The 72,089-nt window shown below is 37.6% G+C and overlaps 3 protein-coding genes across 3 annotated transcripts; 1 reads left to right on the forward strand and 2 right to left on the reverse strand.

The window, feature by feature from the left end:
• Window positions 1-23,701: 23,701 nt before the first annotated feature.
• Window positions 23,702-25,277, forward strand: LOC103999793 (AT-hook motif nuclear-localized protein 23). The gene has a single exon (XM_009421651.3). It carries the CDS (start codon window positions 24,201-24,203, stop codon window positions 25,071-25,073), a length of 873 nt encoding a protein of 290 aa, XP_009419926.2. The 5' UTR covers window positions 23,702-24,200; the 3' UTR covers window positions 25,074-25,277.
• Window positions 25,278-49,208: 23,931 nt separating this feature from the next.
• Window positions 49,209-52,564, reverse strand: LOC135671497 (protein PLASTID TRANSCRIPTIONALLY ACTIVE 16, chloroplastic-like). Its single transcript, XM_065179668.1, has 5 exons — window positions 51,996-52,564; window positions 51,465-51,932; window positions 51,322-51,390; window positions 50,147-50,205; window positions 49,209-49,973 (listed from the first exon to the last, which is right to left on the reverse strand). The coding sequence occupies exons 1-5, from the start codon at window positions 52,443-52,445 to the stop codon at window positions 49,445-49,447; spliced, it is 1,575 nt and encodes a 524-aa protein (XP_065035740.1). The 5' UTR covers window positions 52,446-52,564; the 3' UTR covers window positions 49,209-49,444.
• A 4,897-nt stretch (window positions 52,565-57,461) lies between these two features.
• On the reverse strand, window positions 57,462-58,758 carry LOC135671438 (transcription factor PCL1-like). Its single transcript, XM_065179553.1, has one exon. The coding sequence runs from the start codon at window positions 58,569-58,571 to the stop codon at window positions 57,636-57,638; it is 936 nt and encodes a 311-aa protein (XP_065035625.1). The 5' UTR covers window positions 58,572-58,758; the 3' UTR covers window positions 57,462-57,635.
• Window positions 58,759-72,089: the final 13,331 nt, after the last annotated feature.

Genomic DNA, 72,089 nt, shown 5'->3' on the forward strand with positions numbered 1-72,089 from the left:
TGGAGTCTATAAATACCATGCTCTTTCTGTTGGGAAATCATGGGGGCGACATCACATGCGCAGCGGAAGAACAAGAAAACAAAATCCCCGATTCCCAAAACGATGTTCGTCGTCGTACGAAGATTGGTGCGCAAAAATCCACGAAACATGAAACTACGTATAGATTGTGTTACCTAGGGAGATCGTATATCCCTGTTTCTTTGCAGATCCTTAGGAGAGGGTGAAGGAGGTCAAGCGTCCTCTTCTCTAGCGGTGATCCACACAGCAGGGTTGCGACGACGCTCCTCAAGACTCCAGGCCTGCTCTGAGGTGGAGAGGAAGAGGAGAATAGGAAAGGCAAGCAAAGACTTTAGCCTATGAGGCTCTGAATCCCTCCTATTTATAGAGATCCCCTGTCAAACCCTAATGGGTCCTACCCTAATGGGTATTGGATCTGCATCCAATAGGACAAGGGCTTCGTCGGATATCTCATATCTGACCTCTACTCATCGCAATGCCTACCATATGTGTGTGACCCTCTAGGCCCAATATCGAGCTGGCCGTGAGTCATACCCGTCAGAACTCCTTCTAACTCAGTGAATTATTATCTCTGTAATAATTCACTTGACTCATCGACTACGGACGTACTAGGCCATTGCGCCGTAGTCCCCAAACGATACAGGGGAATCCAATCCATTGGACCTGTCTGTCCTCAGTTACCGTGTACCTATAGTCCCTCATCCATCTAATATCCCAGAGACCGTATATCGAGCATGGTGCTATCAGACTCATACGGTTTCTACTCGAGTCTCGCTCTAATCGGATTCTCCCGGAGAACTCTTTCTCTCTCAACCCGAATGACCCTGGCTAGGGATTTGTCTGAGCAAGAACACATGGGATATTCCTCTCATGACGCCGAGAGTGGATGATCCTCTATCGACACTCAATAGCCCTCGTATGGTCGACTACCACTCCCAATGACCAGCTGTACTAGATCTGGGACAACCAAACCTATAAGTCTGGTATCAAAGAGTGGAGCACTCATACAGGACATCCTTGGTGTCTCAAGTCTAAGGACCAGATACACCACTAGGACTACGGAATCGCTGTCTGACAATAAGGCATCATCAACCATCCAGCATTCCATAAGCGGATCAATCAGTGAACTCATTCTCCAATGAGCACCTGTACTGTATCCCTAGTGTCCCTACACGAGCAGCTATGAGACCAGCTGCATCCATCATATGGACGGGTATACAGTACACCAATATATCCGGTTATCACGATGTCCCTCTCGAGTAACCTATGACCGGGATCATTTAGGATATGTGTTTAAAGGTGAATCGATCTCATTATCGTGATCTCATCACGATCCGATTCCCATTGCACAAATCCAAGGACATCACAATATATGTATGCATTTATGCAATAGTTATAAAGTGATATATGCCAAAATATAATAAGCAAAAAGATTCTGTATCAAGTCACACGTGCCATCACTCACGTGATTGGCTTGCTGGGCACCTATGACTAGCAATCTCCCACTTGACCTAAAGTCAATCACCTTTGTGTCTGATCCCCATCAGACCCCTGTGACGCTCAAAGACAATCTGAGACAACGGTTTTGTTAGTAGATCTGCAATGTTATCTTCGGATGGAACTCTTTCTACTGCTACATCTCCTCGGGTTACGATCTCTCTGATAAGCTGGAACCTCCTCAAAACACTTCTGATGAGACCCAGGTTCCCTTATTTGAGTAATCGTCCCATAGTTGTTGCAATATAAGAAAATCGGCTCCTCGCTACCCGGCACGACTCCCAAATCTGTAATGAACTTCTTCAACCAGACTCCCTCCTTTGCTACATCTAATGCAGCAATGTACTATGCCTCTGTGGTCGAGTCAACAGTGGTATCTTGCTTGGAACTCTTCCAACATACTGCTCCTCCATTCAAGGTGTACACATACCTTGAATTCGACTTGCTATCATCGACATCAGACTGAAAACTTGAGTCTGTGTAGCCTTCAACCTTAAGGCTATTACCTCCATATACTAGTAAAAGATCCTTAGTCCTTCTCAAGTACTTAAGGATACACTTTACTGCTTTCCAGTGCTCCAAGCCTGGATCCGCCTGATACCTGCTCGTGACACTCAGAGCATGCGCTATATCTGGCCTAGTACATAGCATGGCATACATGATAGACCCTATTGCCGAGGCATAAGGTATCATATCCATGTTCGCCCTTTCTTGGAATATTCCATGCCAAAAATTTTGACAATGGTTTCTATGTACCTGGACTGGGACAAGCCAAGCATCATTTTGGATCTATCTCTATAGATTCTAATCCCCAAGATATAGGATGCTTCCCCTACGTCCTTCATGGAGAAGTGTCTAGATAACCAAGCCTTTACTGTGGATAGCATTCCTACGTCATTCCCAATGATGAGGATGTCATCCACATATAACACCAAAAAGGTGATAGCGCTCCCACTTACCTTTCTGTATACACAAGGCTCATCTTGGTTCATAAGATCTGATTGCCTCATCAAATCTTATGTTCCAACTTCGGAAAGCTTGCTTTAGTCCATAAATGGATCTAAGCAACCTACACACCTTATCTGGGCAGTTCTTGGACACGAATCCCTCAGGTTGCATCATATACACCTCCTCCTCGAGGTTCCCATTGAGGAATGTAGTTTTCACATCCATCTGCCAGATCTCATAATCATAGTGTGCTGCAATAGCTAATAGAATTCTGATGGATTTTAGCATTGTTACGAGTGAGAAGGTTTCGTCGTAGTCAACACTTTGCCTTTGACGATACCCCTTAGCCACTAGCCTTGCTTTATAGGTCTCTACCTTTCCATCTACTCCGATCTTTTTCTTAAAGATCCACTTGTAACCGATGGGTACAATACCTTCGGGCGCATCAACTAGGTTCCAAACCTTATTGGAGTACATAGAATCCATCTCAGAATTCATGGCTTCTTGCCACTTCCCGGAGTCTATACTCATAATAGCCTCCTTGTAGGTCTGAGGATCAATATCCTCAACATCCTCTCCTCTAATATGTCCCACATATCTCTCAGGAGGATGAGATACTCTATCAGACTTGCGTAAAGTTGAAAATTATGTATTAGGTACCTGAACAGACTTGGGCTGTAGAGTGGTGCTTGAGCTTGGTTCTCCAACCTCGCTCAATTCTATCATTCTCCCACTGTCTCCGCCAAGAATGTGTTCCTTCTCAAGAAACACTGCTCTCTTAGCTACAAAGACCTTTTGATCCTCGAGATGATAGAAATAATACCCACAAGTTTCCTTGGGGTGTCCCACAAATTTGCATCGCTCTGTCCTTGATTCTAACTTATCGGGGTTGTGTCTTTTAATGTGGGCAGGGCAGCCCCAAATCTTAACAACCTTAAGATCAGGCTTCTTCCCTTTCCATATCTCATATGGTGTAGACACTACCGACTTAGTTGGAACTCTGTTCAGAAGGTAAGCTGTGGTCTCTAGGGCATATCCCTAGAATAAGATGGGTAGGTCAGCGAAACTCATCATGGACCGTACCATATCTAATAGCGTACGATTCCTCCTTCCAAAGACACCATTGAGCTGAGGTGTATAAGGAGGTGTCCATTGGGATAATATCCCATGGTCCTTGAGAAACTGAGTAAACTCTGTACTTAAGTACTCACCTCCTCGATCTGATCGAAGAGTTTTGATACTCTTTCCAGTCTGGTTCTCCACCTCATTCTTATACTCTCTGAATTTCTCAAAGGCCTCGGATTTGTACTTCATTAAGTACACATATCCATACCTTGAGAAATCATCAGTAAATGTAATGAAGTAGGAGTAACCTCCAATGGCATGAGTTGACATGAGTCCACATATATCACTATGTATGAGTTCCAACAACTCAGTGGCTCTCTCTCCAATTCCACTAAATGGAGAGTTGGTCAATTTTCCACGAATGCAAGGTTCACAAGTTGCATATGACACGTAGTCGAATGGATCTAGATATCCATCATTTAGTAACTTTTGAATCCTTCTTTCATGGATGTGACCTAGCCTACAATGCCACTTCATCTCGTTTCCTCTTAGACACATTTACATTCATGATATGTGGAGTAGTGTCTAACATAAATAAACCATTATGCAATGTTCCTTTCATGATGATCTTATCATCTAATAATATCGAACAACCATTGTTCTCAAAAACAAATTTATATCCACTAACTTTTAAACATGAAATGGAGATAATGTTTTTAATAATAGAAGGAACAAAATAACATGCATCTAATGCAATAAAAGCTCCACTAGGCAGATGTAGGGAGACCTCGCCAACAGCTAATACAGCAACTTTTGCTCCATTACCCATCTTGAGGTTCATCTCGCCTCTCTCTAGTCTCCTAGGCCTTGCCAGAACCTGCAACGAATTGCATATATGATAAGCACTACCGGTATCCAATACCCATGTGTTATCATAAGAGTCTGACAAATGGAGACTAATCATGAATGTACCTGAAGCTTCATCAAGCTTCTTGTTTCGCCCTTTCTGCAAGGTACTCTTTGCAGTTCCTCTTCTAGTGCCCATCTTTACTACAGTGGAAGCACTGGCCTTTGTCCTTTGCTGGGTCTTTCTTAGCAACCTTTGCTTTACCTGGTCTGCCCTTGCCCTTTCCCTTCTTAAGGGATCTTTCTGCTTTCCTTTTCTTTTTGGTCTCACCAGTGTAGAGAACTGGCTTCTCATTCTTAATAGTACTCTCTGCCTCCCTCAACATATTGAGGAGCTCTGGGAGAGTCACCTCAAGCTTGTTCATATTAAAATTCATTATGAACTGTGAAAAGGAATCTGGTAGGGACTGAAGCACAATGTCCACACACAAGTTATCCTCTAGGACCATTCCTAGACCTGTGAGTTTCTCTATCCACTCAATCATCTTTAGGACATGGTTCTGAACCGGTGTCCCCTCAGTCATCCTAACGCGGAAAAGGCTCTTGGATATCTCATATCGTTGAGTCCTTCCCTGTTCCTCAAACAATTTGCGAACATGTAGGAGAATGAATCTAGCATCCATCTTTTCATGTTGTCTCTGTAACTCAGGAGTCATAGAGCCCAACATATAGCACTGAGCAAGAGTGGAGTCATCAATGTACTTCACGTAGCGAGCGATCTCATCCTCGTTTGCCCCTTCTTCGGGCGTAGGTATCACTGTATCAAGGACGTACACGATTTTCTCCGCTGTGAGAACAATTCTCAAGTTACGGAGCCAATCCGTATAATTTGGATCAGTGAGGCGGTTGACATCAAGTATGCCACGTAAGGGATTTGAAAGCGACATTTTCTGAAAATAAAGATGCAGCAGAAATGAATAACATGCAGATTTTGCAAGAAATAAACTATCAAGATATGGACTTCTATCTTAATATGCTCCCACTATTTTACTAGCGAGTCACGCGACACCAGCACGTGAAACGGAAGTCTCCGGCAGACTTCTAGTGGGGATCAAGATCCAATCAGTGTCTTAGTGTAACCTCGAGGGACTCGACCAATCACACTAAGCCTAAAAGGTAGGCAACTATTGCCGATCACAACTCCTTGTGATTCCCGTCCTGTTCGACCTCCGAATCACCATGGCCTCGAGGGACTCGACCAACCATGATGCTCGGTTAAGTCAACACCTTCGTTACAAGATGAGTCTGATTTGATGATATACCCTCGAGGGACTCGACCAAGTATACCATGCCCTCAGGTCACCGGTGACATCTCTATGTCGTAAGCAAGATAGCGAATCGCGATATAGGTGAGTCACGAGGGACTCGACCAACTCAACCTACACCGGGAATCGGTTCCTACTTATAACGATGGAAGGCCACGTGGGTCAATCTAATTGCCTCACGTTTACCGACTTAATATTATCGAGAGATGTTTCTAAGATTTGGTCTCCTAATATGACATGTCACACATATACATATTTAATATATATCTACATCGCATGCAAATATATATACTTATCTAGTATGTGTATAATCAATTACACCATATGATCATGGACCACAACCTAATGTGATTAGGCCCGAGCCAGTAGGCCTAATCACTCACATCAAGATCTATGTGTGCAACGGTGCATCTCCATACCCTGTGATTGTCCATCTCGTCCTCGTCGGTTCCGTCGATATCTTGATGCATCTTCATGCATCGCGATCGTCTGTCTCGTGGGTCTCGCTATCGCATCCACACTCCCGCTGCGCCTCCTCATGTGATTACAACTTAATCATAGGCACGCAGGCCCGACAATAAACGAGAAATATAATGGAGGCTCGTAGACCTCAATAATAATAATCACAAGTACACACATCACACGGTCTATGATCATCCGTCCACATATCATACATCACATGTATAAATAATCATCATCATGTAGGACTACTAGATAATAATAAAAATAATAATCAACTAAACCTTTTAATTAATTAATATTTTCTGAAATCAGGGACATATAGGGAATTTCTAAATTTATAGGGGTATTTTCGTAATTTGGACAAAAGATAGAAACTGGAAGTTCTCAAATTGCGAGGGGCAAAACTGTCTTTTGCCCAGAAAACCCTAATGCCCTTTCCCCTTTTCGCTGCTGCCGCCGCCGCCACCCTGCCGGCGGCGGCCTGTGCGGCGGGGCGAGGGCACTGCCCTCGCCTGCAGGCGGCACGCCCGCTGGCGGCGATGCCGCTGCGGGTGGGCGTCCCCTTCGGGCGCCGCTGCCTCCGCAGGCGGTGCTGTCCCGCCGGGCGGCCGCCCCTGTGGGGGGGGTTTCGCCCGCGGAAGCAGCGGCGGCAGGCGCCGCTGCCCTGCGGCGCCTCACCCCGCGGGAGAAGCGGCCGCAGGCGCCTCTGCCCGCGGGCTGCCAGCCCCGCCGGACGCAAGCCCGCTGCAAGCAGGCCGCCGGCCGGCTGCTGTAGGCACAGCGCTTGCGCATGCGCCGGCGCTGTGCTGCCTGCCTTCGGCTACGCTGCACGCACGCAGATCGAGGGCAGCAACTGTTGCTGCCCTTCCTTGTTTTTGCGTCAACGATTTTGACGTCAAAATTCTTCCTAAACACAACACACGCAGTTCAAAACCAATCATTCGCACGAACAATCTGGCTCTGATACCACTGTTGGGAAATCATGGGGGCGACATCACATGCGCAGCGGAAGAACAAGAAAACAAAATTCCCGATTCCCAAAAAGATGTTCGTCATCGTGCGAAGATTGGTGCGCAAAAATCCACGAAACATGAAACTGCGTATAGATTGCGTTACCTATGGAGATCGTATATCCCTGTTTCTTTGCAGATCCTTAGGAGAGGGTGAAGGAGGTCAAGCGTCCTCCTCTCTAGCGGTGATCCACACAGCAGGGTTGCGACGACGCTCCTCAAGACTCTAGGCCTGCTCTGAGGTGGAGAGGAAGAGGAGAATAGGAAAGGCAAGCAAAGACTCTAGCCTATGAGGCTCTGAATCCCTCCTATTTATAGAGATCCCCTGTCAAACCCTAATGGGTCCTACTCTAATGGGTATTGGATCTGCATCCAATAGGACAAGGGCTCCGTCGAATATCTCATATCTGAACCTCTACTCATCGCAATGCCTACCATATGTGTGTGACCCTCTAGGCCCAATATCGAGCTGGCCGTGAGTCATACCCGTCAGAACTCCTTCTAACTTAGTGAATTATTATCTCTGTAATAATTCACTTGACTCATCGACTACAGACGTACTAGGCCACTACGCCGTAGTCCCCAGACGATACAGGGGAATCCAATCCATTGGACTTGTCTGTCCTCAGTTACCGTGTACCTATAGTCCCTCATCCATCTAATATCCCAGAGACCGTATATCGAGCATGGTGCTATCAGACTCATACGGTTTCTACTCGAGTCTCGCTCTAATCGGATTCTCCCGGAGAACTCTTTCTCTCTCAACCCGAATGACCCTGGCCAGGGATTTGTCTGAGCAAGAACACATGGGATATTCCTCTCATGACGCCGAGAGTGGATGATCCTCTATCGACACTCAATAGCCCTCGTAAGGTCGACTACCACTCCCAATGACCAGTTGTACTAGATCTGGGACAGCCAAACCTATAAGTCTGGTATCAAAGAGTGGAGCACTCATACAGGACATCCTTGGTGTCTCAAGTCTAAGGACCAGATACACCACTAGGACTATGGAATCGCTGTCTGACAATAAGGCATCATCAACCATCCAGCATTCCATAAGCAGATCAATTAGTGAACTCATTCTCCAATGAGCACCTGTACTGTATCCCTAGTGTCCCTACACGAGCAGCTATGAGACCAGCTGCATCCATCATATGGACGGGTATACAGTACACCAATCTATCCGGTTATCACGATGTCCCTCTCGAGTAACCTATGACCGGGATCATTTAGGATATGTGTTTAAAGGTGAATCGATCTCATTATCGTGATCTCATCACGATCCGATTCCCATTGCACAAATCCAAGGACATCACAATATATGTATGCATTTATGCAATAGTTATAAAGTGATATACGCCAAAATATAATAAGCAAAAGATTCTGTATCAAGTCACACGTGCCATCACTCACGTGATTGGCTTGCTGGGCACCTATGACTAGCACTTTCTTGCTTGGGTAAGCAGGAAAAAGAGTAGAAAGGGGAAAAGTATACCTAAGACAAAATTGTGTAATCTCTCTTTAGTTAGTGAGTCTCTTCTTCCAAGAGTTAAAAGTTTTATAAGGGAGGAGTGAGGTCTAAAAGAGAGGTGTCAAGGTTCTCTCCTTAGCCTGTGAAACGATAAAGAGTTGTAAGAGGGTAGTTAATCTTCGCCCGTTGAAAGAAGATTGGTAGTGAAAGTTGGTGGCATCGAGTGAAGAGGAATCGGGAGTGGATATAGGTCGAGACGATCGAACCACTATAAATCAATTTGTATTTACCTTTTCATTCTTATTACAAATTGATTTACTGACTCACTACACTTATGAATGCTTTCAAGTTAAACATCTTTTTGATATGAGCTTTTATTAAACGAAGTTTTCCAAATCGACATAATTTTATGTAAGCATTAATTCACACTCCCCTCTTAGTGCCGAAACGGTCCTAACACCATCGCTAGCCTTAGCGGTGCCACTGCTTGACCTGGCTCCAAGTCAATTAATGGGCCAACCAGCAAGCCTAATTTAGCCATGATTCAGGCCCCATTGGCCCCTATTTGAGTTAGTAGGATTACTCCCAAACTAACTCAATTTAAGACCTAACTATGATAATTGAGGCTTAAACAATTATAATACAAGCAATCTCAGTTGTCTGGCATGTCATTTGTTCATCCGAACTTTCGACGCATCGTTTGAACCTTCGACGTATCGCTTGATCTATTGACATGTTGACTCTTGCAACATTCGATCTTGGCACAATGTTTGATTCTTCTGACCCGATGCTAGATCTTTGACTTCGACCCAATGTCTAATTCTTCTGCTTTAATTATTTTACCTTTTCATGATCGTAGTTAGTCTTGCATCATTTTTTTCAAAACATGGATTAGATCATAAATTCATCAATTGATTTCATCATCAAAATATGAGATTCAACAGGTTGGAGAGCATCATGTTAGGAGATTTGACATCGGGCTAGAGACTAGTCGACGTGCCAGTAGAAGGACTTCATGCCATGAGTTTGAGCATCGAGCAGAAAGATCAGACATTGTGCCAAGGAGATCGGATGTTGCGGGAGGTCAACGTGTCGATGGATCGGGCAATATGTCGAAGGAGAGGACGATGCACTAAAGGTTCAAATGAAGTGTCAGATGAACCAATGATATGTCAGATAATATAGGATTCATGTTTGTAATTGGTCATGTCTTGATCAAGTAGTTTAGGTTATAATTGAGTTGGCTTTAGGTGTAATGATGTCAACTCAATTAGGGGCCCATTGGGAGGCCTATTCAGTGACCCAAAAAGTTGGGTCAAGTAGTGGCACCGCCAGAACATGCAATGGAACCGCCTCTGAGTTGGAACGTACAAAATGTATATTTTTCAAAAGACCCGATGGTGGTACCGCTAGTGTCAAGTGATGGTACTGCCCATACTGGCAGTGGTACCACCTAGATTTGTGGTGGTACCACCGGTACACAATCTCCCATGTGTCAAGCGATGGTAACGCCAATTGGTAGTGTTGTAGGTGATGGTACCACCAAGACCTCAGAAACCCAGGATGAGACATTTTTTGGCTCTATTTTTTAAGTCATTTGGGGTCTATAAATGCCCTAGTTATTCCTGCTTGGGTAAGTAAGAAAAAAAGTATAAAAAGGGAAAGTATACTTAGAAAAAAGTGTTGAAACTCTCTTGAAGTATAGAGTCTCTTCCTCCTAGGTTTAAAAATTTTTCTAAGGGAGGAGTAAGATTTGTCTTAGTGTAAAAGAGAGGTATAAAGGTTCTCTCCTAAGCCTATGACAAGGAGAAAGAGTTGTAAAGAGGGTAATTAATCTTCGTTCGTTGAAAGAAGATTAGTAGTGAAAATCAATGGCCTCGAGTGAAGAGGAATCAAGAGTGGATGTAGGTTAAGACGACTGAACCACTATAAATCGATTTACATTTATGTTTATGCTTTTTATTCATATTACTTACTTATTTACTTGCTCACTCCCCACTCCCGTGCGAAACCCCAACCCCCCCCCCCCCCCCCCCCCCCCCCCCCGCCCCCCCCCAAGTGTCGTTTATAGTCCTAATAGTTGGTATCAGAGCTAAGTTTCTCTTGGTTGGTTTAACACCCAAGAGAGGTTAAATTACTTTTATCAACAATCTAGAGGGATACTCTATCACTCGTCCTTTTATGTTCAATGAGACATACTACACGTATTGGAAAACACAAATGAGAGTTTTCTTGCTCTTTTTGTATTTCAATTTATAAAATATCATTGAACTTAGTTTTCAAACATCCTCTAAACGTATGAATGAATTGAATGATTTTAAGAAAAAATCATTTTCATTAAATGCTAAAGCTATAAATGCTTTGTTTCGTGTTTTGGACAAAAATAAGTTTAATCGCATTTCGACTTGTGAAACTGCACATGATATTTGACACACACTTGAAATTACACATGAAGGCACAAGTAGACTTAAAGAATCTAAGATCAATTTTTTGATGTATAGTTTTGAATTGTTTCGAATGAAGCCAAGCGAAACCATTAGTGACATATACACCCGTTTTATGAATGTTGTCAATGATTTGAAAGTACTTGGTAAAAATTTTACTAATCTTGAACTTATTAATAAAATTTTATGATCTCTTCCAAAATATTGGGATTCAAAAGTAACTGCTATTTAAGAAGTAAAGGACTTGAACTGTTTTCCTCTTGAAGAACTCATACGATTATTAATGACCTATGAAATGACTTGTATGACACATGACGAACATGAAAATAACCTTCTAAAGAATAGGAAGGATATGATACTTAGAACAAAAGAAAATAACTCGAGCAAATATTCCAAGTGATAATGATGAATTTGAACTTCTCACAAGAAAATTTAAAAAATTCATAAAATAAGAAACTAAGAATAAAAACAAACTTAAAAAGAACACAATAACTTGCTATGAATGCAAAAGGCTTGGGCACTTCAAAAGCAAATGTCCACAACTAAAGAAAAAGATACTTGAACTTCAAAAGAAGAAGAAATCACTCAAGATGACTTGAGACGAATCAAATGAATCAGAAGATAAAGAGCAAACCAATAAAGACGAAATAGCGAACTACGCTCAAATGCCCTCAACGAAGAGATAAGTAACTCAATCGAAACTCATTTACCTTACAATGAATTACTTAATACTTTTCATTATTTATATGATTATTTTAAATTACTTAGTAAAAAATATAAATTGTTAAAAAAGGATCATGCTTCTCTCTTTAGTAAATTTGAAAAATTAAAAAATGAGCATGATAACCTCTTGTACTAAATATAAAGAGTTAGATTCATACAAAAAAGAAAATATATTATCGCAATAAATTTTAAAAAATTTTAAAATTGATAGCAAATCATTAAGCATGATCCTTGCTAATAAATATTATATATGTAGAAAGAAAGGAATCAATATTGTGAGTAATACTAAAAAAAGCCAACTATATTTGTTAAAGGACCTACATATATATTTCCCTTCAAAATAAATGTAAATCTTACCGTAGATATGGATATTTTACTTATAAATATTTATTTAAGAAGTATGACTTATGTAAATTACTTTGGGTTCCTAAAAGAACCATAAATGACTTTATAGATAGATCTAATCATGAGGGGCCCAAAGTCAAATGGGTACCTAAAGCAAACCCACATTTCTTGTAGAAATATCTACAATCAAAAGCTAGGAGCAAAAATGATATCTTGATAATGGATGGTCAAGGCATATGATTGAAGATTCAAAACACTTCAAGAGCTCACTAATTGAAACTACAATAATAAAGGAAAGATCATTAGAATTAGAATTATTGGTAATAAATCTTTTGATTGAAGATGTTTTATCTTTTAAATGTGTTATACTAGTGATCATTGTCAAGATGAAACTTATTTTTTGATTTAAACGATGATGCATAGCTTTAGCATAAAAGACTAGGGCATGCTTGTTTGAAATCAATCGCATAAATTGAAATAAAAAATGAGAATATGTTTTTCTTAAAAAATTCTCAATCTCTATCTTATTGAGTTTACGTCATAGAGATCCTTAGTGATGAATCTATTTATGTTATTTATGAATCTCTTGAACTAAGAAAGTGATTTTGATGATTTGATAAATTGAATTTGAATAAGTTTTATCTAAATCATGATCTTGATTTCTCGATATTTATAACTTGAGATTTTCTTTATATGAATCAAGATATTTTACTATTTATTCTCATATGATTCTTTTATTTTATTAAAGAGAATATTTATCTAAATAAATCATAATGTTTCTCTTGATTTTTTTATACTCACAACTTGTGATGATGTACTGTGATGTTTGGAACATTGTATACATAAATTGATTTTTCTCTTATATTTCGATACTCCTTTATATTCATGAATTGTATACCTCATCACCAAATTGATTTTTCTTGATATCTTTCATATGATGATTTGAACATTGATATAAAGGGAAAAGAATTACACCATTATTTCCTTCCTTTCTTTTTGACAATGACAAAGGAGGAGAAAGAATAGCTAGCTTGCAAATATCAAAGAAAAATAAAAATTTGCTAGCTTGCACATTTTTCAAAAAGAAGTAAAACTTGCTAGCTTGTATATCTCAAAAGAGAAGTAAAACTTGCTAGCTTGCATATTTTAAGAAGAAACAAAAATTGCTAAACTTATACATCTCAAAAGAAACAAAGAATTGCTAGCTTGCACACCTTAAGAGAAGTAAAAATTGCTAACTTGCACATTTGAAAAACTTGCTAGCTTGCATATTTAAAGTGATGAAAAACTTACTAAATTACTAGCTTGTATGTTTAAAAAAAAAATTGCTAGTTGCACTTTTCTCCTTTTTGTTGATGACAAAGGGGGAGAAAAACTGATGGTTTGAAAATGTTAATGTTTTGGTATCATGGATGTTATACCCAAAGTAATGATGATTTTATATTTTGAAATTATGCATGATGATTAAGAATTATGCATGCAATATTTCAACTTATGATAATGCAAGTAATGTTTATGTTGATATAATATATTGCATATGATCATGATTAAAATTGTTTTAACTGATATTAGAAGGTTATTATTTATTTGAATTCAAGTTTATCTCGATATGGCATATAGATAAGTGGAGTTTAGTTTAAACTCTATCATCAATTAGTTGTCATCATCAAAAAGAGGGAGATTGTTAAATCCCAAATTTTGATGATGAAATCAATTGATGAGTTTATGACATAATTAACATTTGAATAATGCAAGATTAAATTGTTGAATCTCAGATTTTGATAATAAAATCAATTGATAAATTATTGATCTAATCCATATGTTGAGATAAGTGTTGCATGATTAACTACAATAATAAATAAGACATAAAGCAGATATTGGGCTGGAGTTAAAGATCAGATGATATAATGAAGATTCGGACGATGTGTCGGGAGTTCGTCGAGAGTTCATCGGGAGTTCACTGAGAGTTCGTCAGGAGCTCGCTGAAAGTTCGTCGAGTGCACGTTGAGAGTTCATCGGGAGATTCGTCGATAGTTCATCAGGAGTTCGTTGGGAGCTCGCTGAGAGTTCATCGGGAGATTCGTTGAGAGTTCATCGGGAGCTCGCCGAGAGTTCATCGGGATATTCATCGATAGTTCATCGGGAGTTCTCCAAGAGTTCGTTGGAAGTTCGCCGAGAGTTCACCGAGAGTTCATCGGGAGCTTGTTGAGAGTTCGTCGAGTGTTCACCAAAAGCATACCGAGAGTTCACTAGAAGTTTGTCGAAACTTTGCCAAAAGAATAATTGATATACCAGACAAATATTACTTAGTTAAATGTCTTAATTGTTATAGTTAGACCTTGGATTGAGTTAGGATTGGATTGAAAGGTAATTCTACTAACTCGATTAGGGGCCAATTGGGCCCGATTTAGGGCTGAGTTGAGCTGGATGGAAGGCCCACTCAGCCACTTGGAGCCATGCCAAGTGGTGGCACCGCCCAAGGTGGGCGATAGAACAACCTTAGGCTTAGCCTCCCAGGTGGTCTGGGTGGTGGTATCGTCGGCAATTAATGCTACCAAGCGGTGGTACTATCAGAGTACAATCTTCGAGGTTCTGTCAGGCAGTAGTACTGCTAAATATACGATGGTACCACTCAATGTCAGAGTATCAGGCAGTGGTATCACCTAATAATGGTGGTGGTACCGTCAGTACCTTGGAAATCTAGGAAGAGACACTTTTTAGCTCCAATTCTAAAACCTTTGGGGCCTATAAATACCCCACCCCTTTCTACATGAAAGAGTAATAAAAAGAGCTAAAAAATGTGAAAAAAATCTATAAGTATTGGGGGGTAAAAGTGTTGTAAAAGTACTAAGAGTCCTCTTCCTCTTTCTTTAGCTTTGTAATCAGCCAAGAAGATGTGTGAGGCTTGTAAGGGTTATCTCCTAAACCCATGAAAAAGAGAAAGTATTGTAAGAAGGTAGTTGGTCTTCATCTATTGAAGGAAGACTATTAGTGGATGCCGGTAACCTTGACGAAGGAGGAATTGGAAGTGGATGTAGGTCACAATGACCGAACCATTATAAATCCGGTGTGTTCTTTCCTTACTGCTTTCTTTCATTATTTAGTTGCACTCTACACTTTACATTTACTCTAAGTCATTACTTTCATTACTTTCTGATATGGGCTTTGTCGAAATGATGTTATCAAACAAAATTTTTCAAATCAATGTAATTTTTTTTATCGTTGCACTAATTCACACCCCCCCCCCCCCTCTTAGTGTCGTATTGATCCTAACGTAAATTCAATCATGGAAAGATAAATTGATTGAAGTAGGAGAATCATATATTGGGTTGGAGAGTATCATGTTAGGAGATTGAATGTTGGGCCAGAGGACTGGTCGACGTGTTGGCAAAAGGACTTCGTGTCATAAGTTTGGACATCGGGCTAGAAAGATCGGACATTACGCTAAGGAAATCGAATTTTGCAGGAAGTCAACATGCTGATGGATTAAGCAATATGCGAAAGGAGAGGATGATGTACCAAAGGTTTAGACGAAGCACTAGATGAACCAATGATATGTCGGACAACATAGGATTTGTGTTTGTAATCGGTCGTATCTTGATCGAAGTAGTTTAGGTTGTAAATGAGTTGGTTTTGGGTGTAATCATGTCAATTCAATTAGAGGCCTATTGGGCCAGAGTTGGGGCTGATTTGGGCCCATTAGAAGGCTCATTTATGACCCAAAGTTGGGTCAGGTGGTGGCACTGCTAGAACAAACGGTGGAACAACCTATGAGTTGGAACATACGAAGTGTACATTTTCTAAAAGACCCGACGGTAGTACCATGAGTGTTTCATCATTGCATGCATCATGAATATTGAAAGAACCAATTGATCATATCATTGCATGCATCATAAAATCATGCATAATAATTTCAAAAAATAAAATTTCATCATACCATGCATGATCATCATCATAATTTCTCCCCCTTTATCATCAACAAAAAGGAGAAGTGCAACTAGCAAATTTTCAAGCTAGCAATTTAGTAAGATTTACATCAATTTAGAACATGCAAGCTAATAAGTTGACAAGTGCTATTTTTCTTTGAAGTATGAAGGCTAACAAGTTTTGGAGATGTATAAGTTTAGCAATTTTTGCTTCTTTTGATATGTGTAAGCTAGTACTTTTCTCGCAAGATAATAAGTTTCTACTTCTTTGAAATGTGCAACCTAGTAATTTTGATTTCTTTTACAACGTACAAGCTATCAATTTTTGCTTCCTTTTGTAAGCTAGTAAGTTTTTCTTTCCTTGAAATATATAATTTTTCTTTTTTTATATCAATAATTCAATTGAGATATACAAATCATAAATATAAGGCAATTGTACATAATAAAATTTAAGTCATAAATATCAAAAAGTCAAGTGACATATCATAGTTAATTTTAATAAATCTCTTCTTTAGTAAATACTAAGAAGAATCATAGGAGGACAATTAATGAAAAATCATGATTCATAATAAATCTCAATTCATAAATATCTAGTGAAAGAATCAAAAATTGTTTCGATGAATCTCTTCTTTAGTGAAAGGAAAAATCTTGATTCATAGAAAACTTTAAGTTGTAATCAAAAGAATAATCATGATTCATTTGGATAAATTTTTTTTAGTAAATGGTAAAAAAAAACATAAAAATCAAATAAGAAATCTTGATATACAAAAAAATCTCAAGTATCAAATATCGATAAATCAAGATCATGATTAGGATAAAAAATTCTCTATAGCAAAAAGAAACATAGGAGAACTTGATTCATGCATAAGAAATCTTAAGTTATCAAGTTCATGATTCAAAAAAAAATTTCAAGTATCAAGTGTAAGATTTAGATAAAACTCATTCAAATTCAAATCATCAAATTATTAAAATCACTTTCAAGATATTCAAAATGATATAAATAGATTTTTCAATCTCTTCTTGAAAACTCGATAGGATAGAGAATTAAAAAAAAACAAATGCATTCCCTTTTTAGTTTTAATTTGTGTGATGTCCTAGCCTTTTATACAAAAGTATTATATCATTGTTTGAAAATAAAAGGTAATACACAAATCATTAAGATACACATTCTTGCTTCATGTAAGGTGTTAACATGCAATTATCATGATCAATTTTTTAATTTTCAAAATTACTAGAAAGAGAAGCATGATCCTAATCCCACCCCTCACCCCCTCACACACCACCCCCCACACCCCCCCCCCCCCCCCCCCCCTCTTTGTTTTGGCATTTTATATTTCCTTTAACTAATTAAAATCATCAAATAACTCAAGAAATGTATTAAGTAATTTCATAGTAAGATAAAGGAATTTCGGTTGAATCATTTACCTCATCATCGAGAGTCATCAAGGCGTAATTCACCACTTCGTCTTCATCGGTTTGCTACTCATCTTCAAATGCACTTGATTCATCTCATGTTATCTTAAAACTTTCTTTTCTTTGGCAGCACTTCTTTTTAAGTTTATTTTTATTCTTAGATTCTTAATTTATAATTTTTTTAAATTTTTTAATGAAGAGTTCAAAGTCATCGTCACTTGAGCTTTCGCTCGAGTGGTCTTCTTTTGTTCTAAGTGTCAAATTCTTCCTGTTCTTAGAAGGTTGTTCTCATGTTTGTTATATGCCAAATAAGTTATTTCATATGTTATCAATCAACCGATGAGTTTTTCTATTGAAAAATTGTTTAAGTCCTTTACTTCTTGTATTGCTATTACTTTTGGATCCCAACATTTTGGAAGGGATCTTAGAATCTTGTTTACAAGTTCAAGATTAGAAAAACATTTGTCTAAGTGCTTTTAAACTATTGACGGCATCCATAAAATGGGTGTATATATCAACAATAGTTTCGCTTGGCTTTATTCAAAATAATTCAAAATTATGCATCGAAAGATTATTTTTCGATTCTTTAACTCTACTTGTGCCTTCATGTATAATTTCAAGAGTGTGCCAAATATCATGTGCAGTTTTATATAAAAAATATAATTAAACTCATTTTTGTCTAAAGCGCAAAATAAAATATTCATCACTTTAGCATTCAAAGAAAATGTTTTATTCTCCAAATTATTTCATTCATTCATTGGTTTGAAAGACTTTTAAAAACTGTTTTAAAAAATATTCCATAAATCGAAATCCATATAAAGCAAGAAAACTCTCATTCAAGTTTTTCAATACATATAGTCCATCCCATTAAATATATGAGGATGAGTGATAAAAAGACCCTTTTGATTGCCAGCAAAAATCATTTCTCTTGGGTGTTAAACTAAATGAGAAAAACTTGGCTCTGATACGAACTGTTAGGACCGTATCGACACTCAAAGGGAGGGCGTGTGAATTATTGCTTATGTAAAAATTATGTTTATTCAAAAAATTTCATTCGATAAAATCTAGGAAACATGTTTAACTTGAAAGCGTTCGTAAGTATAGTGAATAAGTAAAACAGTTTAGGAGACTATATCTGGGTAGTACCACCACCTAATCTAGTAGTATTACTGCTTGACATAATTTGAGAGACTATGTTTGGGCGGTACCACCGCCTAGCGATGCGACCGCATGACCCTTTTATGGGTGACCGAATGGGACTTCCACTTGGCCCAAAATAGCTCCAACTCAAGCCCAATTGGCCCCTAATTGAGTTAGTAGGGTCCTCCCAAAACCAATTCAATTACAATCATAACTACAATCTAGACACAATCGATTACAAACAGAATACTATGTTGTCCGATATGTTATTGGTTCATCCGGTGCTTTGTCCGATCCTTTCAACGCATCGTCCTCTCTTGCAGCATATTGCCTAATCGGTATGTTGACCTCTGCAACATCTAATCTCCTTGGCGCAATATATGATCTTTCTGGCCGGATGCCTAAACTTATGGCATGAAGTTCTTATGCTGGTATGTCGATCGATCCTTTGGCTTGACGTTTAATCTCTTAACATGTTCTACTTTGGCTCAACATCTGATTCCACTACTTTAACCAATTTGTCTTTCCCTGATTGAAGCTAGTCTTACATCACTTAAATGCATATTAAATCATAATTTTATCAATTGGTTTCATCATCAAAATCTGAGATTCAACAACTGATCTAGGTGATGATTCTAGCAAAGCCACTTCGGTGTTTGCTTGTATTATATCATCCTCTTTTGAAACTATAGCTTTCTTATGTTGTTCATCACTTTTTCAATTCCAAATCTATTACTTATCAAACTTAACATCTCTTGACATCACAATTTTGTTTGTGATAGGATTGTAGAGTTTATAGCCATTGGAATTCTCTGCATAACCTAGCAAAATACAATTCTGACTTTTATTCTCTAGTTTTATTCTTTTTTCTTCTAATATCTTGGTAAATGCAATACTTTCAAAAATTGTTAAATGATAGACTCTTGGTTTTTGCAAGCTCCATACTTCTTCTGATGTAATATTACTAATTCACCTTATAGGAAACCTATTAAGCAAATAAACTACACAAGCAATAGCATCTCTCTAAAATTCTTTAAGAATTTTTCTTTTTTTTTTCTGAGACATTATTTTGTTGAGGTATATATGGCATGATGAATTGACATAAAATCTCATTATTTCTATAAAATCTTTCAAATTTATTTGATACATATTCACCACCCCTATCTGTTCTTAAACGTTTAATCTTACAACCGCTTTATCTTTTAACTAAATCATTAAATTCTTTGACTTTGTTTAAAACTTCTTTCTTTTCTTTTAACATGTAAACCCAAGTTTTATCACTATGATGATCAGTAAAGGTAATAAAATACTAACTTCCTCCAGGTGATACTGGATTGATAGGGCTACAAATATCTTAGTGCACCAAATCAAGTCAATGTCATGCTCTTTTTATTTTTAACTTTGAAAGGCTTTCTTTCTTGCTTACCCATGCATACACTTCAAATAATTTTGTTAGGAGATCAATTCTTAGCATTCCTGTCACCTTATTATACTTCTCTAGAAGTTTCAATGCCTCAAAATTTAAGTTAGCATATCTTAGACGTCATAGTGTAGAAATGTTCTCAATATCAGTTTTAAAATAATTTGATCGATCAAAAATATATAATGTAGTGGAAACATTTTTATATGTGAGATTAATTTTTTATTCTTATGACGAATAGAAAGAGTTGTATCTTTCATCTCATTACAATAACCTTTTTCAAGTAATTACCCCAAGCTAATAATATTAGTTTTTACATCAGGAACATAATAAACATCTTAAATACATAACTCTTTGCCATTATTAAGTCCAAGAAAAAATTTATCTTTACCTATTATTGGTCTTGGAGATAAATCACCAAATATAATATTTCTGGAATAACTTATATACATTTCTGAAAATAACTCTTTGATGTCACATATGTGATTTGAGGGTCTTGTATCTAGATACCATGTGATAGACTAATCTTCTTTCAAATTATTATGTCATTAGCAAACTTGATTTTTGTTCTTTTCTTCCTCAATAAAATTTGTCTTATCACATTGATAGAATTATAATAATATTCATAGGAGTAATGTCTATACTTTTTGTAAATATAGTATTGTATTTCAGACTTTTTATAATTTCTGTCATGTCCATGGCCTCGGCCACATCCTCGACCATAACCTCGGCCTCTTTAGCTAGAATTTTTTCTATTACTTTCATTGTTTGGAGATTCTTGATCGGTCTGATTTATGTCTCCTCTTCCTCTTTGTCCATATTCTTTTTCTCTTTGAGAATTTCATTCATCTTTATTTTTAAGAGTAAGCTTGGTTTATAGTACTTGCTCCATAGTTTTGTCTTCTCCTCTTTTTGTAGTTGAAGGGATCCCATAAGTTGTTCTAAAGATATTTTTATCAAATCTTTATATTCTTCGCTTACAACAATAATAAAATCAAATTTTAGATCTAAAGATATCAGTATTTTTTTTATTACTCTTTGATCACTTATTTGTTGTCATTTCGTCTCATTTGATGAATAATAGAAATGATTTTTGAGAAGTAATTAAAGATAGTTTCAAAAGTACCTTATTGTAATTTTTGAAACTCGACTCGTAAAACTTGTAAACGAAGTTTCTTTATCTCATCAACACTACCAAATACTTTTTGAAGCATTTCCTAAGTCTTTTTTGAAGTATTTGTTAGAGCGATGATCTCGAATATTATATCAACAAGCCCTTAGTAGATCGCGAACAATGTCTTTTTCTCCTTTTTTTCCTTCTATCTTTGAGTTATTTTTTTTGCTTCTGCATTCATTGGTCCTTCTTCTACTAGACTTGGTTCAACAAATTCATCTTCTACTAACTCTCATACATCTTGGGAGCTTAAAAGAACATTCATTTAGATATACCATATATCATAATTTTCTTTTATCAATCTGGAGATATAGAGTTGGATAATACTCGGGGAAGAGATCATAACTTAACCTATGATCTAATACCAAAGTGTTGAACTTGATACAAAGAAGGGATAAAATTATTAAACAAAGAAAGAATAGAACAAGGTTAAATCTTCTATATTTCTCTTGAAAACTCTTTACAATTTTTGAAACTCGACCAATTTATATAGCCCCCAAGATATATTATATTAATTATATTTAAAATAAATTATTCTCTTTTAAGAAATCTTTTCAAGAAATAATAGTCAATTTAATTTATTTAATATATATTTTTTTAATACATTGTGAATTTTTTTTATGATACTTAAACAAATTTAATTCTAACACCGAATATATTTACTATATTGCACTGACAAGTATTATTCCCATTAATTCGAGAGTTCACTTTCTACTTTCCACCCCCTTCCTGTGGAAGAATATTAGTGTCGAACATAAATACTATATTTAGCTCTCGAAAGTACGTATCGAACATAAAATATTATTCCCATCGATTCTTTTGAAGTGTGCCGAAGAAGACTTGCCAATAGCCATGGCTTAGGTTGCCGTGCCTATCGATTAGCTTGCAGTAGGGAGGACAAAGTATCGTCAGCAATCATCGCCTCGATCATCTGTCGTACACAACAAATTGCAAGCAAGCATGGATGCATGTGAAGCTACACAGCTTTTTCCAGCAACCCATCACATCGAGCATAGCGTAAACGCTGTTAGTGAAAAGGATAAGGGAGAAAACTTTGCACTCGTTGGAAGTTACGATGCCAGTAATAGAGGAGATGATCGCAGGTGCCAAAGATAAATAACGTTGGCAACAGCAAAGAGTGCTGTAAAAGATCGGGTTAATGAAAATAACGTTGAAGAAGATTGCTTCGAGGTGACATCATAGAGCCACATTGAGGGGAGAGAAGAATACACGGAAGAGAGAAGAATGGACAGAGAATGAAAACATCAAGAGGATCAATGTACTTATTATTGGTCTGGGAGCTGATATCCTTGAAGAATGAAATATATTCAAATATAAAAATAAGCCTTAAAAATTATGATTTGGTTATTATTTTAAGTACTTCACATATTTTCTGAGTATTGGTGGGAGGAGATCAGGTAAAAACACTTTGAGTGTCTTAGGGTTTCTCCCTAATAAATCTAAAAATAAAAAATTTTATGAGATTGTATAAGTAGATTTATGTCAAAATTTAAAGTTTGTTCATACAGTAATGAATCTGTTTTTTGAATTTATATTGTTCTTTTGGTATAAGGTGTTCCTCATATAAAACTGTATGTCCAAAAAAATCTAAGATAATTAGATATTCAATAAGAATATCATTAGTTGTTTTTATAGGTTTTGTTATGGAAAATTTTGATGTAGGAGATGGTTTCACTCATGAAAAAAAAAAGGGTGAATATATAAATAGGTAATCTTAAAAAAACAAATAATAAAAATTGATAAGAGCATTAGGCAAAGTGTATTTTCTACCATTAGTCACAAAGTGGACAAGAATAGTGACAAAGTTTAGTGAGAGATTAATGAGGTTTATAAATATTTAAATAGACTCTAAAAATTAGAAATTTTGTTAAAAATAAATATTTTATATATCTCTATGTTTTGGTATAGAGAGAATGTAAGAAAATACTTAGTCTTCCTAAGGTTTTTTTTTTTAATAGATATCAAGAGAGGAAGAGAAAAGGTGAAAAAAATTATAAGGTATTTGTGCTTGAGTTTGAGTTACCTTGAATTTAAATTTTATTATCATATGATAAAAAATTAAAATTTTCTCCTTGAACATAGATAAGGAGGATCTAGTTTTTTTTTTTTTGGTAAAATAATATTTTGAGTGTAGTTTCTCTCTCTAGTAAATCTAGAGAGTTGAGATTTGCATGAAACAATATATAATAAGAAGATTTCTTGACTAAGTTAACTAATAATTTTTTATATAATAAAAATTATATAATAAATCTTATATTCATCATTTTATTGTTATTATTATTATTATTTTAATTTAAAAATAAATGATAAAGACGAGATTGTAATGAAGATTTTTACTCCCCCATCACACTTGCCAATGTCAAATTGCAACTTTTTTGTGTATTGACTAAGTCAAGATTTTGATGCCTCGAGGTCCAAGATTGCATGCAGGCCATTGACAATGCGAGGGAGGTGGCGGTGGAAAGATGGTGCAGGGAAAAGTCCAGGTATCATCCACCCTCCATCATCTACTATAGAGCGAGAAGGAGCGCACCATCATGACGACCGACGACCTGCGCTCGGTGGGATGCAGATATGGCGCTTTCTTCCTCTCTCTCTCTCCTCTCCTTCCTGGAAGACGCTGTCGACTGATTAGGCTCGTTCCTTCGATGGCGGATGAATCTGGTCACCGAGCAACGTAAGCCACAGTACCCTGGGAAGGCTCATATGGGCTTACTGTTGCTTTACCTGACCTCTTTATTTCAAGGCTTCTTCTCCACTTGATCAATCCCTTTCTTTCTGTTTCCTTCCTCCCATTTGGTTTGGAGTTGCACAGACAGAGAGAGAGGACGCTAAGTGTGATGCCCCTGAGATTTGAGAACAGGAGTAGAGCGAGAAAGGTCAGTGCAACTTGGAGTAGATCACTAGCTTAGAGAGCTGGCAAATCGGTGGTGGGCAGCGACCGAGGCGATGGGAGGCGTCGACACCTCCTCTCCCTCAGCCACCTCCCTCCGTCTACCGAATTCCCACCTCAGCCTGCACCGCCGTGACCAAGTTGACAACTCCAACAGCAGCGGCAGCAACAACAACAACAACAACCACTCCGACGACGACGCTAACGGCGAGAACTACTCCGCCGGCGCCGTCGACATGGCAGAAGCCGGATCCGCCGGCGGCTTCGGGAGGCGCCCACGCGGCCGGCCGCCCGGGTCAAAGAACAAGCCGAAGCCGCCCGTCATCATCACGCGCGAGAGCGCCGCCGCGCTGCGCTCCCACGTCTTCGAGGTATCTAGCGGCGCCGACATCATGGACGCCGTCGCGGCCTTCGCCCGCCGGCGCCAGCTGGGGGTCGCCGTCCTCAGCGCCAGCGGCGCGGTCACTAATGTGACGCTTCGGCAGCGGGGGCCTCAGCCGGGGGGCACCGTGGTGGCCATCCCCGGCCGGTTCGAGATCCTCTCCCTCTCGGGGGCTTTCCTCCCGACGCCGGCGCTTTCGGACGCCACCGGCCTGACGTTGTTCATGGTCGGAAGGGAGGGCCAGGTGGTTGGCGGGAGCGTGGTGGGGGAGCTGGTGGCGTCCGGCCCGGTGATGATAATAGCAGCCGCGTTCACCAACGCCACCTACGAGCGGCTGCCCCTTCCCGACGCCGAGCTGGATGCAGCAGCGGCGCCGTCGACGGCGGAGCACGGCGCAAGAAGCAATGGCGACGGTGGCGGCAGCTTGTCTGAGGCAGACCCATCGTCCATGTCGCTCTTCGGCCTTCCACCCCATCTTCTGCACGGTGGTCAGCACGATGTGTTCGGCTCCTGGGCTTCGACGGGTCGTCGTCCTCCACCGTCCTAATAGCCTTCTGCTTCAGATGCTAATTCCGCAGCTCATTAGGATCCTGAGGATTAAACTGAAGCCTCAAAATTACTACTGTATTCGTGTGTTTTCATGAACTTTGATTATACAATTAGCTGCAAATTCACAGTTTCAGTACATTTTGATTCAGCTGTGAAGAAGTCTTATGGCAAGAATTAGATGTGGAGAGGGGGTTTCTGTCAATCTTTTCTTCCTTAATACTTTTTCTTTCGGTCGAGTGGGGGGAGTCTCAACTTGGATAAGGGGATAAGATTGTTGTTGGATTGGAGTACATGAAATTTAATTCAATCACTGCTGGTCTTGTCTTTTCTCTCCATGGAAAAAAGGAGCCAATGGAGAAAGTGACATTCTTTTGGTTTATATTAAGTTAGATGACGGATATGAGTCTTTTCTAAGGAATATATATATATATATTTTTAGTCTTGTCTTTTCTAAGGAATATATATATCTATATATATATATATATATAGTTAGTCTTTATGATCGATCATAGAAGCTCTCATCAATCGATTTTAACCATATGATGCCCCACTATTTGACATAAATAAATAAACAAATATATTTGATTTTTTTTTTCCTTCTTGTTTAGTTAGTATTTAATATTTAAAGTTTTATCCAATAAATAATTAAAAGTCTCGATAGAGAAAGAATGGGTCGCAGTGACCGATCAAACGTGACAAATGTTCCACATTAACAATAAAGATGGATCCATCCTTAATTGCAAAAGTTGACCTTCAGCTCTCTGATATCCAAACAAACACTAATGGTCAGAATTCATTTTGAACGCTAAAACTCTCTTAGGATTTTTCTATTGAAGGAATCTTATCCAACACATTCATAATAATTTTTAAATTAAAACTAAATAAATCATTCAATGAATTTGTGATGAAGATCAAAATATCATCGTATTATTACGATGATCCAAGAGGATAAAAGAAAATTTAAATTATTATATCGGAGCTAATATGAGCTTAAAAGTTCATGAAGAACTTATCCTACATATATTTTATTTATTATTAAATTATAATAAAATTTAAATATAAAAATATATTTATATTGAGCTTTGAGCTTGAACGAGTCATTAAAACGGATGCCATGCATATATCTTAAATTATATATTTATATCCTATCCACTGGGAGTATCTAATATTAATGTAGGGATAAACAATTTTGCTCCTGAATCTCTATCTATTACACTTCTAAAAAGAGATATATTATAATTTTTTTAATTTTCTAAGACCTAAATATAAATATAAAAATATTAGGGATTAAATTATAAAAGAGAAAAATAATAAGGTTTTTTTGCTCATCGCCTACTTTTTCCTCCACCTTCGTTGCCTCTCTTACAAGGAAATTAGAGAAAAAAATGTGAAAAAAAATAAAGAAGACACGGGAGAAAGGAGAGAGAGAGAGAGAGAGAGAGGACATGAAGAGAATCTAGGGAGAAAGCTCGGACTGTGAGATTACATGGAAAAAAATAAGAAAAAAAAAAAAAAAAAGGGAAGAAGCAAAGGAAGAGAAGAGAGGAGGAAAAAAAGGAAGAATAGAGGAGAAAAGGAGGGAAAAGATCTCGGAATTGATGAAGCCAATTGAAGTCAAAAACGAGCCAAGCTCGGTATACCAAGCCCTTGGAGCTTGACGAAGTCTATAAATAGCTTTTTGAAGTTTGCAGATATGCCTCGGATACTGAGGATGAACGAAACCAGGAGGTTATTGCATAAAGACATCTTCAATAAGTGACCCATGTAAAAAGGCATTATTAACATCCAATTGTCGTATATGTCAGCCCTTTGAGATGACCAAACTCAGGATAAGATGGATTGTTGTGGGTTTAATAATGAGACTAAATGTCTCTATGAAGTCAACACCAGGTCGTTGATAAAACCCTTTGGCAACTATACGTGCTTTATATCTAGCAATGGATCCATCTGGGTTCCGCTTAATTTGAAAGACCCATTTACATCCGATGATATTTTGTGTGTAATGAAATGGTACTAAGGTCCATGTAGAGTTATAGAGGAGAGCATCATATTCGTCACACATGACTTTACGCTAATGAGAAGATTTTTGAGCTTGAGTGATTGTAGTGGGTTCATTGGCCTTAGTGGAAGAACTTGTTATAGCATGTAAGTCAAGGACTTAACATGGTTTGAAAGTACTACTTTTGGAGCGTGTTGTCATTGGATGTCTAGGGGGGATGGAAGTGGTAGATTGTGTTGGTGGTATAGTCCAGGGCGAGTCACTGTCATGGACCAGGCCAACCGTCGGCACGACAATGTCACTAGGTCTAGGAGAATGTAAAGTTAGTAGCAATATTACCGAGGGTATTATTTCATTAATAGGGGAAACTTATGAGGAAGGGAGTGGAGAAATAGAGGGAGTGAGAAGCTGTTGAATTGGAGTAATAGTAGTATGCAGATCTTGAGGGTAAGGACTGGATGGTGTCATTGGAGGTTCGTGTGATGAGATCGGAGGGATATTCCAGTGATGTATGTTTATCGGAGTAACCTACATAGTAGGATTGTTTTGAAAAGGAAAGATAGACTCCTCAAAAACAGTTAAAAAACTTTGAGTTTATGAAGGTTTGGAAGCTTGTGGAATAATTTTTCAAATGGTGATTGATATTGTAAGATTGGAGTGAGCATACGATTAATGAGATAATGAGATAAACTACAGTTTGAAAAGCTACTAACCAAAAAGGTGGTGGCATGGATGCTTGATATAGAAGGGAGAGACCAGTTTCAACGATATGCCGATGTTTGCATTCGACGGAGCCAACTAATTGGGGAGTATGTGGGGGTGACTTGAGGTGTTGTATACCAAAAGCGGAGAGATAGGATGTGAGGGCTTGATATTCGCCTCCGCCATCAGAGTAAACTGTTTTAATGGAAGATTGAAAAAAATTCTCGACCAATTTCCGAAAGTTGGTAAATACTATGAAAACATCAGACTTATGGTGAAGAGGATATAACCATGTATACTTAGTAAAATAGTCTACAAAAAGACATAAAATTGAAACTTGTCAAAAGAAGGAATTGGGGCAGGGCCCCACACATCGGTATAAATGATTTCAAATGGTTTAGAGCAAGAAATGGAGGTTGTCCTAAAAGGGAATTTATGACTTTTATTGTAAAGACAAGCATCACAATGATTGACAGTGCTGTTGATTTTCAAGATAGGAAGAGAATAACGAGAAAGTAATTTTTACTGGATAAAAGAGGAGGGATGACCAAGACGGCGATGTCATACATCAATCGGAGCTGCGACTAAAGAGTGAGCAGTAGGTAGGATAATTTACGAAGCGGATGGCCACTCATAAATGTTGTCTTTGTTCTGGCCCTGGACTAAAGATGCCCCCGTGCTCAAATCCTTGACAAGAAAAAAGTTAGGAAAAAATTCAATAGAGGTATTATTTTGTTTACAGAATCAAGAAACGGAAATGAGGTTTTTTTTAATGTGAGGCGTACACAGAACATCATCGAGTGTAAAAGTTATGGTAATTGAACTAAGCGTTGAGGAACCAGAATGAGTAATAGGAATTCTTTTACCGTCACCGATGATGATATCTTCATTTCCGTCATAGTTATTGTGGATGGAAAAGTTTTCAAGATTAGAGGTGATGTGATGAGAGGCGCCTGAGTCCACAATTCAATTAGGTTAGATAGGAGTTAGAGTAGCCATGAAATTCGCTTGAGGCCAGTGTGATGGAGCAGGAAGTCTAGGGCGAGACCGACAGACTTTCGCGGAGTGTCCGACTTTATCACATAGTTAACAAATGACTCTTTGGTAGCTTGTGAAGTCAGGACGCGACGACTGAGGATTATGAAAGTTACCACCTTGATATGGATAAGAGAGGTTTGGTCTGGGCCCCATAAGGCTAGGAGGCAGCTTAGCCAGATCGTTGTTGACATGCTCATTGTACTGGTTGCTCTTCCTCTTGGATTTTTGATTGACCTGAGCTGTAATAGGTGGTCCGGGCAACCTATCATCACACTTCAAGTACGTCTCATTATCAATAAACTTATCATAAAGTTCTTCGAATGATATTGGTGAGTCGCGTGCCCGAAGTGCTGTTGTCAGTTCTTTGTACTCGCCTCCTAGGCCATTGAGGGTATGTATTAGGACTTCTTCATTACTGAGAGAATGACCTATCAAAGCTAAGTCATCGATGATAACTTTGATATGTTATAGATAATCAGTAATAGTACTTCCCTCTTGTTTCGTTTTCATCAGATTGGAGAGAAGTCTGAGCATGCGAGTACACGAGCGATTTGCCAAAGTTGTTTGTAACTTGCACCATGCTTCTGCAGTAGTCGTACATGAGGATATCAGCGGGGCAATGGATCTAACAACGGAAGTTTGAATAGCTTGGAGGATGAGGCGATCTTGACGTAACCATAGTTTGTGGGTTGGATTTGGCATTGGATTGGGTTCGCCTAGGATGTTGATCATTTCATGTGGACACTGGAGAGTGCCATCAATGTAACCTAAAAGATCATAGCCAAATAAAAGATTAGAAAGTTGTGCCCGTCAAGATGCGTAGTTGCCGCCTTTGGATAATTTGAAGGGAATGAGTGTTGCAACATTGATGGTGATAAGACTTTGAGAAGTGCTCAGAGTCCCTACAAAAACAGGGACAGGAATATCGGAGGAGGAAAATGAAGACATCCTAGATATTTTGTGGTGGTTTAAGTGATCTTTACAGAAGATGTAAAGATATAGGAGGGAGGGAGGAGGAGGAGAAAAGCAGATCAATGCACTGCAGAGGAGGCTACAGCGATGAACTGCAAAGGAGGCTATAGCGATGAACTATAGAGGAGGCTGAAGTGATGAACTACAGAGGAGGCTATAGCGATGAACTACATAGGAGGCTGCAGCGATGCACTGTAAAGGAGGCTGCAGCGATGCACTGTAGAGGAGGTTACAGCGATGCAGCGATGCACTGCAAAGGAGGCTGCAGCGATGCACTACAGAGGAGGCTGCAGCGATGGGCGAGGAAGTTGCAGAGGAGGCTGCAATGATGCAATGCAGAGGAGGCTGCAACGATGCACTACAGAGGAGGCTGCAGCAATGCAAGTGTTAGGATCGGAGCAGCACTAAGAGGGGGGGTGAATTAGTACAGCGGATTAAAACTTGTATGTTTGAAAATGATTTCTTAAATGCATAGATATTTTAATTCAACAATGAGTAGCTCGAGTAAAGTGAGAAGATGAAAACCGAAAGCTTTGTTACTATGTAATAATGGTTTCAAAAAGATAAATACTCACACGTTCAAGGGACACACCAATTTAAAGTGGTTTGGTCAAAATGACCTACATCCACTTGCGAAGCCTTCTTCGATGAGGCTCCTAACTTCCACTGGCAAATCACTTTGAAGGGGAAGGACAAATACCCCTCTTACAACCTTTCACAAGTGGTTCACACTCTTACAAATTTTCAATGAGAAAGAAGGAGGTGAATACTCAAGCAATTGAAAACAAGACTTGCTAAAGACTTTGCTAAGGCTTTATCTCAATCTCTAACTTCTCAAAGGTTGTATTCTCTGCTGAGAATTGAGGGGTATTTATAGACCCTAAGAGGATTCAAATTTGGGCTCCAAATTTTGAATTCTCTTGGGTTCCTGATGCTGGCGGTGCCATTGCCTGTTAGTGGCGGTGCCACCGCCCGTTAGTGTTTGACACTGACGGTGTACTGGCGGTGCCACTGCCCAGTCCGACGGTGCTACCGCTGGACCTCTCGGGTGCTGGGCGGTGCCACCACCCAGTCTGGCGGTACCATCGCCCGATCCTCGGGTTCTGGGCGGTGCCACCGCCCAGTTCGGCGGTTCCACCGCCCGGTCCTATGGGTCACTAGATGGGCTTCAAATCTGGCCCAAACTAGGTAATATCGGGCCCAGTTGGCCCCTAACTAGGATATAGGATTATCCCTTAATCCTAACCCTAATTGCATGTAAACTACACAATTGAAAACATAGTCCTAAGTAAGTTTTCAACCGGCAAACGTCGAGTCTCCTTCCGGCGAGCTTTTCGACAATCTTCCGGCGAACTTCTGATACACCCTCGGATTTCTTCCGGCGGACTCCTAGCAGGCTCTCGATCTTGTGGCGAGTTCAGCGAGTAGCCGAGCCTTCTCGGTGATCTCTGTGAACCTCCGACAATTTCTTCGGCGGACTTCCCAAAGTCCCCGATTTCTTCTCGGTTGGTTCCGGCAACATCTCTGACGAATCTTCGGACTCTCGAACACCCATCGAACTGGACTCCGGTAGACTTGCTTTATGTCTTTAAGTTATCCTAGTTAATCCTACACATGTAAAACAAAAGTTCGATCTAGACAATTACTCCTAAGCAATTAATCAAGTTGTCTGGCATGTCATTGGTTCCTCGACGCTTCGTTCGATTTTTCAGCGTATCGTCCTCTCTTGCGGTCTATTGTCCAATCGGCCAGTTGACTCCACAACTCCGATATCCTTAGCGCAATACCCGCTCTTCTTGGCCCGATGCCCGAATCCATGGCCCGAACCCTTCTGCCGATATGTCGACCGATCCACCGACCCGACGTCCAATCTTCTGACATGTTCCTCTGGCACAACATGATTTTCTTGCTTTAACTATCTTATCTTGATCGAAGCATCCTGCGTCACTCAAAACATAGATTAAATTATAAACACATATCAAGTGGTTTCATCATCAAAATACGAGATTCAACAAGCTGCTGAAGTTTGTTGTGGTAGTAAAGATTGCTGTGGCAGAGAAATTGTTGCGGCAGAGGGAAATGGCTACAGATGGAAGTTGTAAAAACTATAATCGTTCTTGTTGCCGCAGGAAGGCAGTGATGGCTGTGGCGGGAGGTGACTGCTTTGTTGCTTTGGATTAATGTTGCCGAGGTGCGGTGAAGTAGAGGAATGATAGGTGGCTGCTAGCTCAAGCAGGAGAACACTGCGAAACAAGGTAAGCAGTGTCGGCGTTGAGCACCTCGACGAGGTTGTGCAGCAAGGATGGCGGCAGTAGCACTTCTTGCTCGAGTGAGATGTGAGAACGAGGAGGAGAGGTCACTGGCCGGGGAGCAGTTGCGAGGACGGCGACCACCACGATATTGTAGGCGAGGTTCTTGTAAGGGCAGGAGGTGGCTGAGCAGTCTCCGACTCCGGAACAGGAAGTAGCGGCGTCGGAGGAGAGGTAAGCAGTAGCACTGCCCTTTCCAACTGAACAGAAAAGATGAGCAGTAAAAGGCTTCGGCAGAGCTGCCTATATCCGTAAGGAAGAAGGCTTTGATACCATGTTAAGAATTAAATGAAAATGATAGAAAGATAGAAATTATAGAAGAAACTACGAAATGTATGAGAAGTAAAAGAAGGGAAAGGATCTCAGGGAAGGAGAGAAGAAGAAAGGAAAGAAAAGAAAAGAAAAAAAAAGAAAGAAAAAAAGAGGAGATTGGCTTATGGCGTGGAAAAGAAAGAAAGAAAGGAGAAAAACAAGAAGAGAAACGAAAAAAAAACGGAAGAAAATAAAAGAAAGAAAGAGAAAATTAGTAAAAAATAAAAGAAAAGTAAGAAAAATGTATTAAGGGCTCGTTTTGATATCAAATGGATTTAGATCAAGTCTAAGAAAATTAGAATATGTATGATTTTGAGACTTTTATATTCTTATTAATTAAATATGTCTTGGATTATAGATTGAGAAATCTTTGATATGTATCTTATTAATTATATAAGAAAAGAAAAGGAAAGATCAGACATCTTATATCTTGAATATTATATCGAAGATTTGTGATCATGATAAATATTTGATGACTTCGTATAGTTTATTTTTAAAAATATTAATGTATGTGTTTGATATTTATAAATACTTTTATTATTTAAAAATATTATAAAAAATTATTTATAATTTAAGAAATAGATTGGTATGTTGTTTTTCATGACAATTGTTTAGTTAGTATAACTATGATTTAAACCCAATAAATGGGGGTTATATATAATGTCCGAGTCTTATACACATTAAATCATAATTAGTATATCAATAAAAAGATAAATAATATGTATATATTATCCGCACTTAGTAATATGATTTATGATATCTATGATTTATAAATATGATAAATGATATGCTAATGTTTCCAACATTTAAGATTTAAGTACATATTTTCTAAAAATATCATTCTTAGTATTATACCGATTAAGTGTGCATAAGCATTAATTGAATAATAAAAAATTAAACAAAGATGTAAATTTGTGACATTTTAATTTTCTACTCTTAGTTCTTAGTACTCTTAGTACTAATAATAAGCATTAATTCTTAGTACTCTTAGTTCCATTAATATCTTACATGCATGAATGAAGTTTCTTGTCATATTTTAAATTTCATTACTACAATCAATATAAATATAGTGAAAAGTAGACAATCTTAAAACTAAAATATATTAACTTACTAAACAAAATTAATAGGGTTTCCGCCTGTATAGAATGTTTTTGATACATGTACATAATTATAACATCTAACTAAGAGAAAATCAAAACATAACATGACTAAAATTTATACATATAAAATACCCATAGCTATCATCTATATCTACGTTAGCATGAGTATACACATGGTCACTTTCCTTTCTAATCACTTGGATAGGGTGCTGTTGAATCTTGGATTTTGATGATAAAATTAATTGATGAATTTATGATCTAATATATGTTGGATGGTTAATAATTCCTGATTATCAGACAACGATTCCGATGTCCTAGTGGTGTACTTAGTCCTTAGACTTAAGACACCAAGGATGTCTTGTATAAGTACTCTATTCTTTAATACCAGACTTATAGGCCTCGAAGTTCTAAATCTAATACAAACGGTCATCATGAGTGGCAATCAACCTTACGATGACTATTGAGTGTCGATAAAAGATTATTCACTCTCGGTGTCGTGAGAGAAATATCCCATGTGTTCTTGCTCAGACAAATCCCTAGCTAAGGTCATTCGGATTGAGAGAGAAAGAGTTCTTTGGAAGAATCTAATTAGAGCGAGACTCGTATAGAAATTGTATAGGCCTAATAGCACCATGACTGATATACGATCTCTGGGATATTAGATGGATGAGGAACTATAGGTACATGATAACTGAGGACAGACAGGTCTAATAGATTGGATTCCTCTGTATCGTTTGGGGACTGCGGCATAGTGGCCTAGTACGTCCGCAGTCGAGTGAATTATTATGGAAATAAGAATCCACTAAGCCAAAAAGAGTTCTGATAGGTATAACTCATGGCCAGCTCAATATTGGGCCTAAAAAGTCATACACATATGGTAGGCACTACGACGAGAAAAGGTTCGAATATGAGATATCTGTCAGAGCCTCTATCTTATTGGATATCCATAAGCCCCTGAATTATTGGATCTTATGGATGAGATCAAATAACAGGAAATGAGAGATTATTTGATAGAGATCCACTAATCTAAGAGGCTTGGATAGTTGGATGGAGATTCAATACCCAATAAGATAGGATCCATTATGGTTAAGTTGACAGGGGACCTCTATAAATAGGAGAGAACCAAAGGTTCATAGGCTAGAGCCTCTCTTGGTTGCCACCTCCTATTCTCCTCTCCCCCTCTCCTCCTTAGATAGCAGGCTTGGAGGTTTGAGGAGCGTTGTTGCAGCCTTGTTGTGTGGTTCACTGCTAGAGAGGAGGGCGCCTAACCTCCTTCATCCACTCCTACATATTTATAGGGATTCAGGGATATACAATCTCCCTAGATAAAACACTATCTCACATGTGTTGAATCTTCGATTTTGATAATGAAACCAATTGATAGTGTTTATGATTTGATCTATGTTTTGAGTGACGCAGAAAGCTTCGATCAAGGAGAGATAATTAAAGTAGGAAGAATCATGTTGGGCCGGAGTAGAACATGTCAGAAGATTAGACGTCGAGCTAGAGGATCGATCAACGTATCGGCAGAAGACTTCGGGCTATGGGTTCAGTCATCGGGCCAAGAAGAGTCGAAATTGTGCTAAGGAAATCAGAGTTGTAGAGGTCAACTGGCCAATTGGGGAATAGGCCGCAAGAGAGGATGATGCGCCGAAGAATCAAACGAAACGTCGATGAACCAATAACATGCCGGACAATATTTGATTCAAGCTTTGTAATAATTATCTAGATCGAAGTAGGTTTTAAGTATGCAGGATTAACTATAATAGCGATTAAGGCATAAAGCAGTCCTAGAGTCAATAACGAGATTTCATTGGGAGTTCGAGAGTTCGTCAGAAGCTGTGCCAGAATTAACCGAGAAGTCCAAGAGTTTACCAAAAAAAGCTCATCAGAACTCTTCCAAGAAGATCTTCGTGAAGTCTAGGAGCTTGCCGGGGATCTGTTGGAACATTGCCGAAAGATCGTTAGAAGTTCGTCGGAAGCTTGCCGGAAGAAACCTAGACTTACCAGACTTATTTAGCTTAGTATATGCCTTAAAATTCATAGTTAACACATAATTGGGTTAGAATTGAGCCAACTCAATTAGGGGTCAATTGGGCCTAAGTTTGGGCTATGTTGGGCCAAGTGAAAAGGCTCAACAGTGACCCAACAGGTGGAACCATCATAGCACAGTCCCCGAGACTATGTCAGGCAGTGGTACCGCCTAAACATAGTCTCTGAGAGACTGTTAGGCGGTGGTATCACCAAACTGGGCGGTGGTACCACCCAGTGGCAGGGTGTCAGGTAGTGGTACCACCCAGTGTTAGTGCTGCAAGCGGTGGTATCGCCAGGACCCAGGATGAGACCTTTTTAGGCTCCAAGTTTGAACCCACTTGAGGCTTATAAATGCCCCTCTCATCCTTGGTTAACAAATACAAGAATTGAGAGCAAAAAAGGAAGAAAACATTATTGTAATCTTATGTGAACTCTTCTCAAACTCTTAAGTATTATTCTTGTTTAAGAGAGGAGTGAAGGGGGTTGTAAAGGTTCTCTCCTGAACCTATAAAAAGGAGAATCGAGTTGTAAGGGTAGTTGATCTTCACCCATTGAAGGAAGAACGTTAGTGGATACTGGTGGCCTCGACGGAAGGGGAATCAGCGGAGTGGATATAGGTCACGATGACCAAACCACTATAAAACTCGGTTTGCATTTTCATTCTTGCAATTTATCTTAACTGTAAACTACCTTACCTACTTATTGCTTTCACTATGCTTACAAACAAGATTTGAAGTTATCTTTTCGAGATCGATTTTTATTGAACCAAAGAATTTTTGAACCGACGTGATTTTTATCCGCTGCACTAATTCACCCCCCCTCTTAATGTTGACTCAATCCTAACAGTTGGTATCAGAGCCACATCTTTCTCATTTGGTTTAACACCTAAGAGAAATGACTCTTTTTTACTTTTAAGAAGGCTTTTATATCATTCATCCTCCCATGTTCAATGGGATAGACTATACAAAAATGAATTCAATCGGATTTCTACTTGCGAAATGACTTTTGAGATTTGGCACACACTCAAAATCACACATGAAGGCACAAGTAGGGTAAAAGATTCTAAAGTTAATCTTTTAATGTATGATTTTGAATTATTTTGAATGAAGCCAAGCAAAACCATTGTTGACATGTACACCCGTTTTACAGATGCCATCAATGGCTTAAAAGTTCTTGGCAAATGTTTTTCGAATTTTGAACTTGTTAATAAAGTTTTATGATCTCTTTCTAAAAATTGGGACCTTAAAGTAACGATAATTCAAGAGGCTAAGGATTTGAACTATTTTCCGATTAAAAAACTTATTGGGTCGTTGATGACCTATGAAATGAGTTGTATGATACATAATGAATATGATAACTACATTCCAAAGAACATGAAGGATTTGACACTTAGAACTCAAGAAGACCACTCGAGCGAAAGCTCAAGTGATGATGACTTTGAACTCTTAACAATAAAGCTTAAAAAGTTTATGAAACAAGAATCAAAAAATGAAAACAAACTTAATAAGAACACAACTACTTGCTATGAACGTAAGAAGCTGGGTCACTCCAAAGATGAGTACATAAAACCGAAGAAGAAGTTATCAAAGGACGAATCGAGCAGGACCCATGAGATCGAGACGGATGATCGCGATGCATGGAGATGCATCGAGATGCTGGTGGAACCGATGAGGACAAGATGGATGATCACAAGGCATGGAGATGCATCATTGCACAAATAGATCTTGATGTGAGTGATTAGGCCCACTAGCTCAAGCCTGATCATATTAGATTGTGGTCCATGATCATCTAGTGTGATTGCTCATGTGATGTGTGATTGCTTATACACCTACTAGATATGTATATATATTTACATACGATATAGATATATATTAAATATGTATGAGTGTAACATGTCATATTAGGAGACTAAATCAAAATTTTCTCTCTCGAAAATATTAAGTCGGTAAATATGAGGTAATTATATTGACCCACGTGGCCTTCCATCGTTATAGGTAGGAACCGATTCTCAATATAGGTTGAGTTGGTTGAGTCCCTCGAAGCTCACCTATATCACGATTCGTTATCTTGCCTATGACATAGAGATGTCATTGGTGACCTAAGGGCATAGTATGCTTGGTCGAGTCCCTCGGGGGTATATCATCAAATCAGACTCATCTTGTAACGATGGTGTTGACTTAACTGAATATCATGGTTGGTCGAGTCCCTCAAGACCATGGTGGTTCGAAGGCCGAACAAGATGGGAATCACAAGGAATTGTGATCGACAAGAGTTGCCTACCTTTTAGGCTCAGTAAGATTAGTCGAGTCCCTCAAGGTTATACTAAAACGCTGATTGGATCCCGATCTACACTAGAAGTTTGCTAGAGACTTCCGTTTCACATGTTGAGGGTGTCGCATGACTCACCAGAAAAATAGAGAGAGTAGATTAAGATAGAAGTCTATATCTTATTTGTTTATTTTTCTATAAAATTTGTATGTTATTTATTTCTACTACATCTTTATTTTCAGAAAATATCGTTTATAAATCCCTTACATGGTATACTTGATGCCAACTGCTTCACTGATTTGAATTATATGGATTAGCTCTGCAACTTAAGAATTATTCTCACGACAGAAAAAATCGTGTACGTTATTGATATAATGATGCATATACCCGAGGAATAGGCAAGAGAGGATGAGATCACTCGCTACGTGAAATACATAAATTGACTCCACTCTTGCTCAGTGTTACATATTGGGCTCCATGACTCCTGAGTTACAAAGACAACATGAAAAAATGGATGCTAAATCCATTATCCTATATGTTTGCAAATTGTTTAAGGAACAGGGAAGGACTCAGCGATATGAGATATCCAAGAGCATCTTCCGTGCTAGGATGACTAAGGGGACATCGGTTCAGAACCATGTCCTAAAGATGATTAAGTGGATAGAGAAACTCATAGGTCTATGAATAATCCTAGAGGATAACCTATGTGTGGATCTTGTGCTTCGGTCCATACCAGATTCTTTTTCACAGTTCATAATGAATTTTAATATGAATAAGCTTAAGGTGACTCTCTTTGAGCTCCTCTATTGAGGGGAGGCAGAGAGTACTATCGAAAAAGAGAAGTTAGTTCTCTATACTAGTGAGATCAAAAAGAGAAGGAAAATAAAAAGTCCCTTTAGAAGGGCAAAGGCAAGGGCAGACCGGGTAAAGCAAATGTTGCTAAGAAAGATCTGATAAAGGACAAAGGCTAGTGCTTCCACTATGGCAAAGATAGACACTAGAAGAGGAACTACAAATAGTACCTTGTAGAGAGGGTGAAATAGAAGCTTGAAAAAGTTTCAGATACATTCATGATCAGTCTCCATTTGTCATACTCTTATGATAACATAAGGGTATTAGATACCAATAGTGTTTATCATATTTGTAATTCATCGCAGGTTCTAGCAAAACATAGGAGACTAGGGAGAGGCGAGATGGACCTCAAGATGGGGAATGAAGCAAAAGTTACTGCAGTAGCTATTGGCGAGGTCACCCTACATCTGCTTGACGAAGCTATTATTGCATTGGATGCATGCTATTTTATTTCTTCTATTATCAAAAATATTATTTCCATTTCATATTTAATAGTTAGTGGATATAAATTAGTTTTTGAGGATAATGGTTGTTCAATACTATTGTTTATGCTAGATACTGCTCCACATATCATGAATGTAAGTGTGTCCAAGAGGAAACGAGATGAGGTGAACAGTGCATACCTGTGGTATTATAGGCTATGTCACATCCATGAGGGAAGGATCCAAAAGTTGCTAAAGGATGGATATCTAGATCCATTAGACTATGAGCCATATGTAACTTGCGAGCCTTGCCTTCGTGGAAACCTAACCAACTCTCCTTTTAGTGTAACTAGAGACAGAGCCATTGAGCTATTGGAACTCATACATAGTGATGTATGTGGACCCATGTCAACTCTTGTCATAGATGGTTACTCCTATTTTATTACTTTTACTGATGATTTCTCAAGGTATGAACATATGTACTTAATAAAGTACAAGTCCGAGGCCTTTGAGAAATTCAAAGAGTATTAAGAATGAAGTGTAGAACTAGACTAGAAAAAGTATCAAGACTCTTCGATCAGATCGAGGAGGTAAGTACTTGAGTATAGAGTTCACCCATTTCCTCAAGGACCACGGGACTCTATCTCAATGGACACCTCCTTATACATCTCAACATAATGGTATATCTGAAAGGAGAAATCATACAATGTTAGATATGGTGTGGTCCATGATGAGTTTCACCAACCTACCCATCTCATTTTGGGGATACGCCCTAGAGATCGCATCTTACCTTCTGAATAGAGTTCCAACTAAGTCGGTAGTATCTACACCATATGAGATCTAGAAAGGCAAGAAGCTCGATCTTAAGGTTGTTAAGATTTGGGGCTACTCTGCCCACATTAGAAAACATAACTCCAATAAGTTGGAATTGAGGATAGAGTGGTGCAAGTTTGTGGGGTATTATTTCTATCATCCCGAGGACCAAAAGATCTTTACAGCCAATAAAGCGGTATTCTTCGAGAAGGAACACATTCTTGATGAAGATAGTGGGAGCATGATAGAGTTGAGCGAGGTTGGAGAACCTTGTTAGGAACAAGTCAACACTAAGAGGGGGGTGAATTAGTGCAGCGGTAAAAACGTTGATTCTAAAAATGTTTTAGATAGTAAAAAATCAAACTCGGAAGATAACTTGAAATTCAATGCTTGTTCGTAAGCGTAGGCGTAGTAAAAGTACAATAAGGAGGAAAGGCAGTTTGCTATAAAAGTAAATTGCAAGAAGGAAACGCAAACCAGATTTTTATAATGGTTCGGTCGTCGTGACCTACATCCACTCTATTGATTCATCTTCCGTTGAGGCTATTGGCATCCACTATTGATATTCCTTTAAATGGACGAAGATCAACTACCCTTTTACACCCCTCTTCACCTTTTCATAGATTTAGGAGACAACCTTTACAAGCACACACTCCTCTCTAAACAGAATTCTAAGTTTAGGCTAGAAGAGGGGATTTCTCAAGTGATTTCTATAGTATTTTCTCACTTTTAAACTCTCTGTGCTTGTGTGTCTTAACCAAGGATGAGAGGGGTATTTATAGACCTTAAATTGACTTAAACTTAGAGCCTAAAAATGTCTCAGCCTACATTTCCCGGGTGCTGGCGGTACCACCGCTTGTGCTGGGAGGTACTACCTCCAACAGCACTGATACTAGGTGATACCACCGCTTGGAAGACTGTGTCTAGACGATACCACCACCCAGACCGGCGGTACCACCGCCTGACACAGTCTCAGAGATTATACCATGAAGGTGCCACTTGTTGGGTCACTGTTTGGGCCTTCCACTTGGCCCAACATATCCCAAACTTGGGTCACTGAATGTGTGTTTATCTTGGCCCAAAACAACCCCCATTTTGGGCCTAGTTGGCCTATAATTAAGTTGATCTAATTACATTCTAAACTGACTCAATTAGACTCTAAAACCTAACTCGATCTAGGCAAATTATTACAAGCACTAATCGTGTGTTGTCTGGCATGTCATTAGTTCTTCTAGCACTGATCCTTCGGCGCATTATCCCCTTTTGCGGCTTTTGCCCAATTGGAATGTTGACATTCGTAACTCCGATTTTCTTGGTGCAATCTCCTCCCTTCTAGGCCCGATGCTCGAATTCTCGGCTCGAAGCCTTCTGCCGACATGTCGACCGTTCCTCCAACTCGACGTTCAATATTCTGACATGTTCACTCTGGTCCAATATTCGATTCCTCCTGCTTTAATCAATTTGCCTCTCCTGATCGACGTTAGCCCTATGTCACTCAAACTCATATTAGAACAACACTACAATTAGTTTCATCATCAAGATATGAGATTCAACAATCTCCCTCTTTTTTATGATGACAACCAATTGATGACGGAGTTAACCTTAACTCCCCCTATCAATATGCCATCTTTGAGATGAACCTTGAATTCAAATCGAATTCAAGTTAAAGAAAATTTAATCAAGAATATTTGCAACACGTCATCATGCATAATATGATCATACTTCTCCCCCTTTGTCTTCAACAAAAAGGAGAAGTATAACTTTCAAGTATTTGGACATACAAGTTCAAATCATTACATAATAAACATAATCTTCATTTTTATCATCATGCAAGCTAGCAAATTTTTTATATCATTTTAAAAATGTAAGCTAGCAATATTTGAGATGTTCAAGAAAGTAACTTTTGCTTCTTGAAATATGCAAGTTAGCTATATTTGATTCTCTTTTGAGATAAGCAAGCTAGCTTGTCTTTACGTCTTCTTGACTTGTGCAAGCTAGCTATCTCTCCCTTTGTCTTTGTCAAAAAAAAAAAGTGAATATAATTTTGTATCTCTTTTTTCTTTTACAATAATTTTCAAATCATGACAAAGAGAAATAACAAAGATAAAAAAAAAAATCAAGTCATGAATGTCAAAAGGCCATATATCATTTTTGACAAATTTCTTTTTTTATAAATAGAAAGCATGATAGGAAAAGAAGAAAAACCACGTTTCACCTATTGAAGCACGTTATAATTCTAAGAATTTACAAGAAAGTTCATGTTTCATTTGACAAAAAGATTGTCGATTCATGCATTTGAATAAATATTTTTAAATCATCACTTCAACTCATCATGCATAATTTCAAAATGTAAAATCATCAAATATGATACAATCATTTATTTTCAAAACATTCATCATTATTTTCAAAACATTCATAATTATTTTCAACTCATTCAATTTGTCAAATCAACAAAGTCCCTTTCAAGAGATTCAAAATAAAATAAACAGATTTATCAATCTCTTGAAATGCTAGTGATTTCTTTTTTCCCCTTTGTCATTATAAATAAGAAAGAATAAGAGAACATAATAGTATAAAATATTTCAATCATTTCAAGGCACATAAGCCATAAATACAAAGAAATCATGTCATGAAATATAAGACCACTTGAATACCAAAATACATGATTAAATCTCTTCTTTAAATAAAATATAAAACTAAAAATCAAAGGAGTACAAAGAAGAGATCTTGATTAAAAAAAATCAAGTAATAAATCCAAGAACTCACAAGAAAAATCATGATTCGAAAAATCATGATTCATAATAGAACTTTCAGGTTATAATCAATTCATGAATACCGAAAGAATATTCATGATTCATTTGAATAATTTTTCTCTTCAGTAAATGACAAAAAAGAAGCATAGGAGATATAAGATTTTGATTCATAAATCTTAAGAATATGTGAAATATTTGGATAAAATGTCATTCAAATTTAACTCATCAAAATCATTTTCATGGTCCAAGAGATTCATAAAAATGATATAAATAGATTCATTAATCTCCTTTTTTAGAAAAATCGATAAAGTAGGATAAAATAATTTTTTCAAGGAGATACCTTTCCTTTTTTAGTTATTTCAATTCATGTGATTTATTTCATTTATGCTAAATAAAAATATACATCAATGTTTAAAACTGAAAGTATAAGATTTATTATGTCAATGATCAACAAGGCATAAATCAAAAATATCATTATATATCATTTCTAAATATAAACTCATTAAGTATGATGTCAAATTATTATTTCAAATCAAACATGATTTCATTAATCATAGAGCATCTCCAATCAAAATCGAGAAACAATATGGAAATCATTATTGCTTAATGATTTAATCTTGCTTCTTAAATTAATCTTGTTCGGTGTACGGGCATTAGATTTATATCTAACATTTTATTGCATCATTAAAACATCAAGCATGATTTCATAAGGCATTTTTAATCAAAATCATTTTGTTTATTTATCATAAAACATGTAATTTTTATGATTATTTTTGAAATCATTAGAAAGGTAAGCATGATCCCATTTTATTTTTTTTGTATTTTTAATACATTATTAAACATATAATTTTTAAGAAAAATAATTTTTCTAAACTAAATTAAAAATAACTCATGAAAAGTATTATGTAATTTTGAAATAAACTAAGGGGATTTTGATTACCTCGTTGTTGAAAGTCGTTAAGGCGTAGTTTGCCGCCTCACCTTTGTTGGTTTTCTCTTCGTCTTTGGAGGAGCTCGATTTGTCTCAAGTGGACTTCTTCTTTTTTTTAAGTTCATTTTTAATTTTTGATTCTTGTTTTAAAAATTTCATGAGGAGTTCAAGTTCACTATCACTTGAGCTTATGCACGAGTGGTCTTTAATTATTCTAAATCTGAAATCCTTCTTGTTCTTTAGAAGGTGGTTCTCAAGTTTTTCTTGTTCAATATGTATCATAAAACTCATTTCATAGGTTATTAAAGACCCAATTAGTTCTTCGATTGGAAAATGGTTCAAATCTTTTGATTCTTGTATTGCCATTACTTTCGATTCTTAATTTTTAGAAAAAGATCTTAAGATCTTGTTAACGAGTTTAAAATCCAAAAAACTTTTACTTAGTGCTTTTAAACCATTGACGACATCCGTAAAACATGTGTATATGTCAACAATAGTTTCGCTTGGCTTTATTCGAAAAAGTTCAAAATCGTGTATTAAAAGATTAACTTTAGAATCTTTAACTCTAGTAGTGCCTTCATGTGTGATTTCAAGAATATGCCAAATATCGAAAATCATTTCACAATTAGAAACCCAATTAAACTCAGTTTTATTCAAAGCGTAAAATAGAGCGTTCATAGCTCTAACATTTAAAGAAAAAGTTTTCTTCTCCAAATCATTCCAATGGTTCATTAGAAGAGAAGACCTTCGAAAACCGCTTTCGATAATATTCCATAAATTAAAATCTAAAGAAAGTAAGAAAACTCTCATTCGAGTTTTCTTATATGTGTAGTCCGTCCTATTGAACAAGGGAGGACGAATGAGAGAGTGACCCTCTTGAAAGCCGAAAAGAGTCATTTTTCTTTGGGTGTTAAACCAAATGAGAAAAATGAGGCTCTAATACCAATTGTTAGGAACAAGTCAGCACTAAGAGGGGTGGGGGGGGGGGGGGGGGAGGGGGGGTGAGGGAGAAGGGGAATTAGTGCAGCGGTAAAAACATCAGTTCTAAAAATGTTTCGTACAATAAAAACCAAACTCGGAAGATAACTTGAAATTTAATGCTTGTTCGTAAGCGTAGGCATAGTAAAAGCAGAGTAAGGAGGAAAGGCAGTTTGCTATAAAAGTAAATTACAAGAAGAAAACACAAACTAGATTTTTATAGTAGTTCGATCGTCGTGACCTATATCCACTCCACTGATTCCTCTTCCGTCGAGGCCACTATCATCCACTATCGATCTTCCTTTAAACGGGCAAAAATCAACTACCCTTTTACACCCCTCTTCTCTTTTTTACAGGTTTAGGAGACAACATTTATAAGCACACACTCCTCTCTAAACAAAATTCTAAGTTTAGGCTAGAGAAGGGGATTTCTTAAGTGATTTCTACAATGTTTTCTCACTTTTAAACTCTTTGTGCTTTTGTGTCTTAACCAGGGATAAGAGGGGTATTTATAGACCTCAAGTTGATTTAAACTTGGAGCCTAAAAATGTCTCATCCTAGGTTTCTCAAGTGCTGGTGGTACCACCGCCTGCAGCACTGACACTAGGCGGTACCACCGCTTGGAAGACTGTGTCTGGGTGGTACCACCGCCTGACACAGTCTCGGAGACTGTGCCACGATGGTACCACCTGTTGGGTCACTATTTGGACCTTCCACTTGGCCTAACACAACCCAAACTTAGGTCACTTAATGGGCCTTTATCTTGGCCCAAAATAGTCCCTATTTTGGGCCCAATTGGCCCCTGATTGAGTTGGTCTAATTACATTCTAAACTGACTCAATTAGACTCTAAAACCTAACTCAATCTAGGTAAATTATTACAAGCATTAATCGTGTGTTGTCCAGCATGTTGTTTGCTCTTCTAGGCCCGATGCCCGAATTCTTGGCTCAAAGCCTTCTGCCGACATGTCGACCTTTCCTCCGGCCCAATGTCTAATATTCTAACATATTCACTCAGGCCTAACGTCTGATTCCTCCTACTTTAATCAATTTGTCTCTCCTGATTGACGTTTTCCCTGTATCACTCAAACGCATATTAGAACAACACTACAATTGGTTTTATCATCAAGATTTGAGATTCAACAAATCTAACTCAAGCACCACTCCACAGCCCGAGTCTGTTCGGGTACCTAGCACACAAGTTCTGACTTTACGTAGGTCCAATAGAGTATCTCGTCATTTTGAGAGATATGTGGGACATATTAGAGGAGAGGATGTTGAGGATATTAATCCTCAAACCTACAAGGAGGCTATTACGAGTATAGACTCCGAGAAGTGGCAAGAAGCCATGAATTCTAAGATGGATTCGATATACTCCAACAAGGTTTGAAACCTAGTTAATACATCTGAGGGTATTGTACCCATCAATTACAAGTAGATCTTCAAGAAGAAGATCGGAGTAGATGGAAAGGTAGAGATATATAAAGCAAGGTTAGTAGCTAAGGGGTATCGTCAAAGGCAAAGTATTGATTATGATGAAACATTCTCACCCGTATTCTATTGATTATTGCAGCATACTATGATTACGAGATCTGGCAGATGGATGTGAAAACTGCATTCCTCAATGGCAACCTCAAGGAGGAAGTGTATATGATACAGCCTAAGGGATTCGTATCTAAGGACTGCTCAGATAAGATGTGTAGGTTGCTTAGGTCTATTTATGGACTGAAGCGAGCTTTCCAAAGTTGGAACATAAGATTTGATGAGACGATCAGATCTTATGACTTCGTTAAGAATAAAGATGAGCCTTGTGTTTACAGGAAAGTAAATGGGAGCACTATCACCTTCTTGGTATTATATGTGGATGACATCTTGATTATTGAGAATGATGTAGGAATATTATCCATAGTAAAGACTTGGTTATCTAAACACTTGTCCATGAAGGACTTAGGGGAAGCATCTTATATCTTGGGATTTGGATCTATAGAGATAGATTCAAGAGGATGCTTGGCTTGTCCCAGTCCAGGTATATAGACACTATTATCAAAAGGTTTGCCATTAAAAATTTCAAGAGAGGTCTCATACAGATGAGACATGGGATATCACTTTTTAAAAGTATGTCCTCAAAGACTCCTAAAGAAATGGCAAACATAGATATGATACCCTATGCCTTAGTGATAGAGTCTATCGTCTATGTCATGCTATATACCAGGCTTGATATAGCACATGCTCTGAGTGTCACGAGCAGGTATCAAGCGGATCCAAGCTTGGAGCATTGGAAAGCAGTAAAGTCTACCCTTAAATACCTAAGAAGGACTAATGATCTTTTACTAGTATATGAATGTAGTAGCCTTAGGGTTGAAGGTTAAACAGACTCGAGTTTTCAGTCCGATATTGATGATAGCAAGTTAAATTCGGGATATGTATACACCCTGAATGGAAGAGTAGTATGCTGGAGAGTTCCAAGCAAGATACTACTGCTAACTCGACTACAGAGGCAGAATACATTGATATAGCAGATGTAGTAAAGGAGGGAGTCTGGATGAAGAAGTTTATCATACATTTAGGAGTCGTACCGGGTAGAAGTCGATTCCCTTACATTACGACAACAACTGGGTGATTGCTCAAGCGAAGGAACCCAGGTCTCATCAGAAGTCTAAGTACATTATGAGGAGGTTCCACCTGATTAGAGAGATCGTGACCCGAGGAGATGTAGTAGTGGAAAGAGTTTCATTCGAAGATAACATCGCAGATCTACTAACAAAGTCGTTGTCTCATATTATCTTTGAGCGTCATAGGTGCCTGATGGGGATTAAACATAGAGATAATTGACTTTAGGTCAAGTAGGAGATTGCTAGTTATAAGTGCCCTACAAGCCAATCACGTGAGTGATGGAACGTGTGACTTGACACGTAATCTTTTTGCTTATTATTATTATTTAATATTTTATCACTTTATATTGCTTATTGCATGAATATATTATGATGTCCATAGTTATTTGCAATGGGAATCAGATCATGATGATATTATGATAATGAGACCGATTCGTCTTTAAATACAGATCCTAAATAATCTTGGTCATAGGTTACTCGGGAGGGACATCAAGATAATCGGACAAACTGGTGTGCTGTATACCCATCTATATGATGGATGCAGCTGGTCTCATAACTACTCGTGTGGGGACACTAGGGATACAATGCATATGTTCATTAGAGAATGAGTTCACTAATTGATCCGCTCATAGAATGTTAAATGGTTAATAATACCTTATTATTAGACTATGATTTTGATGTCCTAGTGGTGTACCTGGTCCTTAGACTTGAGACGCCAAGGATGTCCTATATGAGTACTATATTTTTTTATACCAAACTTATAAGCTTGGAAGTTTCAAATCTAGCACAGCCAATCATCGAGAGTTGTAGCCAATCTTACAAGGACTGTTGAGTGTCGATAGAAGATCATCCTCAATGTCATGAAAGGAATATCCCATGTATTCTTACTCAGACAAATCCTTAGCTAGGGTCATTCGGATTGAAAGAGAAAGAGTTCTCCAAGAGAATTCGATTAAAACGAGACTCGTGTAGAAACTGTATGGGCTTGACAGCACCATACCCGATATACGATTTTTGAGATATTAGCTAGATGAGAGAATATAGATACATGGTAACTAAGGATAGACAAGTCTAATAGATTGGATTCTCCTATATCATCTAGGGACTACAGTATAGTGGCCTAGTACATCCGCAATTGATGGGTCGAGTGAATTATTATAGAGATGAAAAGACAAAACAATTAAAGCAAAAGAATCAGACATTGGGCCAGACTCAAAGATCAGGCATCGGGTCGAAAGAATCGAATGTTGTGTCACGATCGGATATTGCGAGAGTCAACATACCAATAGATTGGGTGATACACCGAAGATTCAAATGATGCGTCAGAAGTTCATTAGAAATTTACTAGGAGTTCGGATGAACAAATGACGAGCCAGACAATTTAGATGTGTTAAAGAGCATTTTACCATCCTATGCACCATCTCTTCCACTGTGCCATTTGCTTAACCATCGTTTCACTGTTCATGGCCAAGAGCATTAGGTCTTTTCTAGTTGTGTTAATAGTTGTTTGCGGGAGGAATATTCTGTGCCCTTAAAACTTAAGTAATGTTTAGGACTAGCACTTGACATGCTTTTTGTTTTTATTTACATAGTTATTTTACTGTTACGTGTATAGATTTATTAAATCATTACTCAAACTAATCGAAAAGTTAAACAAGTCATGATTATAAAAATGACTTAGCATTCTCATTATTAATATTTATTTTTCTCAAGCTCTTTCACTTCATCATTTCTCACGACACCCTTTATTTTTTCTCACCACACATCACTCCATTAATCCTACATCAATTTGAACATCTCCAATAGTTCCACTTATTAGTTAGACCTCCATATTAGGTTTCACCCCAAATCACCAAATCAGACTTCTTCTCCGACTTCAAAAACTAAGATTTGAAAGTAGGATCAATCATCTTACTTCTAAAACCATAAGATTTAAAAGTAGGATCAATCATCTTAAGCATCTTATAGGTAGCTCAATTTAATAGGACAATATAGTATTGAGCATCGTGAAAGCAGAGGATGTGTGATCGACTGCATCATCCAGCATCTAAAGATTTCTGTCAATTCCTTGAATTCAGGAGCAAAACATGTATATGATTTGTGCTGTTCCATCAACTCTTGGAGAGATCAGGTTCTGAATTCCCTGGACTGCAGCAGTTTACATGAACTCATGCATGGAGATACAAAAAGAATCCAACAGCCACTTGAACAGAATAGCTCAGTAGAGAGAGAGAGAGAGAGGGAGAGATTGTCATTGTCAAGGAGCTAAAATTACTCAATCATCATCGATGTAGATTGTTTCTTGCTTGAAGAGGCCACCAAAGATGTTCTTCACCTCTGGCGTGGGATCTGGCTGCTTGGGCTTTGGCTTCTGGGGAGGCTTCTTCACTACTGCCTTCTTGGATGGCAAATTCCGAGCCTTAGCTTGGCCTCTAACGGTGGCAATCTGCGTCCTCGCTTTCTTCTCCTCCATATCCTCGGTGTCGTTGTTGTTGATCTGAGACACCGCTGCTGTTACCTGAGTGCTCAGTTTGTCCCAGGAGAAGTCGTTGCCGAGTCCCTTGGCTTTAATGAAGAGGTTGTCAAGCGAAGACCCTGCCTCCACCACTCGCCGCTGAGCTTCCTTGTTGAGGCTGGTGGCTCGGGTTTTCTTCTCCGACAGCTTCTTCACCTCTTCTTCCAGCTTTTTCGCTGCCTCTTCAGCCTCGGTAGCTTTCGCTGCAGCTCGCATTGCCTCCTCAGCTGCCTTTGCCTTCGCCACGGCTTCGGCGTAGGCTTTCCTTCTTCCATCTTCGGGTATCGCACTGAGGACAATGAAGATTATTGTTGTGACATTGTCATTGTAGCTGTTCTAATCAAGCAAAGTAATTGCAAGTTTGCAACTAATTTCTACTGTTTCTGACAGAAATAAGCTTATAATTCTTGGTTAATCCACCGAAAGATGCATACTAGGAGTTGCCATGTGTGGCTTGTTTACCCGAAAAGTTCTTGTGTGGGTTTTGAGGTTGCTGATGGGCTGGTGGAGACTTCAACAACCTGCAAAAACACAAGAAAGCTTATTCACAACTCCTGCATGAGAGCAAGCACACCATTTTATAGTGTGGTTTCACAATTCTTTATGACAGATGTGCTGTTCTCACAAACCATGAAATGGTAAATACATAGATCCCAGAGTTTAGCAGAATCAAAGTAGAAGATTATACATGACTTGGATTGTATCATTGTGAATTGGAGTTTGGGAGTAATATTTCTTTCTATTGGTAATCAATATCGAAATCTCACTTAGGTTATCAGAGCAATCAGAACAGACATAATAAATGGCAAGAAATTGGAAACTCTTTAAGCCAACAGAACAATCAAAACAAGCTTCTGCTTATGTTTACACACACAAAGAAAAATAACAATAAAATTATTGTGACATAATTATTTGTATTATATTGGAAGAGAAGGCATACTCTTGAAGAATCCAAATTCGACTCATGAATTAAGAGAGTAAACTTCATGTACCCAAGTACTTCAACTTAACTATCAAATATCTGGTTTGAATTCTGAAGTTAATCATTCATATTGTAAAAGAATTTAACTTTCAATTGAGTAATGTAAGGCTCATCCGTAATCCTTATTTCCTATCTTATACTATTATATTTCCCTGCACAAAGACTATATTGATCTATAATATCCATCTCTACAAGTTGAACTACAATTGTATATATTGACTCTTTGAATTTGGATGTAACTGATGCGATCAGGTATAGTATCTTGAAACATATGTATATATGTATAGTATATATGTATCGTCAAATATTATATTAGTCTATAAGCTACAACCAAATTAAGGGTACAAGCTCAAGTCTAAGTCCAGTCTATTTCTATCTGAATTCTTTTTTGAATATTTCCAACCAAAACAAAATTGCATACAGAAGCTATTCTTCAAATGTAAATCATTATTTGGATGCAAATTACAATATCCAAACTCACATCCAAATAGCTATCAAGTACAGAATGAAGAACCAATCAAAAGGATCAAAATTTGGTAAAGCAGCAGGACAATCAAGGTTATTGAGTTAAAAATTGCATGCCTTACTAAATCCAAGTTCAATGCTTTATCTTCATGAATGTGTTCAAAGAGAAAAGGCAGGGCAGGTTGCATACCTTATTCTCTGCAATAGAGGTATCTGAGAATACATCAGCCACCAGTTTGGCAATCTGCGACTTCGAGACCTGCAAAGTAAGATTCAGGGTGCAGGTCATCGCCATTGATGTTGTTGATGAAAGCTAGCCATCGCCTATGGTACCTTGAATTCACTTGCTGTTCCGGCGGTGCTCCCTTCCTCTGATACCACCAATCCATATGAGCTCTCGTCCGAGTAGTCCTCGGTGAAGGCGGCCTTGATGAGTGTGTAGCTCACGTCCAACTCTGCCACCTTGGAGAGGAACTCCCCCAGCGTCAGCGGCTGAGACCGAGCAAAGAGGTTGGAGAAGAAGGAGCTGATTCCGTCGAGCACGTTGTAGGTGGACTGGCCGGAGAACCCACCGGACCCCGAGTTGTAAACCACAGCGACGTGGCCCACGCCCGCGAGCTGGGCTGCGCGGACGACCTCGAGGGCGTCGTCGGTGGTGACCTCGGCCGACGGTCCGTTCTCCGCGGCGCCGACCGTGACGACCACCTTGGTGGCGAGGCCGATGGCCTTCGCGATCGACTCGGCGTCGCTGAACGACGACTCCACCGCGTTCAACCGCTTCGACTCCTCCGGCGAGATGATCTGTTGCATTGAACGCATCAAGTTAAGTCCTTCCCGAGCTTACATCGATCTAAACTTGCATACCTTGTACGTTGAGACGACACGGGCGAGATCCTGAGCGGAGGGTAGATCAGGCACGCCGGCCCTGACGCTGAAACCCTGGCGAAGGAGCGCCCAGGAAATCCTTGCGCCGGCTTGCCCCGTGGCGCCGGCAACGAAGACCGTGCGAGGGTCTTTCCGCCTCGTGCTGGCGAACAGCGTCGTCGACGGAGAGGTCACAACCGGAACGAGGGACTTGGCGTCGGGGATTTTGCCGAAATCGATGAAGAAACGGTTGGCTTTGTTGGCAGATCCCTCCCCCTTCGCCTCCTCCTCCGACGAAGCATCTCCTTGCGGCTTCCCGAAGCTGAACGGGTTCTGCCTGGCTTGGGCCGTCACCGTCTTGAGGGACTTGTGCTCGCGCGTCGAGCAGAGGCGTCGGCGGCCACCACCAGGCGCGATGCGGAAGGAGTTGGAGGTGAGCGCAGGCGCCATGAGAGGAGACGGAGGTTGTACTTGGTGTATTGTTGGGCGTCTCAGGCTCCTCCGGCCAAACTGGGATGGCGAGCTTGGCGCCGGTAAAAGGATGGAGATGTGGCGAGTGGATGAGCTGCGGCACGAATGGGCCAATAGGACGACGCCATGTTATCATTATCTGCGCGCGGAGTCCGCGCACCAGACGTTTGTTGTTATGACGACAAGACCCACAAATTATAAGCAGGATCCAATCAGCAGAAGACCCAATCCACGACCTCGCGGTCACGAAATTATACGACCATATCCACCTCAATTTTGTGATGACATTATTCCACATAAAGCTCAACCAATACACGAAACCGTTAGCCAACCCGATCCATTTATTCTTCCTGAAAGAGTGCAAAACTGACTCGATATGAACCGGTTCGGTTCAGTTTGATCTTGATGCGACCCGTTCGCCTAACCCAACTCGGTTCAATTTGGTCTCCCGATATGTGGCAAAACGGAGTAGATTGTATGATCATTAAACAATTTGGTTTTAGATTGTGTTGATTGCTATAGTAAATCCATGCACATATTGTGTTGCCTTTGCTATGTTCCATGGGAACATTTTCACTGTCCTTTAAATAAATAATAGTATGTTTGGCGGCACAAATCAATTTTTATGATAAGATTGTTAGTATATTTTAAAATATAAATATATCCAATGAGATCTTAATTTATTAGTATTTGTTAAGAGGATCCAATACACCACCATCATCAGTATTTAGCAAGTATAATTACCATATCAATAGTTTATATATAAAAATATATTGAATAATGTTTCGAACATCAACCATTAATCTTTAGTAAATGGGTTTGATACATCATGATTAGAGCAATATTTTAAAAGTAAAATGTATAAGATGAGATTTCAAATACTTAATCTTTGCTAAATACGTATAATACAATATCATCATACTAATATTTTACATACAAATAAAAATCTTTAAACTTTGATAAATAGGTCTGATGCAGCACCATCATACCAATATTTAAAATATAGGATGTCAATCTTATGGATACTATTATTTAGAGAAAAATCTAAAATAGGCACTAATTAGAGTATTAGCATGTTAAATAGATAGATCCTTGAGTAAAACATCCATCTCCTCCTTAACATGCTTATATAGAACAGAAGATTCATTTATAATTTCACAAATAGAAGGATCACAAACCTTATGACACAAGGCCAAAGGGGTATATATATATATATATATATATATATATATATATATATATATATATATATATATATATATATATATATATATATATATATATATATATATGAGGTCATATGAACTACCAGTGAAGAACCTAGTTTAATGGATTAACTGAAAAGAGAACTTAAGCCTGTCATATGGTGCTATGATCACTAGCAGGATAAACTTGTAGAGGCATGCAATGTAGGAATTGTATGACACACAAGAAAGAAGGAATTGCCAGTTGTGTTAGAAGAAATGAGAGAGCATATTTGTGTTGTTTGAGACAAAAATAAATTGATGAATTACCTGCACCATGCATGAAGCCAGAAATCCTGAATGTAAAACACCATGGCACTAACTTTTTAATAGATGAATCTTTGAGGCTTGGATCAACAGAATATATGAAAGCATTAAACAAAAGATCATGACAAAAGAAGAGGAGCAGAGTGTCTATTGCCATCACTGTTGCCCAAGATGAGAACAAGGAAATTATGATTCTTGATCAGATAGAAGATGACACCAATCAGGCAAAGATGTATCGAATTGTCAAGTATTTATAGTACACTAGGATAAAAAAGGGGAGGACAAAGCACATACACATATTGTGATATTAGATCATATTTGAGAACCTAAAATGATGTTCTTTCCCTACTACAGTCATTGCCTTGCCAGTCTAAAAGAGGAAAAGTTGATGCCTTTGATTGCTTATACAGCCTTGTTATGAACATTAACTGAATCTGCTCCACTGCCCTTTCCTCTACTCTGTATCTCAACTTTTACATAGATTGGCAATGGATATATGCAACATGATATTCTGACTTTTGACTTGGTTTGCATGACACAAAATTTCCCAATTATAATTGTAGTGACAGTCTTCTTATGAAATGGGATTCATGTTATTCACTGAAGATAATAATCTGTAGTACTAAAGCATAGTGAACCTTTACAGTGATCAATATTGACGAGGTATAGCCATCAATTCATTTCTGTAGACATGGATCAGATATTTTCATGACAACCATGAATCCTTATCTAGCATCTAGCATTTTCAAAGGCAATATGTTCCAATTTCTTAAGAATTTTAAATCAATCAAGCATGCAAAACAACATTAATGGGAGGGCAGCAGAAGACTCAAAGGAACTCTTCTACACAAGATTATACACAAATTCTAAATCATGTAGACTATCCATCCTGAGTGGTCTCTTAGCTGCCATCATCAGTTTATATGTGTTAAGGGAGATGACAAGGATAGATGCTGGAGTGTTAGTGTAATAATATGAAATATAACCTTTGATTAAAGTATAAACAGGTTAAATGTTGAAATCAAACTAGGGATTTTGTGAAAAAGAATCTGGAGATTTGGGGAAGATGATCTAGCACCACCAAAGAAAGAAGAATTGGAAAAGAAATTATGGGAAGAATAACTATCATTGGAAAGCCAACGGAATGAGAAAGCCGAAAACAATAGCGAGTTAGTTCTTTTTGGAAAAAAAAACAGCAGGCAGCGGAAGGGACTATTTATAACCTTTTTCCACCAATTCAAGACTCCAAAGTCATAGTGAGCATGCCACATGGCACGTTGCAGGTGCCCTGCATGCTGCGTGTGACAGGCAAGCAACAACGTGGGCACTCACACGCATTGCATGCGACAGACACTCTATGTCGTTGCGACTCTTAGTCACACGCTGGACGCATGAGTCGCAACGAATGGTGCTCCTGTGAAAAGGTAAGGGTAAAGAGCTAAGTCAGGAAAATGTTTAGTGTCTCCCTCTAAAAGCTCTAACAGGAAGCAGACCATTACCATTAAAAAATCATTTACAAACATCTATATACATAATATGTATATATGTGCATGTGTGTGTACATGTGGATGATGTATAAGTTAAAACAGATTATGGTGATATATATGTGCATGTGGATCATGTATAAGCTAAAACTGATCATGGTGATACACAACTCCAGAGATTCATAGATGTATCACAAAGACAATGCTAACTAGTGGTGCAAACTGCAAAGAGGTAGAGGCTGATGAAACTAAAACTTCTTAAGAAATAATTAAAAGATATATCACAGCTGTGAGTTCTACTAGTGATATTGCCACCAACAAAGCTCAATGACAAGCAAAGACATGCAGCTTCAGTTTGATGTTAATTATTTATATATGTTTCCATATGCATGTGTATTTGTATAATATTTGTATATATCTGTGTGTATGTGCACCTGTGCACACAAAGCAATAGGTTAAGGCTTATGTTAATTTGATTCATCAATTACTTAATAGTAACTGACATTTGTACACATGTGGCCAAAAATTAAGAAATATAATAGAATAAGTCACGGAACGATACAAATAAAAGCATGAACAATATTGTACCAATGGACACATTTCACGCATCAATTATATTGATAGCTTCCCGATAATTACTTAATAGTAACTGACATTTGGACACATGTGGCCAAAAATATGTAGTCAACGGAATATATCTCCATCCTACCTGAGAGAGAAGGAATGCATCAAAATGAAAGAGCACAAATTTCATTAAAGTAATTTTGGTAATACTAGAAGCACTAGATCTCAATTTGCCTAAATCAGGATGTACTAGATGGTATTTAATGGTCCCCACTTCAATCGGCATGCAAACCAAGGCTTTTCGCTCTGCTTCAGTCCAATAAGCATGTTAACCCTCTGCTTCACTTTTCAAGTTTTCACAGTTATTCCTATCTTTCTAATATCCTCTCTCTCTTTCTCCATTGCCCACTCTTCCTTATCTCGATCCGTCTCTCATTGCCCACTAATTCGTCATTGTTGTTACCTACTGCTAATGCTGCCCATCACTCACCATTGCCTACCTGTCTGGTACTTCATCTCATCCTCCTCCTCCTCCAGTGATTCTTCTTCCTCCTCCCTTCCTATTCTCCTCATTCAGTGCTGACTAGTATGCCGGTGTATTATGTGTCGGTATGTCGGTATATACCAGACTCATACTGATCCAGCAAGGGTTTGTTATTGAGAATTAAAACCACTCTATGCTATAAAGAATTTGAGACTTTGACAATTTGTGGTGGCATTCCTATACTAGTGTAATAAGGACCACTCTATGCCAACCATCATCATTGACTCTATCAACTTGTAATGCAAAATTAGTCTTCTTCATATGATTAAAAAAAAATCTGAATGCAGATTATTACTGCAAGATAATTATAGAATAACTAATATTAGATGATTAAAAAATATTTTATAGCACAAGCATCCATAAGGCTAGTATGAAATCAAGCATTAAATATACATGTGTGATTCAGGATCTCAAAGAGAAATTATCCTATTAACTTGAGCCAAAAGCAGAAAAAAAAATGATTGTTAAACGAAAATATAATCAATCATCAGATGCAATGCTTATCAAATGATAGCACACAACAGAACAATAGATGAATAACTAGAGATACCAACCAACAAAATCTCCTTGGCACACACAGAAGAGAGCATCTGTTTAACTTAAGATCTCTCTGAAGCTAATCATCTAATAGGCTAGTTAGTCATCGAATAGATATTTCTGAATCTGAAAGACTCTCTGGGTTGCTTGTTTGCCTAGTGGTACCGAGTCTAATGTGCTATGATGTGTTGTGCACATACAAGTGGTACATAACAGCAAGCAACCAGAGTTCTCTTGGTCTAATCATGCTTCTAAGTTTTCTTTTCCTTTTCGCCGACAATTTACACAAACACCAATAGCCTACTAATGCACAACAAATGAACAGAATCCAAAAGTAGTAGCTCAAGCTACGCCATGGAGATTTAAGAGCAAATTGATTAAAGTAGAAGATGAACGAGCATTCCTCACAAAGAATGATGTCACAGAGAGAGTACCACGAGACCTTACTCTTTGAGTAAAGTTATTCCTTCATTGTTCAGCATCAGCAGGAACATGAGCATATGAAACGATCCGAACCTGTCTCATGGCGTCACCAATCCTTTGGGCGCTCCCCAAAATCTCCATGTGGATGATGCCCCTCGAATCCATGAAAAGCCCCGCCCACCTGGTTGTTGTTGACCGGTACCATCGGATTTCCATGGGCATGTGGATGAGCCATGCCGAAGACCGGCATCGGAATCATGGTGGGCATGGCGTAGGGCACGGACATCGGCAACTGCTGCTCGCGGAGGCTCTGCGGCACCGGGGTCGAGGTAAAGAGATGGTCGGACGACGACGGCCCCTCGTTCGACAGCCCCTGCATCCTCTTCAGGTAAAGCCTGTACTTTTGGAGATGGCTGGCCACGTTCTCCCTCGTCAGCCCCTCCACGTTCATCAGCTGCATGATGGTCTTCGGCACGGCGTTCTTGATGCCGAGGTGCGCCACCACGTCGACGAACCGCTTGTGGAGCTGCGGCGTCCAGACGAGGCGCGGCCGCTTAAGGGTCCGGACGGATTGATCGTCGTTGGAGTTCTCCAGCGGGGGGGCGAAGGACTCGGCCTCCTCGGCGGGGGATGGGGAAGCGGAGTCCATCCGCGGGGCCTTACGCGAGTGCTCGTCGCCCTCGACGGCCACGGGGCGGTCTTCGTCGTCGTCGTCGTCGTCGTCGTCGTCGTCGGCTGCGGGCGAGGGGAAGGGGTGGAAGTATCGGAGAGCAGCGGCGGCGGCGGGGGAGGGTGCAGCGCGGCGGAGGTTGGAGACGGTGTGCTGGGAGGCACGGTGGACGTCGAGAAGGGTACGGGCGGGCTCGGGGTTGATCCGGAAGGCCGAGGCGAGCTCCGGCGGGATCAGAGTCTGCGACAGTGAGACGAGGTGGTGTCCGCCGGGGAGGCCAAGCTCCCACTCGACGACCCTACCCTCGTCGCCGCCTCCGCGTCCGGAGGCGGAGATCCGGTCGCAGTAGGCGTCTCCAGCCTCTTCGCCCATCGCAATGATCCCAATCCCCACCCTCTAAAGACGAACACGGAGAGCTTCTCACAGGAGGAAGGCCCCCTTGGGACGAAATCGATGGGGAATCAAGAATTTGGGCGGAAGGAGGTGAGGGGGAGATGGAGGCGACGGAGTACTGTGGTGGATATTTTGGGGTTGGGGGCAGATTTTTTTTGTGTGTGTGTGTGTTAGAAAAGTGCAAGTCGGATGGCAGATTGATATTTGTCGGGACTGACACGTGGACCGATTCCTTGATATTTTGGGATGCCCTTTTTAAGCCCTTTTTCTTGGGTTCCTTTTCTCGCGTGTATGTTTCTATAATATGGTTAGACTCCACAATGCAATCCCTCTCCGATATCGCGTATTATTTCGTTTTGGCCGACTCTCGAGGCCGTTGAGATGGGGCGATGCGTATTCGAACTGCTCGGCGGTTTCATCTGTTACGGTAAAACACATTGACGGTTTTATGATGTCATGGGTTGGTTGTCGTGGCTTTGATAACTAATTGAAATCCGATATAACTCGAACAACCAATTAAGGCTACTGGACATATATCGTTGAAATGATCACATAAATAAATTAATGGAAGTGATGATATGATACAACATAAGCATCATGTCCAATCAATCAAACAATAACATGATACCACTTGGGTATATCTAATTAGTGCTATATCTAAGAGAATATTTTCCATTAGTATCCAACTTAGTACATTAAAAAAGGAGGACCTTAGTTCTTTATTGATTTAGGCATCAAAGCCATAACACAACATGCTTTAAGAGAATGTCATTAATAACCAGATGAGATATATAAGAGTGAGCAACTCACACATTCTTTTATGTTATTCGTTCATGAATGAATAGTTAAAATATAACTTCGTTAAGTGTTGAAAGATTTATAAAAGAGCAAACTAATCAGTTCAAAAAATGAGCGACAAACAAGTCTCAATATCTCTCAAAGAAAATGGCTTTACATATAATTCAACAAACACGTAAGAGAAAAAAAAAGAAAAACAAAAAACTTTAGAATATAAATGAATAATGTAAGTTCATAAATAATTACTCGTTAGGTGTTGGGTGTATTAGCAAGTCTTCATAATTAATCTTTCTTCATTAATACTAATAGGAGATTATTCCATCAATTACGTGCTTATATATAGCAATATTTTGTCTAATGTCCAGTGTTGGCATTTTTATGATAGTGCTCCTAAGTTGACACCTTTGTGTCAACTTTTGTTCATCTTCGAATCACGCTATCAATTAGGTCATGAAATGTCATGACACCTTAGTAAAGTCGAGCTCGTGCCTCTCTGACTCATGCTCTCGTCATCAAGTCTATGGTGCAATCCAGCCAAGCTACCACTTCACGTATCCCTTTCTTATCGCAAGCCGGCTCTATGATTACTCACCTCATAATTCTCTTAACATTACCCTAAACATATCTGTTGGGTCCAGCACATAGGTGGGTTTGGACCGATTGATTTGGGGAATGAGCCCAAATCTAATTTATTAAAAAAATAAAATAAAGTGGAGATGTACGTGGGAGAGGTGCGTGTGAACGATGAAAACTACGACGGCTCAAAAATAGAACATAGAGATAAGAGGAGAAAAAAAGTTTACGATTGAGAGGCTTTTGCTAGATGATTAAACAGATAAATTTTATTGATTTTGGCTCAAATTTTATATGAAGAATTTTTAGAATAAGCTCTATAATCTTAATAGTATCGATCTATAGTTTATCCTTTCTGAAATACTTTTCTGTTATATTTATTTGATGAGATCTAAAATTTTTTTCATAAAATATATCTATGATAATGATGTTATATTATTATTGAGCCAAGATATATATTATTGATATTATTATGATTCTTTAATTATTCTAGAGAAGATTTATTATAAACCTATTATCATTATTGATGATAGTGAAAGTTTGAAGTGAACTACGGTCTCGTAGTTTTTATCGCATTCGATTTTTCACGTAAAGATTCGATGTCTCACTTTATGATTGATTCATTGTTATACTATTTATGCTATTTTGATTAATATTTATTTTTTGTAATAAGTTGGTATTTTGATGAGAAACCCATTTTGATAGAGGGAAAATAATTATTCTGTTATAATAATTTTTCCCAATAAATGATATTAGAGCTTTAGATTGTTTGGTACTAGTTTTTTTTGTATGATTGAAATTGAGTCAGATGGTATGATTAAATTAAACCCATCAAATTATTTCACTTGGAGTCATATGATGGAATATTTGCTTTATTGCAAAGATTTTTATAAGTCTATCAAAGTTAAAGAAAAACTATTGCCTATATTAGAAGATAGATGGATATAAATTTGCATAAATATTTTTCTGATGAAACCAAAGCTGATGTTATTTAGCAAAGGTTAAAAAATCTCTTTATGAAAAAAAATAGTAGGAAATAGAATTTCTTTCCTCAAAAAGGCTTGTCAATTTGAAGTATAAAGATGATGGTAACATTATTGAACACATAAGCCTGTTTCAGAGTCTTACAAATAAGTTGGTTGCTATGAAAATGAATATAAATGATGAGATAAAAGGATTGTTATATTTCAGCTCTTTATCGAAAAGTTAGAAAATATATGTGGTGACAATTTGTAACTCCATGCCAAAGGGGGCTCTAACCATAAACATGGTTAAAGATGGTTTCTTAAATGAAGATGCCAGAAGGAAAAAATAAGAAGAATCTTCTTTTGGTATACTTGTTATTGAGAAAACAAGAAAGATATGAAAGAAGTCTAAGTCATATGAAGAAAGAGAATAGGTTTTAGAAGCGAGAACAGAATGAAAGGAAGAAAAATGATAAAGAGACCAAGACAATTACTATTTAAGGTGATATCGTTATTGTTTGTGATGACGGATATGTTAGTCTTGCAACTCAATATAGTAAATGAATAATTAACTCTGGTGCTTCATTTCATATTACTTCTCATAGTGATTTCTTCATATCTTATACTATTGGTATTTTGGCAATGTTAGACTGGGAAATAATGGTACATCTAAGATTGTAGGTATTGAAAATATTTGCTTGGAGACCATCACTAGGAGTAAATTGATACTAAAAAATGTTAGACATGTTTCGAATATGTCTTAACTTGATATCTACAAGTAGACTTGATGATGAGGGATTTACATACTATTTTGGTAAAATCAAATAGAAATTCACTAAAGGTTCTTTAATTATGGCGAGAGGAAAGAAGCTAAACTCTTTCTATATCATGGAAGCTAAGTTACATAAAGGAGAGATTAATATAATTTAAAAGGATGAAAACATGGATCATTGGCATAAGAGACTCGGTCATATCAATGAAAAGAGACTTAAAACCTCTTACTACAAATCAGTTCTTGTTAGAGTTATAAGGTACATCTCTTAAATCTTATAATTATTACTTAGTTGAAAAAACACATAGAGTTATCTTTCATACATATCCGTCATCTAAAAGATTAAATGTTATTGATTTGATTTACACTGATGTTTGTACTATAGAACTCTTGGAAGTGTTTTTTATTTTTTTACTTTCATTGATAACCATTCAAGAAAAATTTAGGCTTTTGCTTTGAAATGTAAAGATCAAGTACTAAAGTATGTTCGAGTAGATAATAGTGGTGAGTACAGGGGTCCTTTTAAGAATTATTATAGATTCCATGGTATTAGGCTTGAGAAAATAGTTCATAAAACTCCTTAGCAAAATGGTGTGGTAGAAAGAATGAACAAAACCATTAAAGAAATGATTAGGTCTATGCTTTCTCATGCTAAATTACCTAAGTCATTTTGGGTACAAAGCATTTGTTTATATTCTCAAATATGAGAGGTCCAAGCTTGATAATAAGGCAAAAGCATGTATTTTCTTGGGGTATGATCATAAAGAGTTTGTGTACAAATTATGAGATCCAATAAACAAGAAGATTATTAGAAGTAAATATTATATTTTTTGAAGACTAATTGTTTGATGATGGTGACAATATTGATAAGCTAAAAACCTCTATTTATATTCCTTAGAGTTTGGGTCTAGTTTCTCCACTTATAGTTCATGATGATCATGAGGGAGGTGAACAAGAAGATTGTGGTGAGAATATCAATGATGAAGCTCCTACAGTTGATAATGTTGAACCAAGTGAACAATTTGAATAAGCACCTCTACCACTAGTTGAGATTCTATTGAGAAAATTCACAAGAGAGCGATAACCATCTATGAGATATCATCCACATGAGTATGTTATACTTACTGATGAGAGAGATCTATAAACTTTCCAAGAAGTTAATTTTACATGAGCATAAGAATGAGTGGGTTAAAGCTATGCAAGAAGATATAAGATTCTTACTTAAGAACCACACCTATGATTTAGTAAAGTTGCCTAAAGGAAAGAAAGCTCTCAAGAATAAATGAGTTTATAAATTGAAGACCAAAAATAATAACTCACAACGACAAGGCATGACTAGTTGTGAAAGGATTCAGTTAGAAGAAATGTATTGACTTTGAAGAAATATTTTCTTCTATGGTGAAAATGTCCTCTATCCGAGTTGTTCTTGGTTTGGCTATTCGCTTGAACTTAGAAGTTGAGCAACTTGATGTGAACACTATATTTCTTTATGATGACTTAGAAGAAGAAATTTACATGGAGCAACCAGAAGGTTTTAAAGTCAAAGGAAAAGAAAATCTAGTGTGCAAGCTTAGGAAAAGCTTATATGGACTCAAACGAGCACTCAAATAGTGGTATCAGAAGTTTGATTACTTTATGATGAACCAAGAATATAATAGAACCATATATGATCATTGTGTATTTACAAGAAAATTTTTAGATGATGATTTCATTATTTTCTTACTATATATTGATGATATGCTAATTATTAACTATGATGCTGGTAAAATTGAGAAGCTTAAAAGAGTTATGTAAGTCTTTTAAGATTAGGTTATCTTAGGACACTTATATTGAAAAGATTCTTGAAAGATCAACATGAGTAAAGCCAAAGTAGTTTGTTCTCTATTTGCAGGTCATTTCAAGCTTAATTTGAAACAATATCCTACAAATGAGAATGAAAAAGAAGAAATATCCAAAGTGTCTTACTCATCTGCAGTAGGTAGTTTGATGTATGCTATGATTTGTAGTAGATTAGATATAACTCATGCAATTAGAGTTGTTAGTCGATTTCTCTCTAATCCTAGTAAGGAACATTAGACAATAGTGAAATAGATATTACGATATCTAAGAGGTACTTCCAGGTTATGTTTATGTTTTGGAAGTGGTGAACCTATGCTGGAGGGGTGTATAGATACAGATATGATAGATGATATTGATTTCAAAAACTTCATTTCGAGGTTCTTGATGACATTTGCAAGGGGAGTAGTCTCTTGATAGCTTAAGTTATAGAATTATATTACTCTATCAACCATAGAAATTGAATACATATCAATTAATAAAGCTTGTAAGGAAGCTTTATGGACGAAAAAGTTTTCTACAGGAATTTGGCTTGAAACTGGAAGGATATAGTATTTGCTATGATAGTTAGAGTATCATTCACCTCTTTGAGAATTCAACATATCATTCTAGATCCAAGCATATTGATGTAAGATATCACTAGATTCGTGATGTGCTTGAGATGAAAGAATTATACTTGAAAAATGTGCATACCAATGAGAATGGATCATATATGTTACAAAATATTTGCCTAAGGAAAAGCTTAAAGCATATAGGCCGAACTTAGTACAACCTATCATATAAGCTAGAGAGGGAGAATTATTAGGTCCAGCCCATAAGTGGGCTTCGACCGATTGATTTGGGCATTGAGCTCAAATCTAATTTATTAAAAAAAAAAGAAAGAAAAATGAGAAGTGGAGACATGCACGGAAGAGGTGTGTGCAAACTGTGAAAACTATGGCGACGCAGAAAAAGAATAGAGATAGAAAGTTAAGGTTTTGAGGTTTTTGCTAGAGATTATATGGTTAAATTTCATCGGTTTTGACCCAAATTTTATATGAAAAATTCTTGGAATAAGCTTTATAATCTTAATGATACTGATCTACAATTTATCCTCTCTGAAATGCTTTTCTGCTATACCCACTTGGTGAGATCTAAATTTTCTTTTTCATGAAATCCATATATGGTGATGATGATATATTATTGTTGAGCCAAGATATATGTTCTTGATGTTATTATGATTCTTTAGTTATTATGGAGAAGATTAATTGAAAACATATTATCATTATTGGTGATAGTGGAAGTTTAAAGTAGACTATAATCTCATGATTTTTTTTGTATTAGGTTTTTTATGTAAAAATTTAGTGTCTCACTTTGTGATTGATTCATTATTCTATTGTTTATGCTACTTTGTTAATATTTACTTTTAGTAATAAATTTATATTTTAATGAGAAACTAATTTAATACACGAAGAGAAAAAAAATTTATTCTGCTATAATATTTTTTTCTAACAAAATCTTTCTTGTATGACCACCGCAACATAAAATACCTAGTTATTTTTTCTTTCTCTTTACGTAACTAAAAAAGAGCTCTACGGCTCATAAAATATAGTGAATGCTGAATAAACTCAATAATATAATCTTCTTTTTTCTTCCCATATACCAACTATATTCATAATGTAAGGAAATAAACATGATCGGCATGATACACATTCATGGATTGAGCCCATGTATGGAAATAAACATAAGACCTCTGTGTTGACTAGTAATATAGTCATATAAGATAATTAATACTCTCACAGTACAGAAATATTACTTTTATAAGATTTAAAGTTCAGTTAATTATTCCGATTGTAAATATAGAATTTGAATGAATAATCTCATCATCAATGTTTTCTTACCGATGATAGAATAATCCTAATTCTATTTATCTTTCAAGCTCACCAATTAGCTCCTCTTACTTAGGCTGGTGTGGACTCAACATTTTTAGTTGCCGATTAAATTTGACTTTATCACATGTCGTTCCAATTTCCAACAAACAAGAGTTGATTTTTAAATATATTTAACACTTGGTGTCAAAGTTAATACCCTACAAAATTATAAAGATCCATTTTGATATGGAATGAGAAAGTGATGATGCACTTCTCTTGCATCAACAGCATATTGGTGTGACAGTATGTCTTGACTTGTACATACAGAAATGTCAACTGGGGAAAAGTATTCAGCAGGGTAGGTGATGTAGGGCTTGCCTGTGTACCAAGAAAAGGTGTATGAATCCAACACTCTTTAGATTTAGATTGACAAAGACAACACTCTTTTGTCTTCTAAACAGTGGGTTGACCTTGTTCTCTGGATGTGAGAACACCAATAATACTTTTCTAACAAAGATTTCCTACTAAGTCAACCATTGTGGAGCTTCAGCTGCTGCTGTTTTGTGTCCATACTAGTCATTGCCCCATCAATTAATTCTGTAGGCATTTCATTGTTCCAAATGATGCCAAATCAAAGTTCCTCTTCAATAAAAAGATTTCATGCCAATTTAGTAGCCAACCAAGTGGAGGCTTGAATTCAACTGTCACTTTAGATCATCTACTAATTTGATCAATTAATATCTAAGAAGAATAATTTTTTATTATACTTAATCTTTTATGGTACAATTTCTCTCATTGGGAACTCTTAAAATTAAGAATTCAAGTTCTTAAACTCAACTCTTTTCTATCTTTTTTAATCTCATAAATTAACTTAAAGAACCTTACTTGATAAGTTCATTAAACAATCGAACTATTTTTTAACACAAGAGAATTTTGTTGTCCCCGAACCTACTATAATCAAGCATACGACATGAACCGCTATGTCAAATGGTTTAATCCACTCTAGTCATACTCATTACATCCTAAATGGATAAAACATCTCCACATATAGAACATCTAATGTACCATAGCTAGGTAAAATATCTTCTTATATAATACATTATTCTAAGACATAAGCATCTAAAACACTTAATATGTCCTAATAAAATAAAATATTTCCATGCATCTAATACAACAACCCATGCATTCTACATTGACCCTGATAAACATCTTACACGTCTAATACATTATAATTAGGTAAAATATCTCCGATGTGTTCGCTCGGGACATAAGTATCTAAAATGCTCAATGCGTCTTAATGTAAAACTTCTTTCTACGTAAAATGTGTCTACCTAGAATATGATTGTGTTTAGATACATATTTTCATTCTTAATGTACATTTGGACAGAAAGATTTGATTGAATATGTAGTATTGAGATGCCTTGAGTATTTAGTAAAATTGAAAACTATATTTTAAATATATATTAATGTAAGTGTTATTTGATAAAAAATATTTTTTAAAAGTTGATTAAATATTATATGATAAATTTATCCTTCGATTATTTTTAATATTTATTAAAAAATATTTAAATTAATAAGTAGAATAAATAAAATAAATAAGTGAATATGTAATCTTATAAAAAATTTGGTTCAAAGATATAATATGACACTTTGGGTTATCTTGTGATTTTAGATAATATCATAGAATACTTTAAAAAAATTATTAGTATCACATAAATATTGAAATGCTAATGTTACCATAAGATAGCATTAATATTTGAACATTTGCAATATAGCATCTAAGCAAAATATGATTTAAAAATAAATAAACACCAACTCACATTAGAAATATGCATTGAACCCTAAATGCACATTTCAAATATGTTCCCAAACACACCCAATAAGAGAATGTAAAGTGCTTGATGTGCCTAAACCATGCAAAGCATCACCTTATTCGTGATGCATTCATTCAACATCCCATTTGTTATGATACATCTTTCTTAAACAAAACACTTTCTTACTTTTGGGAAGTCCACACAAAGACCCTTAGCATCCAAAACACCTTTATATATCATGAAAAATATCATTTTATGCTAAATGCATTCACTCAGACTAAAAGCATCCATAACGATAATGCTCCATAACTAAATAATAATCTCCCTATGCATGATATAAGCATCCATAGTGTCTTGATGCATCCGTCCATGACATAAACTAAACACCCAAAACATATGAGATAATTTAATAGGGTAAAATATCATTTTACATTTAATATGTCCACAAGCACTGATGTACGGAGCAAAATATATTCATGTGCCCAACAAAACTCCTAACGCTATCTGGTGGCCTTTATGTGGGAGTGTCAGGGGGCTGGGATCGAGTCGTCCAAGATCTTCTTCCTTGCTTCCGCTTGTGTAAGGGACAAAGCAGGTATTACTTGACTGCCCACAGTGGTTTCAGGATCAGTGGTGCACCTTCTGTTAGGAAAAACAACCCGTTGAAGCGGAATAATTCTTTTCCCTCTTTGTGTATCAAAATGGGTTTCTCATCAAAATACCAACTTGATATCAAAACATAAATATTGTCCAATATAGTATAAACAATAGAGCAATTAATCAATCACACAGTGAGACCAAATCTTTTAACGTAGAAAACCTGGGAAAAACCACGGGACCGTAGTCCACCTCAAACTTCCACTATCAATAATAATGATAACAGGTTTATAGTAAATCTTCTCCAGAATAACTAGAGGATCATACTAACATCAAGAATATAGATCTTGGCTCTAACATATCATCATATACGATGGATCTCCCCAAAAGAGAATTCTAGGTCTCACAAAGTGGATATAGTAGGAAAGTACCTTAGAGAAGGTAAACTATAGATCAACACCATTAGGATTGTAGAGTTTGCTGCATGGATTCTCCATATAAAATTTGGGCCAAAACTGACAACGTTTGGTCATCGATCGTTAAGCAGAAAACTCAGAAACCTAATCTTTCTCTCTCCTTCTCTCTCTCTCTCTCTCTTTTGCCGTGTGCTGCTGTCGTTCACTGCATGGTTTGCTGCGCATGCTCACTGCTCTCTCTAATTTGCTGCCCTCACCTTTTACCCATTCTCTCTTAATTATTGATTTGGGCTTATGGCCTAAATTGTCCAAGCCCACATATGGGCTGGACCCAATAATTCTCCCCCTCTAGCTCATATGGTGGGCTAAACCCACTCTTTGCCTACATACTTCAAGCTTCTCCTTAGGCAAAGACTTTGTCAACATATATGATCCATTCTCATTAGCATGCACTTTTTCCAACTATAATTCTTTCATCTCAAGCACATCATGAATCCAGTGATATCTTACATCAATATGCTTGTATCTAGAATGGTATGTTGAATTCTTGGAGAGGTGAACGACACTCTGACTATCACAGTAAATAGTATATCCTTCATGTTTCAAGCCTAATTCATATAGAAACTTTTTCATCCACAAAGCTTCCTTGCAAGCTTCAGTAATTACTATGTATTCTACTTCTGTGGTTGATAGAACAACACAATTCTGTAACTTTGATTGCCAAGAGATTGTTTCCCTTGCAAATGTCATCAAAAACCCCGAAGTAGACTTTCTGGAATCAGTATCACCTGCTATGTCTGCATCTATATACCTTTCTAACACAGGTTCATCATTACCAAAACATAAACATAATATGGAAGTACCTCTTAGATATCTTAATAAACATTTCACTGCTGCCCAATATTCCTTTCCAGGATTAGAGAGAAATCGACTGACAACTCCAATTGCATGAGCTGTATCTGGCCTAGTACAAACCATAACATACATCAAACTGTCTACTGCAGATGAGTAAGACACTCTGGATATTTCTTCTTTTTCTTTCTCACTTGTAGGATATTGTTTCGAACTAAGCTTAAAATGACCTACAAGTGGAGAACAAACTGCTTTGGCTTTACTCATGTTGAATCTTTCAAGAACTTTTTCAATGTAAGTCTCCTGAGATAGCCAAATCTTCCTTTTCTTCCTATCACGAAGAATCTTCATGCCAAGTATTTGTTTCACCGATCCCAAGTCTTTCATGGCAAAAGACTTACTTAACTCTCTTTTAAGCTTTTCAATTTTTTCAGCATCATGACCAACAATCAGCATGTCATCAACATATAGCAGTAAAATAATAAAATCATCATCTGAAAATTTCTTCATAAACACACAATGATCTGATGTAGTTCTATTATAATCTTCGCTCATCATAAAGGAATCAACCTTCTTGTACCACTATCTAGGTGCCTGTTTGAGTCCATATAAGCTTTTCCTAAGCTTACACACTAGATTTTCTTTTCCCTTGACTTTAAAATCTTCTGGTCATATAAATTTCTTCTTCTAAGTTACCATGAAGAAATGCTATTTTTACATCAAGTTGCTCAACTTCTAAATTCAAGTAGGCAACTAAACCAAGAACAACTCGGATATAGGACATTTTCATAATTGGAGAAAATATTTCTTCAAAGTCAATACCTTTCTTCTAACTGAATCCTTTCACAACTAGTCATGCCTTATATCTTTGTTGTGAGCTATTATTTTCAGTCTTCAATTTATAAACTCACTTATTCTTGAGAGCTTTCTTCTCTTTAGGCAATTTTACCAAGTCATAGGTGTGGTTCTCAAACAAGGATCTCATCTCTTCTTGCATGGCTTTAACCTATTCATTCTTATTCTCATGTAAAATAGCTTCTTGGTAAGTTTCTGACTCTCCCCCATCAGTAACTATAACATACTCATGTGGAGAATATTTGGTAGATGGTTGTCGCTCTCTAGTGGATCTTCTAAATGGAATCTCAACTGGTGGTGGAGGTGCTTGTTCAATTGGTTCAGCATCATTAACTGTAGGTGTATCATCACTGGTATTCTTATCACAATCTTCTTGTTTATCTCCCCCATGATCATCGTGAACTACAAGTGAAGGAATTGGACCCAAACTCCAAGGAATATAAACAGAGGTTTCTAGCTTCTCAATATTATCACCATCATCAAACAATTGGTCTTCAAGAAACACAACATTTCTACTTCTAATAATCTTCTTATTCATTGGATCCCATAATCTGTATCCAAACTCTTTATGACCATATCCCAAGAAGATATATGCTTTTGCTTTACTATTAAGCTTGGTCCTCTCATCTTTGGGAATATGAACAAATGCTTTACACCCAAAGACTCTTAAGTAATTATAAGATATATCTTTTCCTCTCCATACTCTCTCTAGAACATCACCTTTCAGAGGAACTAGTGGAGAAAGATTTATCAGATCAACTGTAGTTCTCATAGCCTCCCCCCAAAATGACTTTGGTAACTTGGCGTGGGAAAGCATACATATAATCCTTTCTTCAATGGTTCTGTTCATCCTTTCTGCCACACCGTTTTGTTGAGAAGTTTTAGGAACTGTTATCTCAAGCCTGATACCATAGAACCTGCAATAATTCTCAAAAGGGCCCCTATACTCGCCACCATTATCTGATCGAATACACTTTAGTTTTCTACCAATTTCTCTTTCAACACTGACATAAAACTCCTTGAAAATATTGAGTACCTGGTCTTTAGATTTTAAAGTAAAAGCTCACACTTTTCTAGAATGGTCATTAATAAAAGTAACAAAATAAAGAGCACATCCAAGAGTTCTAGTTTGCATAGTACAAACATCAGTATGAACTAAATCAATAACATATGATCTTTTAGATGATGGATATGTATGAAATACAACTCTATGTGTTTTTCTAGCTAAGCAATGATCACAAGATTTAAGAGATTACCTTGCAACTCTAGTAAGAACTTCTTTCTAGCAAGAGTTTGAAGTCTCTTCTCGCCGATATGTCCAAGCCTCTTATGCCAAAGATCTATACTTTCACCTTTTTGAATTGCATTAATCTCTCCTTTGTATAGCTTAGCTTCCATGATATAAAAAGAATTAAGTTTCTTTCCTCTTGTCACAATCAGAGAACCTTTAGTGAGTTTCCATTTGCTTTCACTAAAATAGTGTGCAAAACCCTCATCATCAAGTCTACCTGTAGATATCAAGTTAAGACGAATATCTGGAATATGTCTTACATCTTTGAGTATCAATTTGCTCATAATATTGGTCTCCAAGCAAATATCTTTAATACCCACAATCTTAGATGTACCATTGTTTCCCATTTTGACATTACCAAAATCACCAGCAGTGTAAGATCTAAAAAAATCACCATGAGAAGTGACATGAAATGAAGCACCAGAGTCAATTACACAATTACTATCTTGAGCTATAAGACTAACACAACCTTCATCACAGACAATAGTGATATTACCTTCAGCAGCAACTGTATTGGTCTCTTTCTCATTTTTCTTCATTTCATTATGTTCTCGCTTTTAAAACCTACACTATTTCTTCATGTGACCTAGCCTGTTATAGTGAAAACATTTGATATCTCTTCTAGACTTGGATCTTCCCCTATATCCATGTGGGTTTCTACTATGACTTCTTCCACGTCTTTCTTGTTTTTCAGTAACAAATGCACCAGAAGAAGATTCACCCTGTTCTTTCCTTCTGGCATCTTTAATTAGCAAACTATCTTTAACCATATCTATAGTTAGAGTTCCCTTTGGCATGGAATTGCAAATAGTCACCACATACGTTTCCCAACTTTCTGGTAAAGAGCTGAGAAGTAATAATCCTTGCATCTCATCATC

The sequence above is a fragment of the Musa acuminata genome, unplaced genomic scaffold, assembly GCF_036884655.1.
Source record: "Musa acuminata AAA Group cultivar baxijiao unplaced genomic scaffold, Cavendish_Baxijiao_AAA HiC_scaffold_1139, whole genome shotgun sequence".
In the NCBI taxonomy this organism is placed as follows: Eukaryota; Viridiplantae; Streptophyta; class Magnoliopsida; order Zingiberales; family Musaceae; genus Musa; species Musa acuminata.

Coding starts and splice junctions, on each gene's coding strand:
- LOC103999793 (XM_009421651.3), top strand. CDS start 24,201: ATGGGAGGCGTCGACACCTCCTCTCCCTCAGCCACCTCCCTCCGTCTA.
- LOC135671497 (XM_065179668.1), bottom strand. CDS start 52,445: ATGGCGCCTGCGCTCACCTCCAACTCCTTCCGCATCGCGCCTGGTGGT. Junction 50,206..51,321: donor CCTCTATTGCAGAGAATAAG/GTATGCAACCTG, acceptor GTGTTTTTGCAG/GTTGTTGAAGTCTCCACCAG. Junction 49,974..50,146: donor CCCACACAAGAACTTTTCGG/GTAAACAAGCCA, acceptor CATTGTCCTCAG/TGCGATACCCGAAGATGGAA.
- LOC135671438 (XM_065179553.1), bottom strand. CDS start 58,571: ATGGGCGAAGAGGCTGGAGACGCCTACTGCGACCGGATCTCCGCCTCC.